The following is a 64,364-nucleotide window of genomic DNA, read 5'->3' as shown; positions in this document are numbered from 1 at the left end:
ACAGGGCAGGCAGCATCTGTGGAAGGAAGAGATGAGTTAATGTTTCGGGTATGGACATTTTATCAAAGTAGTTAGACAGTTAGATTTTAAGTTATGGAAGTGAGGTTGTAATTGGTTCATACACAAAGATTAGTCACTGGGGTAGGATAACAGCTGAAATTATGTCCTGTAAGAGCATGGGGGAGTAAATTTTGGGAATGATCATCCCCTCACAAGGAAACAATATGGTATAAAATTGAAATCATGCCTTAACGTGATTCAGTTTTAAGATTACAAAACAAAATAGTAGGTATGCACCAAATTACAAGTTTTGCAACAGCATCTGCAGCTCATGAAAATATAATGCCCAGGGTGCTTCATGAAATAAAACGATCACCAAAGGAAACATCTTAAAAATCCTAGTTTTGCAATGATTATAACTTATTATCTTGATTTCCACAGAAAGTAATAGTAAATGAATATGGGTGCTTTACTTTGCATTTGAATTTGAAAGCTTTTCTTGGATCATAGCATCATAAAAATTTTATGACACAGAAAGAAGCCACTTGGCCCATCATGTCTGTGCCGGCTGAAAAATGACCCACCCATTCTAATCCCACCTTCCAGCATTTGGTCCATAGCCCGGCAGATTATGGCACTTGAGGTGCATATGCAGACTCCTTTAGAATGAGTTGAGAGTTTCTGCCTCAACTACCCTTTTAGGCAGTGAATTCCAAAACCCCATCACCCTCTGGGTGAAAAAAAATTTCCGCATCTCCCCACTAATCTTTCTACCAATCACTTTAAATCTATGCCCCTCGTCACTGACCTCTCTGCTAACCTCCAACTCTATCCAGACCCCTCAAAATTTTGTACATTTCAATCAGATCTCCCCTCAGTCTTCTCTGTTCCAAGGAGAATAACCCCAGCCTATCCAATCTTTCCTCATAGCTGCATTTTTCCAGTCCTGGCAACATCCTCATAAATCTCCTCTGTACCCTCTCTGGTGCAATTACATCCTTTCTGTAATGAGGTGACCAGAACTGCACACAGTACTCAAGTTGTGGTCTAACCAATGATTTATACAGTTCCAGCATAACCCCTCTGCTCTTATATTCTATACCTCCACTAATAAAGGAAAGGATTCCATATGCCTTCTTAACCATCTTATTGACCTGTCCTGTTACCTTCAGGGATCTGTGGACATTCACTCCAAGGTCCCTCACTTCCTCTACATTTCTCAGTATTTTCCCATTTATCGTGTATTCCTTTGCCTTGTTTGACCTCCCCAAATGCATCACCTCACACTTCTCTGGGTTGAATTCCACTTGCCACTTTTCTGCTCATCTGACCAGACCATCAGTATCTTCCTACAACCTACTACAGCTATCCTCCTCGCTGTCTACCACATGGCCGATCTTTGTGCCATCTGCAAACGTCTTGATCATGCCCCCTACATTTACATCAAAATTGTTAATATATACCACAAAAAGCAGGGGACCCAGTACTGAGCCCTGTGGAATGCCACTGGAAACAGCCCTCCAGTCGCAAAAACACCCGGCAACAATTACCCTTTGTTTCCTGCCACTGAGCCAATTTTGTACCCACCTTGCTACATTTCCCTGGATCCCAAAGGAATTTTATTTTTTTAGCCAGTCTGCCATATGGGACCTTGTCAAAAGTCTTGCTAAAATCCATGTCGACCACATCAACTTCACTACGCTCATCTATCTTCCTTGTTACTTCTTCAAAAAATTCGATCAAGTTGGTCAGGCAAGATCTTTCCTTAACAAATCCGTGCTGACTATCTTTGATTAATCTGTGCCTTTCTAAGTGACAGTTTATCCTGTCTCTCAGAATTGATTCCAAAAATTTGCCCACGACTGAGGTTAGACTGACTGGCCTGTAATTATTCAGTCTATCCTTCGCTCCCTTTTTAAACAGATATACAATGTTAGCAGTCCTCCAAACCTCCAGCATCACACCCGTATCCAGTGAGGACTGGAAAATGATGGTCAGGCCTTCCGCTATTTCCTCTCTTGCTTCCTTTAACAGCCTGGGGTAGATTTCATCCGGCCCTGGTGATTTATCAACTTTCAAGGATGCTAATCCCAGTAATACTTCCTCTTTCCCTATGTTTATCATATCCAATACTTCACACCCCTCTTCCTCAACTACAATATCTGCATCATCCTGCTCATTTCTGAAGACAGACGCAAAGTATTCATTAAGAACAATACCAACATCTTCCGCCCCTACGCATAGGTTACCTTTTTGGTATTTTATGGGCCTTACTGTTTCCTTAGTTATCCTTTTACTCTTAATGTGTTGATAAAACATCTTTGGGTTCACCTTGATTTTGCTTGCCAATATTTCTTCATGCCCTCTCTTAGCTTTCCTAACTTCCTTTTTAATTTCATGCCTCCACTCTCTATACTCCTCTTGGCTTTCAGTAGTATTGAGTTCTCGGTGTCGGTCATAAGCTTTCCTTTTCTGCCTTATCTTACCCTGTAGGTTTCTTGACTTCATGGGGCTCTAGATTTGGCCGTCCCACCATTTTTCTTTGTGGGCACATGTTTACTCTGAACCCCTTGAATCTCCCCTTTGAATGCTTCCCACTGCTCTGACACTGATTTACCTTCAAGTAGCTGTTTCCAGTCCACTTTCGCTAAATCACTCCTCAGTTTAGTAAAATTGGCCTTGCCCCAGTTGAGAACTCTAACTCCTGTTCTATCCTTGTCCTTTTCCATAATTATATTAAAACTGACTGAATTATGATCACTACCACCAAATGCTCTCCCACTGCCATTCCTTCCACCTACCCATCTTCATTTCCTAAAAGTAAGTCTAAAACTGCGCCCTCTCTTGTTGGACTTGCTACACACTGGCCAAAGAAGTTCTCCTGAATGCACCTCAAGAATTCTGCTCCCTCAATTCCTTTCACACTAAAATTATCCCAGTTAATTTTGAATTTTAAAGTCAGGTACAAATTTAAGGAAACAGCTGTTTTAACATTCCCTGTTCTGTTTAGTTTAGTTTAGAGATACAGCACTTTAACAGGCCCTTCGGCCCACCGAGTCTGTGCCGACCATCAACCACCCATTTATACTAATCCTACACTAATCCCGTATTCCTATCACATCCCCACCTGTCCCTATATATTTTCCCTACCCACCTACCTATACTAGGGGCAATTTATGATGGCCAATTAACCTATCAACCTGCAAGTCTTTGGCGTGTGGGAGGAAACCGGAGCACCCGGAGAAAACCCACGCAGACACAGGGAGAACTTGCAAACTCCGCACAGGCAGTACCCAGAATCGAACCCGGGTCCCTGGAGCTGTGAGGCTGCAGTGCTAACCACTGCGCCACTGTGCCGCCCATCAATAATTCATATTGTTTTGAAGTGTATTCATCATAAAACAGGTCTCAAGCAGAGCCGTATCCGTGTGATTGTTACATGATGTGGAAGCTCAGTCATGCCCCCATGACACCATTTAAATGTGCGGAAAAGCTTGTGGTCAGACTCAATGGAAGTGGAGGCTTTTTGGAAGGAGAATGCAGGTCAATTCTTCGTGGTGTATTTGACGTGGTAGCCTTTAAGCTGTGTTTCCTCTGTTTACCACTGCAAAATGGGTGGTAATTCAGGGGAAAGTGCAAACCTCCATCTTTGGTGAAGTGATGATTAGCTATTTTTAAAATACTTTATATATATAAACATTCGGACAGAAGAAGGGATACGTGGCACATGGATCTTTTAAGACAGTGTTACTGCACAGGTTATGGTACAAACTGAAAGTATCAACCAAATATTCCATATGTCATGGATGATTTTAGTTTATGTTTTTAAATGTCCCAGGTAAGGTATCCTGTAAAAGCATCTTGGGAGTCAAATCTCCACAGGGCTGATTCAAGCATTTCTAATATAGATATATTTGTTCATAGGGTAGACTATAATGAGAATCTTTGTTGAGCTTTGAAATTATTGGGGAAAATTTTTTGCTGGATATGTGATAGGACACAGCAGCAAATAGTTATAATCATCTGCTCCTATTTTTCAAAGCTGGTGGTAACGGAAGTATTGAATTACTCAAATTTATTGAAAAGTCATATAACTAAATGTGGGCTGAATGCTTTTTTAACAAAAGTAGAGATCTCAGACTCTTTATAAGACATTGGTAAGTAGCATTCAAACAATTGATGTTCTTGGATTATTTATCTTTTTCTCATGTGTATCGATACATATATATATTGAAGTTAGGTCTTCTGGTGCAGTACTAATAGAATATATTGAAATATATGGATGTTGATAGAACGATGAGTTTAAAAAATCATTATAAATTACTATCTGTTGCTGTTTCTACAATGTTTTTCATTACTACTGCAATGTGCACCTTGATAGGAGATAGAATGACAAACAACTACATGCAATTAGCCCACATAATTACATTCAAATTAACTACATAGGAGTGCCTGTATGCTGAGATATTTTAGCCAGCTAATACCGTCCCTTTAATTTATGTATTATGCACATTTTGGCACTCATAAGCCGGAATTTTACGCCGCCCCAGCGGGTCGGATGGTGGCGTGGGGGCGGCATTAAATTGAGCAGCAGGCTCTGGGAGGCCTAACCGCCCCGATTCCGCCTCCGACCAAGTTTACAGAGGTCCGGCAGGGGGTGAGAAGCGGCCCGCCCGCCCGAGGCCAATCAAGACCCTTAAGTGACCACTTAACGGCCACTTAAGGGCCCTCGCCCGCCTCCACGGGTATTTTACCCGTGGCAAACGGGTGTGCTGGGGACACCTATAGCTGCCGGCCTTTCTGCACACTGGGCGGGGCGGGGCGGGGGGTGGGGTGGGGTGGGTGGGGGTGCCCGATTGAGGGCCGCCCCCGCCTCTCAACCCAACCCTGGGATCCAAGACGCACCCCCCCTCCCTCCAAACGACCAACCTAGCCTCACCAGGGCACGACTGATTCCCCTGGTGAGGCAACCCAAACTTACCTTCAGTACCGGCTCCTTGATATCCTCCTCGGTCGTCTGGGCTGCAGTCCCAGCAGTGACCACCGCTCCTGGTGGCGCTGCTGAGACTAAGAGCTGCCAGCCCGCTGATTGGTCGGTAGCTCACTGAGGCGGGACCTCGTCCCTCAAGTGGGTGGAAGTCCCACCTCGGGCCAAATAAAGCCTGGGGATCCGTAAAACATGGGACGGATCCCCAGGCTGGGAGGAAGCGGGTTCGGCACCGACATTTACGTCGGAGTCCGGCTCCCATCCGTCCAGTGTAAAATTCCGGCCATAGAGTCTACAGCCATTGAGCAAACAATAAAAATTGGAAAATATATCAGCTTTAGTATGATAAGAACAGTTTGGCATAAGACAAACCTCAATGCTAAATCCTGTTCTGGTGTGCTAGATAAACAAACCTTGTGGTTTCATTATTACTTTTGATAATGTCATTTCAGCTTGTTTTCTTTTTTATTTAGGCTTCCTTATTGTTCCTTTTCTTTCCATGCTTTCACTGTTATCTCTGAGGATGTGATTTGAATTGGGCATTTAATATTAATTTGAGCTTTGATCTCAGTCAGTCAGCATGCTAAATAATTTTACAGAAATGTTTTGACTTGCGCCTAATGCATCTACCAAGAACTGGCTTCTAAATCTAATATGGTTTTAGCTGCCAGAGAAGGAACAATGGCCTAAAAATTCAATTGCATCTGAAAAGGGGCATACAGGGCACTGTTCCAAAGAAGGGTCACTGACCCGAAACGTTAACTCTGCTTCTCTTTCCACAGATGCTGCCAGACCTGCTGAGTGAATCCGGCATTTCTTGTTTTTGTTTCTGCATGTCCTGTTCACTTGGGCACAGGGACCATATGAAGTTGGTGCTGGGAGGTCATTATCATAGGTCAAGCATGCAGCCATTGCTACTTGTACTGCTTATTCTCTATGTACCTGTTTGGGTGGGGCAGGAAATCTCAAAGGAGCAATCGGACCGGTAAATGAGCACAGAAGACATGCACTAATGGATTGCCTAAGGATGAATCTTAATTATTCCTGTTAAATATTGAACACAGACGGAACTGAATTGTTGAATATATCTTCTTCGCATTTGAAGTTGGTGCTCATATTTGTAGTGAATTGAATGCAAGACCCAGAAAGCTGGACTGAAGAAAGGCAATTGGATGTCGGTAGTAGGAATGTGAATAACAATTGCAGGACTATTGGAATACTAAGGATGAGAGGAATGGTTCAGGTGATTCTTGGATGAGTTGCTTTCTGAGAGCTCTGGAAGCTAAGGGCATTGGTAGATGATACTGCTGCTGCTCTTATTCTTTGTGCTGTTCTTCTTCCTCTTCCATTTCTTGCTGCTCAGATGGTGGTTGTTGTATGATTACCCTTAAGCGTGATGTCCCTTTAAGATCTTCGTACGCTAATGAGCCAAGTACCAGGATGCAGTCATGTGACTACCAGCAAGAGTCACTCTGCTACTGGAATATCCAGAGTAAGGTTCTTAAATAGTTAGTTCTGTACTCTATATAATAGTTCAGTTGTTTAATAAACCTGTTTGAGATCTTCAACGACCTGGACTCCACACATCTCATTTATGTTGCATCAGACAACATAATGAACTCATTACAGTGGTAAGGCTTGGTCCCTCAGTATCACAAATTTATGCAGCATGCAGTACACGACCACAAATCTGGAACTCTGTCAGGGGTGTGTTGCAGAGCTGATCCTGACTAGTTACGACAGTGGAAGCGTTCCCTGAGAGGACCAATGGTCTGCTTAATGGGATTTCTTGCGGTGGCATGGCTATCATTGTAGACATGGTGTGCATCTGTGCCTGGGTTCCTGACAGGATTCGTGTCCAGAAGGGATATTCCTTGTCAGCAAGTAGCCAGCCTGTGTCCTAATGGCCTGGTTACAATAAAGGCAGCAGAAAGGACTGGTACAGAATGAGTGAATCATGACTGTTGCCAGGAAACTGGGCACAGAGCTGCATGATGCACTGCCTGTGCTTTCAAATAAGTTGCACATTAAGGGAGTGGCAACCCTTTCTATTGAGAAAAATGACAGATTGGTGATGGAGTGCACGCAGGGTAATGTGGGTGCAGTCGATTAATTGTTGACCCTGGAGAAGCCTGCAATATGGGTGAAGCCTAATGCTCTCGTGCTGCTTTGCTCTGTCCATGAGGAAGGGCATGTAACTTTTCCTCCTTGCATAGGGAGCATCAGTCACCTCTCTTATGCAACAATGTGCAGCAAACTGCAAGAGGACTTTGATGTCATTTGCTGCAGCAGGAATGACTCCAGGGCATAAAAAGAAGTGGCCACGGTGACCTTGACAGCCCCAGGTAGTGCTGTCTATGCCCTGGTTTGGGGCACCAGTTGTGGCTGGATATGCTGCATGTACTGGCAACAGTACTTAAGTTAGCCTGAACTGGAAAAATTGCTGGGTTCAGTGGAGCCAAGCCTCACACTAGTTTCCTGCTGCTATTCCACCAAAGTGGAAAATATCACTTTGTGTAACTGTTTTAAATGGTTATTTTATTCTGTGGTGAATTTTTGACATTGAGATGCAATCACTGTTGTTATATAGGTGAACGTGGCCTCTTTTCACATTGTAATTTCTCACAAACAGTAATGAGATGAATTAATTAAAATAAATTTTAAAAAAAAATGTTTTGATAGTATTGGTTGACAGGACAGTATTGACAGGGACACCTGGAGAACTAACTATTCTTCTTCAAGTAGAGCACAGAATCTTTATGCTTCTTTTGTTTATTCAGAAAGACTACATCTCTGATGTAGCACTTCCTCATTACATAATCAAAATGTCAGTCTCGATTATGTGCTTAAGTCCTGAAGTGAAGTTTGTGATCACAACCTTCTAACTCAGAAGCAACAGTGTTAGCAACTGAGTCTAGCTAACTCATAAGCACCTAATCTGGGATGAGTTTGAGCAGTGTCATCACAATTCTTAATGTGTCTGCGTTGATAAAACAAAGTTACTTACAAGTTGTCATTCTTACTGAGAGATACTATAGGATGGCTGATGTAGCAGAGTAGACAGGAGCTTTCTTACATGGGGATTGAGTGCAATATTAGAAAATAACCTAATGAATTCCGATATAACCTTAAAATGCTGCTACAAATGTTACTACAGAACTCTTTAAATGAATAAATTTATGAAATAAATGTATTTTAATGAACATCTAATGATCCTAGATGCCCATTTTATAAAACTAAGCATTATACTGACATGAATGCCAGGAAGTTATGTGAACATCTAAGTGATGTCACTGGGAGATAATCTTCATGCAATTAACTGTAAACTGGCTAGGGCTTCTAACAACAACTTACATTTATACAGTGCCTTTAACATAGTAAAACGTCTCTTGGTACTTCACAGGAACATTATCAAATAATGTTTGACGCTGAGTAACATGAGATATTAGGACCAGTGACCAAAAGCTTGGTCAAAGAGGTAGGTTTTAAGAAGAGTCTTAAAAGAGGATTGAGAGGAGGGAAGGTTGAAGGAGGGAGCTACAGATCTTAGGGCCTAGGCAGCTGAAGGCTTAACTGCCAATGGAGCAATGAACATCGGGGATGCACAAGAGGCCAGATTGGATGAGCTCAGAGATCTTGGAACGTTGTAGGGCTGGAGGAGGTTACAGAGATAGGGAGGGGCAAGGCCATGGAAGGATTTGAAAATGAGATGAGAATTTTAGAATCAAAGTATTGCTGGACATGGAGCCAATAAGCACAGCGGTGATGATATAACACCAGTATAAAACTGGACAGTAAGATTGTTAAGTGGGCAGAAACCTGGCATAATGGATGTACACCAATTTTTCGAATCAGTTATTCCCACTTTACACCTATTGACTGAGCAATCATCAGAACATCTACTGTAGAAAGTTCAAATAGCATTAAAAGATAGCCTCATAAACCAACACGTTTCACAAATTCAGTTATTTAATTGTGTATGTTATTTCAGCTCCTTCACACTGTCAGCAAATGTAGCGCACCCAAGCCTGATAAACTATTAGCTATGTAATCAATAAAACTAGGCAGAACAAATGGAATTAAAGTTAATCATGGCTCTTTGTAACTGGTACTCTTTTTAAAATGTTCTGACTCTTTTAAGAGAGATTAAAATAATGTTCTATTTTTTCATTACTGCACAGCATTGCTTACAAAGTTGTTGAAAAATGTACTTAAACAACAGTTATAAGGTAATTTCACAGTAAATGGATTCCTGAATGCCCATATTGATACTCTACACCAAGACAACTGGGAATTGATTTTGTGCTGATACACTGGCTGGAATTTTTCATTGGGTGGGAGGTCCCACCCACTGGCCGAAAAGTCAAGTGTGAGCTCGCCTCTGCCGGACCTGGGGAGCCAGACTGGGATTTTTCGCTACCCAGGCCTTTTAATTGGTCTTGGGCGGGACTTCCACCTTCTTGAGGCACGAAGTCCCGCCCATTGGAGCTGTTGGCTAATCAGCGGGCTGGCAGCTCTTAGTCCCAGCAGTACCACTGGGAGCAGTGGCCACTGCTGAGACTATACCCAGCCACCACAGCAAAATGAAGGACGGCCCCAGAACTAAGTTAAGTTTTTAGGGCCTCGCCAGGGAGGTCGGTTAGGGGGGCAGGGAGGGTGTTGTACATTGGGGGAGGTTGGGGCTTTGGGTGTGGCCCTCCATGGGGCACAGGGTGCCCAATCAGGAGGGCCCCCCACCAGTCTGCAAAAAGGCCGCTTGGTTTCAGCAGACGGGGTTTTTGAGGCTTCTGCCATCTCTCCGCCAGGGGTAAAATACCCACGGCGGTGGGTGGGGACCCTTAAGTGTCAGTTAATTGGCCACTTAAGGGCCTTGATTGACCTGGGGTGGGCAGGCCATTTCTAGCAGTGGGGGCAGGAGGGGGTCAGGTACGGCTCCCCCGCCTCCCACTCAATTTTACGCCCCTCCACCCTCCACCACCAACCTGCTCGTTTGGGGAGGGGCATAAACTCCCTAACCTTGGCTATGCTATCAGAGTTCGTGCAGAGATTTGATATGATCTCCCATGCTCGCGGGTGAAAGCAGTAAATTTGCTGGATAAGTTTCCTAGATTGCTCATGTGAACCTCATTCCAGTCAATTCAAGAGTGTCATTAGCAATAGCATGCAAGGAAGTGATCTGCCCCTCCCACTTAGCCAGGGAATTCGGCATGACTTGGATCGGAGGAAGAAAATGAAAAATAACAAAAAGCAGGAGGATTACAACACTGATTTCTGTAAATTTGGCGTAATTTTAATTTGCGCTTTAACCTTGGCTATAATTTTTCATTATTTGGAGGATATTTGGCAACAAAATAATGGACAGAATTAGTGTACATCAGTCACATTTACAATTGCAATGTACAGAATTATGTTAATTCAGGGGATTGAAATTACTTGGAGGTTCCAACAGCCTTCTGCAGTAACTCCAGTGGAAAATGGCGGAGCCTTTGGAAAATAGCAGGTTGTGCAAACAGGTTGTGCTGGGCCTTCTGACTTACCTAGTAAAGGGCAGAACCATTAACTGCCCCTTACAAGCCAAACATTTTTAGATGTGTGAGGCCAGGGGTGAAGACACCCGATGCTGGGAGTTCCTGTTCCAATGGCACAGTCAGGACCCAAGATATCTGTGGAGTCTGATATGCCCAGTAATTGTTATTGAAATGTATAGAAGACCTAACTCAATTTACTTGAGCCACCAAGTTCATATCTTTCCCTATGAACATTGATCATCAGCATGAGAGGGCAGTCCACTTTTATAGTGTCTGGATTTTCCGAGGTACACGATGGAATAGATTGTACCCAAAATGACAAATGTGTGCCTTTCAAGAATGCCATCAACTTTCTTAACAGATTGCCACACAATAAGTATACAGTTGGTATGCAATAATTCATGGTAATGCTCGCTATTCATGGAACTAGAATCATAGAATGGTTACAGCACAAAAGGAGGCCATTCTGTGCTTGCTCTCTGCAAGAGCAACTCACCTAGAGCCATTCCCCCGCTTTTTCCCTGTAGTCCTGTAAAATTTTCTCTTCAGACAATTATCCAATTCCCTTTTGAAGGCCACGATTGGATCTGCTTCCATCACAGTCAGGCAGTGCATTCCAGATCCTAACCATTTGCTGCGTAAAAAAGTTTCTCCTCATGTCATCGTTGCTTCTTTGCCAATCACTTTGGCCGGAATTTCACGAGGTGGCCCCAATCATTCCACCAGCCTATGTCCTCTTGAGGTTTACCACTATCCTCCTAACATTCACGATACTTTTTAAGTTTTGTGTCATCCAAAAATTTTTTAAATTGTGCGATGTACACCCAAGTCTAGGGGCTGGATTTTAAGCAGCACTCTACGCGTGATCCGTGGCGGTCGGGGGCGGGCGCCTTGACTCTGGCAGGGCCGGGCCTGATCTCCCAGCAGCAGGGAGGCTCTGCAGTGGCTCACCTGCCGCTGGGAGGATCGGGACCACAATTTGAATATTTAAATAATTTTAATATTTATTGATCTTGAGGGCACACCGCCATCTACGGCACAGCGGCTGGCACTCCCACGCCTTCAGATCCCCGTCCGTCGTAAGTTTATCAGTGCAAGGGGGCGGGTGGGGGGAGGGGTGATGGTGGTGGAACAGGGTCAAATAAACATCATGGGTGTCGGGGATGGCGGGAAGGGTTGCACTTAACACTTTGTGCAGTTTGTGGGGGGGGAATCAGATGTTAAAGTTAAGTGTTTTTGGAGGGGGGAGAGGGCAAATAGTTGGCTGGCCACTCAGCTCCTTACCTCATTACAGCCTTGGTTCCAACATAGACAAAAGAGCTGAACTCAAGAGGTGAGGTGAGAGTGACAGCCTTTGACATCAAGACAGCATTAGACCAAGTATGGCATCAAGTAGCCCAAGCAAAACTGGAGTTAATGGGAATCAGGTGGAAAACACTCTGCTGGTTGGAGTCATACCTAGCGCAAAGGAAGATGGTCGTGGTTGCTGGAGGCGATCATCTCAGCTCCAGGACATCACTGCAGGAGTTCCTCAGGGTAGTGTTCAAGGCCCAACCATCTTCAGCTGCTTCATCAATGACATTTCTTCAACCATAAGGTCAGGAGTGGGGATGTTTGCTGATGATTGCACAATGTTCAGCACCATTCGCGATTCTTCAGATACTGAAGCAGTCCATGTAGAAATGCAGCAAGACCTGGACAATATCCAGGCTTGGGCTGATAAGTGGCAAGTAACATTCACACCACACAAGTGCCAGGCAATGACCATCTCCAACAAGAGAGAATCTAACCATCTCCCCTTGACATTCAATGGCATTATCATTGCTGAATCCCCCACTATCAACATCCTGCGGGTTACCAATGACCAGAAACTGAACTGGAGTAGCCATATAACTACCATGGCTACAAGAGCTAGGAATCCTGAGGTGAGTAACTTACCTCCTGACTCCTCAAAGCCTGTCCACCATCTACAAGGCACAAGTCAGGAGTGTGATGAAATACTGAAATACTCTCCACTTGCCTGGATGGGTGCAGCTCCAATAACACTCAAGAAACTTGACACCATCCAGGACAAAGCAGCCTGCTTGATTGGCACCCCATCCACAAACATTCACTCCCTCCACCACCAATGCACAGTGGCAGCAGTGTGTACCATCTACAAGATGCACTGCAGCAACGCACCAAAGCTCTTTAGACAGCATCTTCCAAACCCGTGACCACTACCACTCAGAAGGACAAGGGCAGCAAATGGTTGGGAACACCACCACCTGCAAGTTCCCTCCAAGCCACATGGAACTATATCGCCGTTTCTTCACTGTTGCTGGGTCAAAGCCCTGGAACTCCCTTCCTGACAGCACTTTGTGTGTCCCAACCCCACATGGACTGCAGCAGTTCAAGAAGGCAGCTCACCATCACTTCCTCAAGGGCAATTAGGGATGGGCAACAAATGCTTCCACCACATCAACTGCATTTACCTTCATCAACCCTCCCTGCTCCCTCATCAAAATCTCAAGCAAGTTATTTAAACCCGATTCGCCCTTAACAAATCTATGCTGGCTTTCCTTAATGAATCCACATTTGTCCAAGTGACTCTTAATTTTGTTCAGGGTTATTGTTTCTAAAAGCTTTTCCGTCATCAAGGTTAAACTGACTGGCCTGTAGTTACTGGGCTTGTGCTTACATCCCTTTTTGAACATGGGTGTAACATTTGCAATTCTCCAGTCCTCTGGCACCACCCTTGAATCTAAGGAGGATTGGAAGATTATGGCCAGTGCCTCTGCAATTTCCACCCTTACTTCCCTTAGTATCCTGGGATGCATCTTATTCGAACCTGGTGACTTATCAACTTTAAGTACAGCCAGCCTATCTAATACTTCCTCTTTATCAATTTTTAGCCCATCCAGTGCCTCAACTACCTCCTCTTTCACCATGACTGGGGCAGCATCTTCTTCCTTGGTAAAGACAGATGCAAACTACTCAATTTGTACCTCAGCCATACCCCTGCCTCCCTGTGTAAATCACTACTATGATTTATTTTTGGTCGTTTATCATTCCACCAGTGAGATGCTGTTCACTTTGGTAGTAAGAATAGTAAATCAGAATATTTTTAAAAAGGCAACAGGTGTACTTGACAAGGAACCCACAAAGTTACCATACAGGTAGAGCAAGCAATTAGGAAGGCAAATGGCATGTTGATCTTTATTGCAAGGGGATTGGATTACAAGAATAAGGAAGGCTTGCTATACAGGGTTTGATGAGACCGCACCATACAAAGGGAGTAGTTAAAGTGAGCGTGAGACTCTTGGAGGATGCGACTGGAGAACTGATAATGGGGAACAGGGAAATGGCAGATAATTTAAACAAATATTTTGCATCGGTCTTCACGGTGGAGGACACTATAAACATTCCACAGATATCAGATAAGCATGAGCTAATGGGAGGAAAGATCTTGTAACAGTCTCTATCACGAGGGACAAAGTACTTGACAAACTAATGGGAGTAAAGACAGACAAGTCGCCAGGACCTGATGGCCTGCATCCAAGGGTTTTAAAGGAAGTGGCTGCAGAGATAGTGGAGGCATTGGTCGAAATATTCCAGAACTCACTGGATTCCGGGAGGGTCCCAGCAGATTGGAAAACCGCTAATGTGATGCCCCTGTTCAAGAAGGGAGGGAGACAAATAGCAGGAAACTATAGGCCAGTCAGCCTAACATCGGTCGTTGGGAAAATGCTAGAGTCCATTATGAAGGAAGAAATAGCAGGATATTTGAAAAGCTTAATGCAATCAAACAGAGTCAACATGGTTTTGTGAAAGGGAAATCATGTTTGACAAATTTGCTAGAGTTCTTTGAGGATATAACAAGATATATAAAGGGGAACCAGAAGATGTAGTGTCTTTGGATTTCCAGAAGGCATTCGATAAGGTGCCACATAAAAGATTATTGCACAAGATAGGAGCTCACTGTGTTGGGGGTAATGTATTAGCATGGATTGAGGATTGGTTAACTCACAGAAGGCAGAGAATCGGGATTGATGGGTCTTTTTCAGGTTGGAAAGAAGTAACTCGTGGAGTGTCACAAGGATCAGTCCTAGGGCCTCAATTATTTACTATCTATATTAATGACTTGGAGGAGGGGGCAGAGTGTAATATAGCCAAATTTGCTGACAATACAAAAATAGGTGGGAGGGCATGTTGTGATGATATAAGGAATCTGCAAGGTGATATAGATAGGTTGAGTGAGTGGGCTAAAACTTGGCAGATGGAGTTTATTGTAGTAAAGTGTGAGGTCATGCACTTTGGTAGGAAGAATCAAAAGGCAGACAATTATTTAAATGGAGAGAGAGAGTCCAAAAAAGTGCAGCACAGAGAGATCTGGGTGTTCTTGTGCATGAAACACAAAAAGTTAGCATGCGGCAAGTAATTAAGAAGGCAAATGGAAATTTGGCCTTTATTGCTCGGGGATTGGAGTTTAAAAATAGGGAAGTCTTGTTGCAACTGTACAGGGTGTTGGTGAGGCTGCACTGGAGTACTGTGTACAGTTTTGGTCCCCGGACTTAAGAAAGGATATACTGGCATTGGAGGCAGTTCAAAAGAGAATCACTAGGCTGATTCCTGGGATGAAGAGGTTGACTTATCAGGAACGGCTAAACAGGTTAGGCCTTTATTCATTAGAGTTTAGAAGAATGAGGGGTGACATAATGTTACAGCACAGAAGGAGGCCAGTCGACCCATCATGCCGTTGCCAGCTCTTTGGTTGAACCATTCAACTAGTTTCACTCCCCCGCTCTTTCCCCAAAAGTCTGCAATCATTTTCCCTTCAGGTACCCATCCAATTCCCTCTTGAATGCCACCATTGAATCAGCCTCCACCACCATGTCAGGGAGTACACTCCAGAGCACAACAACTCGCTGTGTAAAAAAAAAAGTTTCCTCATGTCGCCTCTGGTTCTTTTGCCAGTCACCTTAAATCTGGCTACTGACCCTTCTGCCACTGGAAACAGTTTTCCCCCATCTACTCTATTAAAAACACCCATGACCTTGAACACCTCCACCAAACCCCACCCCCACAACCCTCCCGGCTCCAAGGAAACAATCGCAGCCCTTCCAGTCCCTCCACACAACTGAAGCCCCTCATCCCTGGCACCATTCCCATAATTTCTGATCCATTTCCTTTCAATTCTTCAAATGCCATCCTCCTACCAATATCTCACATGACATTAACAATAGTAAGGTATGCCTTTCTCCCTCCTTCCTAACTGGATAAGTGTTTGGTCTCTGGTTTGATCTTATTGAAATGTACAAGATTCTGAGGGGGCTTGATAGGGTGGATGTTGAGAAGATGTTTCCACTAGTGGGGGAATCTCAAACTAGGGGACATAGTTACAGAATAAGAGGACACACATTTAAAACTGAGATGCAACGGAATTTCTTCTCTCAGAGGGTAGTGAACATCTGGAATTCTCTACCCCAGAGAGTTGTGGAGCTAGATCACTGAAAGTATTTAAAGAGGAGGTAGATAGATAGGAGTTGAGGTCTGGGGCAGATCAGCCATGATATTGAATGGCGGGGCAGGCTTGAGGGGCTGAATGGCTTACTGCTGCTCCTATTTCTTATGTTGTTATGAACTTTAATGCCAGGGTTTTCTGTGTCTGCAAAGTCTGGAGCAGAACCATTGGAAAAAATGGGGTGGGAAGAGACAATAGAAATGGCATCCTCCTGCTGACAAAGTGTACTCATCATGGCCTCATTATAACAAACACCCTCTTCCACCAGAAGGACAAATATAAAACCACATGGAGACATCCTAGATCAAAGCATTGGCACCTCCTGGATTATGTCATTGTTCAGGTCAGTGATCTAAGTGATGTCTGTATCACTCGATCCATGTGGGCAACTGATGCCACTTGACAGATCACCCATTTGTTTATTCGATGATGAACATCCACGTAGCACCAAGACATTGCAAGGCCCAAAAGTCCAAGAGGAAGAAGATCAATGTTTCAGCCCGAAAAAAGCCTGACCAAAGAGAGGAATTCTAAGTGCAGCTCACGAACAATCTGGAAAATCTGCACACATCCAACTCAATTTCAGAACAGTGGGATAAAATAAAGTCAACTATACTAGAGTCTTGTGCTCAGACCACTGGGTTTGGGCATCGCTGTCACCAAGTCTGGTTTGACGAAAATGATGCTAAAATACTTCCTGGCACAAAATTGAGCAGCCTTCTTTTCCTGGCAGAACAACCCAAGGTCACAACTCAAGAAGGTAGCATACCAACAGTTCAAAGATGATGCCCAAAGACAAATCCAGAAGATAAAGGACGTGTGGTGGGAAGAGAAAATCAGAGCGATCCAACAGTGTGCTGATCGACATGACATGTGAAGCTTTTTTGAAGCCACCAGTGCCATCTATACTCCAAGGTCAAATGGACAAAATCCCCTTTGTTCACAGGATGGCGTTTCTCTTCTTAAAGTTGACAATGCTAGCTGTAAATGCTGAAAAGAACATTTTGGACAACTCCTCAACCAGGAAGCCACAGTGGCAGCTGATACCCTCCTTGCTATCCCCCAGGGCCCTGTGGTAGAATCCCACTTTCAATGGGAGAGCTGCAAAAAGCAAGCAAACAGATGAAAAACAACAAAGCATGCGGACCAGATGATATCCCAGCTGAGGTCTTCAAAACTGGTTGACTTTTGCCACGTCGAGACTCCAGACCCTCATCCTACGGATCTGGAAGGAAAAAGAACTCCCCCCACCCAGATATCCAGGAGCTACAGTTTGTGGATGACTACAGTTTTGTTGTCCACTCTGCCCCAGATTTGCAAGTCACTCTCAATTTTTTCAATTCTGCATACAAGAAACTCAACCTGTCCTTGAATGTTGCTAAAACAAAACTCATATGTCAACCTGGTCAGCCAAATATTCTACCTCGCATATATGTTGAAGGAGAGACTCTGGAATATATTGCATACTTCTCATACCTTGGTTGTTACCTCTCTCAAAATGCTACCATTGACGAAGAGATCCAACACTGGATCAGCTATGACAGTTCAGCCTTCCACAAATTATAGCAGCGAGTGTTTGACAACAAAGACCTCTGCAAATCAACAAAAGTCTTAGTATGCAGAACACTTGTTGTCACCACACTACTGTACTGCAGTGGGACCTGGACTATGTATCAGTGACACATAAGAAAGAGCACTAGAGAAATTCCATCAGCAATGCCTCTGCTGCATCCTCCGGATTGAATGGGAGAACCGTCGAACAAACACTCGTGTCCTTGAAGCCAGATCCACATGCAGTCTGGCAAAACTGCAAAACCAACTCTATTGGACTGGCCAATATGTCTGCACGGCTAAAAATTGTCTCCCCCACCAGGTCCTATTCTCTCAACTCTCAAATAGCCAATATTCCAGGGAAGGACAAAGAACGCACGAAAATGTTTCAAAGACACTCTGAAGTTCTCCCTGGACTGCAGATTCATTGACCTTAATGACTGGGAAGAGCTTGCTACCAACCACTCAGAATGGCGACAACTTGTCCACCAAGCTGCATCACGCTTGGTGGACAAGGTAGTGGGATCCGGAGTACAGGATTTGCTTCCTTTTCTTGCCTTCTCTGCCTTAATGATGAGGCAAAGTGATGGCAGAAAGGAAAGAAAAGGAAGCAAATCTTGTACTCTGGATCTCTCTACGTCGTGGGACATCCTGCCCATGTGCCCAAAGATCTGCGGGTTGAAAATCACCGTGCTCAATCACATGAAGACCCATGGCATAAACTCGCAACCCTGAGTAGATGTCATCCTTAAATCAAGGGACAGCGACGATCAACATTTGGTAGGGTTTAAGCAAGGTCAGGCAGTCAGCAGAAGTCCTGCCCTGATGCATTTCCAGTAAGAACCCTGCCAATTCAAGAAACACCAGATCTTTTCAGAAAGATGATTGTTTAGAAACCTGGTTACTATGGAGACAGCAAAACGTTTTAGTCTATTGTTGCAGGTATTTCAATCAATGTGTCTAATATGCTCAGGATTCACCTGACACAGAAATCAGCAGTTGTCCTTGCTGTACTGTTATACAGGTGGTTACAATAGGCTTGGCGTCAGTTTGATCTCATATAAAATGTCACATTATTTAAGTTAACCCAAAGTAAGAGTGTAACACTACTGAAAACAGCCAGAAATTTGGGATAGTTTATTATTTTGAAATAGGAACTATGATTTTTAAGTGAAGTTCTGTAATCTAGAGATCTATGCTGTGTTTCCATGTGCTTCTGTTTTAATTTTATTTCTTAAGAACCCTGATTCTTAGTTTGTCTCCTAAGATATACATAATGTTTTGTGTACCCATCAGTCGAAGAGATTATAAGTATATGGTGGTTATCCTCAATATTCACATTGTGAACCTCATTAGTAAAAGGGTTCATCATTCACACAGTGGTCTATTATCCCAGATTACTTCAGAGATAAAGTCACATTTCAGTTCATAAAAAAGGCTTGCCCATGAAAGTGGATATTTAAGTTGGGTACAAAAATAAAAATCTTAACTATTCCTAAATTAAATGATAAATTTAACACTGCTATATATTGAGCGCTGTGTGCTACAATGTAACAAATATAACATTTCTCAGTTGAATCGCACAGCAACAACCACATCGGAGGATGTCACATGGTTTCGGGTGGCGTGGGGAGTATACCTATTGTGGTACGCAAGTTATTGCAATCGTGTGGGACAGAATGTCTTTACCTGTCCGTCATTGTTCGGATGTTCATTCCTAAAGTTACGAAAATGTGAAATCAAAGGCAATAAAAATGTAAAAAGAAAGGAAAATAAAATTTAAAAGGTCAACATCAGACTGCACATAGCAGATAACAATAGTGCAACAATAACAAAGAAGTCCAAGTTGTTTAGGTCAAATATATGAGGAATATTAAGCTAATCATCAGTACCATCAAACAATCATATAAACTAAGACAAGAAGGTTCTGATTTTAGCTGGGAGACAATTTTCAGTGAGTGTGTTTTAATGTCAGTTCAAAACTTGCCCGCTTTGGCAAAAAATATATTTTAAATGGTGTTTTAACACCTAGACCTCATTTAAAAGCCATCAGCTGACTTCCCACCTGTTCCAGTTGCAAATTTGCTTGGAGGCCATTTGCCAAACAGGTCGGTCCACGGGATCGGCTTTGGGGCCATTCCGTGGGGTTCCCGCAAGTGAAAGGAAGGAGGTGAGTATGGCTGAGAGTAAGTTTGTTTTTATTCATTCATTGGATGTCAGCGTCTCTGGCCAGGCCAGCATTTATTGCCCATCCCTAATTACCCTTGAGAAGATGGTGGTGAGCTGCCTCTTGAACCGTTGCAGTCCATCTGGTGTAGGTACACCCACAGGGCTGTTAGGAAGGAGTTCCAGGATTTTGATCCAGCGACAGTGAAGGAACAGTGATATATTTCCAAGTCAGGATGGTTTGTGGCTTGTAGGGGAACTTGCAGGTGGTGGTGTTCCCACCCGTCTGCTGCCCTTGTCCTTCTAGGTGGAACAGGTCGCAGGTTTGGAAGGTGCTGTCAAAGGAAGGGTGGTGAGTTGCTGCGGTGCAATTTGTATATGGTACACACTGCTGCCACTGTGTGTCGGTGGTGGAGGGAGTGAATGTTTAAGGTGGTGGATGCAGTGCTGATTAAGTGGGCTGCTTTGTCCTGGATGGTGTTGAGCTTCCTGGGTGTTGTTGGAGCCGCACTCATCCAGGCAAGTGTAGAAAATTCCATCACACTCCTGACTTGTGCCTTGTAGATGGTGGACAGGTTTTGGGGAATCAGGAGATGAGCTACTCGCCACAGAGGTCCCAGCCTCTGACCTGCTCTTGTAGCCACAGTATTTATGTGGTTGCTCCAGTTCAATTTCTGGTCAATGGTAACCCTCAGGATGGTTGATGGTGAATTCAGCAATGGTAATGCCATTGAATGTCAAGGGTTGATGATCATTGCCTGTCACCTGTGTGGCACAAATGTCACTTGCCACTTATCAGCTCAAGCCTGAATGTTGTTCAGGTCTTGTTACATGTAGTCATGGACTGCTACAGTATCTGAGGTGTTGCAGTCAGGTATTAAAGCTGTTAAAGTATTGCAGTCAGGTTCCAATGACAGAAATTAATTTGTTTGGTGATTTATGATCCTGTGCAGTCACTTTTGTCCTTAATGGCACGTAAAATTAGATTAGCATTTGTTGATGTAAAAAATGGATGCACTGTAAATTGTCTAGATTAAAGGCAATATTTCATTCCCTACACTTATATTGATCGTTGATCAGCTTAGTCACTCCGCATTATCATCCATTCAGTGGAATTGTTTTCATGTTAAAGTTGTATAAGATTAAAATTGACTGCATGGAAATAATGTGATTTCTTACTCTTGCTAGTGAATTGTAACCTCACCTCTTCAGTGTCCATCACGTTGACACACTCCAGAACCAAAATGTGTTCCTTTGATTTCTTTCCTCTGACTTGTGTTGGCTTTAAAGGTGAGATTTCCATGCGTGTTCCCAAAAATTGTTTGTCTTGTTGCTGTTATAAAGAGTCATCAGGTAGATATTCAACAAGAAGCTAAAGTGGAACAGTCATTGACCAGCAAATATTATATCAGCGCCTGCCTTTTCTCAATGAGGTATTGGGCAGAATTTTCCCTCCAGGGTCAGGAAACTGACGTTGTGACTGTTTCTGGGTCCCATCTCCACCCCGCGGAGTGGGAAATAGTCCCAGCCCATAATTTTTGCAGAGGCAGGCTGCTAATTGTCTGGAGGGCAGGTTGGGTGGTGGGAATGGAGGTGGGACTCTGCAAGTGCAGGCCCCATTTAAAGGCATCACTGCAGCCATTTTTGTGGGGACTGTTTGAAAGAAAAAAATGCAAGCACCAGACAGTCAGGAGGAGAAGCAGAGACCTAGCACCCAGGTCAGGGCTGGCCCTTGCTTCTCTGATGCTGACCTCGAGGTCGTCCTGGAGGCTGTGAGGGAGAGAAGGAAGGTCCTCTTTTCGGAGGGTGGAAGGAGAAGGCCACCCAGCCAAACAAAGCTGGCGTGGCTGGAGGTGGCTGAAGCAGTCAGCAGCAGAAGTGTGGTCTTAAGGAACAAGGTCCAGTGCTGTGAAAGGTTTAATAAGCTTCTTGGCTCTGGCTAGATGAGTGCAATGCCAGACCCTGATAATGGATCTCTGGGTATTCAGTCTCCAGCAGACACTCTAACTGAGGAGCCTGAGGACGCATGCTGCTCCTAAACATGGGAATAATGTGTGCCCAGGGTACTTACTGACCCTCAGCAAGGCTTAGAGTCTGAGCACTGTTGAGGATTTGTCAGCACTGATATATGCAGATTCTTATGTATATCAGCTGCTGGCTTTTGTCAGAAAGGCCAGCAGTTCCTTCTCTCTCTCTCTTTGGTCCTTGCAGGAGAAAAGGGCATACAATACCAGGCAGAGGGGGCTGACTGGAGGAGAAGTGCCCCATTTGCACATCATCACTGCCATGGAGGACAGCGTCATGTAAATCTCAATGGTGGTATCTCAGGAGTGTTGGCCAGGGGCTGTAAGAAATACAGAATCAGTTACAAACTGCTGGGATTGTTTGACCTGTAGTAACCTGGAGCTCGGACACTGACCTGTGCTGGTAAAAACCAGTTTGAACTAATTACTTTATGATACAAGACAAAGGATCGATCACAGGAAAAGGGCTTTATTTGGACACGGTGTGATACCGGGGTCTTTGGGCCTGGGCCAATTAAGAGAAGATGTGAACGAGGTGAGCAAGCTTAAACCAACCGGAAAGACACAGCTCAGATTTGGAGAGATAAGAGGGAGGATAAGAAGAGAGCTTTTTGGGCATAGAGCCAGCGAAAACTCCGGAGATCAACCATCGTGGAAGCGGAAGACCCTGCGTGAGCGATGCGGCGACGACGTAGAAGAGAGAGAGAGAACGGAACGCCTGGCCAGCGTTAACTCTCCCTTTTTCGGGTATTATCCTTAAGTTTTCTGTGACTAGGTCAGGGAAAGGTCAGAGGAACCTAGTGGGTGTGCTTATGAATTCTAGCTAGTTTTGTTATTAACTTTATAACTCAGTTGGAGTTGCATGCTTTTGTCTAACTAAGTGTATAAGCCTTATTCTTACATTGTACAACAACGTGAATAAAGTAAATTGATAGTTAAAGAAAGGACTGAGTTCCTCCTCTTTGTACTAAGCCAGTAACTGTAGCTGTGGATTAAGCTGGAGGGTGGCTCTCTTGAAATCCGATATCCAAAACACCCAGCCTGAGCCTGAATTAAGAGGACTTCAGTCCCACGTGGTGGCCAGGATCAAGTGGGTGCAGGGAATAAAGGGGACAAGGGGGAGTTGACTCCGCGCCACGGTTTACAGGATCAAGTCAGCCAATGAGAGATGAACATACCTGGTGGAGAATGTGAAAAGATATTGCAATTTGTAAATGAAGTGGGTGGAGTGCACTCCTCCCCGTCTGACAGCATGCATTCAACTGCATTGGCAAGCCTCAGCACTGCAGAGTTTCCTGCTGTCAAAGTCTAATTCTCATGATCTCTTCTTGTCTCTCCCACAGGTTCTGACATGGAGGGGCAATGCCTGAGTCCTGTAATGACATTGAGGCCATTGCAAGAAACCAGCAGAGCCAGCATCATCACATCTTTCACAGTGGCATAGTAGCACAGTGGCTAGCACGGCAGCCTCACAGTTCCAGCGACCTGGGTTCAGTTCTGGGTACTGCCTGTGTGGAGTTTGCAAGTTCTCCCTGTGACTGCGTGGGTTTCCGCCGGGTGCTCCGGTTTCCTCCCACAGCCAAAGACTTGCAGGTTGATAGGTAAATTGGCCATTGTAAATTGCCCCTAGTGTAGTTAGGTGGTAGGAGAATGGTGGGGATGTGGTAGGCAATATGGGATTAATGTAGGATTAGTATAAATGGGTGGTTGTTGGTCGGCACAAACTCTGTGGGCCGAAGGGCCTGTTTCAGTGCTGTATCTCTAAATAAATAAATAAGCACACCCTCCACCAGCGCAGATACACTCACAGTGGTGGGTTCTTGCACGCACTTAGCTGGGTGGCACTGGTGAAGTGCACTGCAATAGTGAGCAGGAGGAGTGAAAGAAGCAGAGGCAACTTTGGGCAGCCCCCTTTAGAGGTTGGAGTACAGACACAGACATTTGCAGCTGGGGGCAGATGCAGGGCCTTGGAAGTCATAGGAAAGAAGGCTCTACTTAGATCAGCAGCAACAGATGTGTACCCACATGTCAGCGCTCCCTGAGGCAGTGTGGGGTCAGGGGCTGAGAATGGAGAAGTCCATTCAGCTTATGTGCACCACCATGGCTCAGGGTTTTGAACGCATGAGTTCCACAACTGAGAAAGTGACTAACCTCATAGAGAGCCATATGCGGCAGTGCTCAGAGTGGATGCAGGAAAACATACTGAAATGCACAGATTGCATGCATTACTCTGTATCACTGACAGGTCAATGGCACTGATGGTGCAAAGGTGTTGGAGTGGATGCCAGTTGTGCCCCAGCTGTGCTCCCCTCCAGCCATCTGGAGCGCCATCTATGAGCTGAGGCAGTCACTGAAGAGAATGAGGGTGCTACCCCTCACGGGGCACCACCATCATCATTGATGTGTGAGCTTCCATTCTTTAATGGTGGGACTGGAAAAGAGGGAAGAAATGTGAAGGGAAGACCTCCAGACAGACCTGCATCATTCATTGGCGGTAGGAATGGATTGTTATGACCAGGTGAGAAAAGGGTCAAGGAGTTCCCTCTCAGCCTTTGCCTGGTTTCACTATTAGATGGTTTAATTTTTAGAAACACTGTTTTTAGCTCCCTCTCAGTGAATCCTAGCTCACTGCTATCCAATTGTAATGGCAAAGAAATCAACCAGACAGGTTTTCTCAGATTTAAACAAGAAAGCTGTAAGTTTATTTACCTTAAAACTCTAATTTGGTTAAAACTACTACGAATACACGACGCGACCACGCTAGCATGCATACGTGATAAACACACACGCAGATAGAGACAGGAAAGGAGCAAGAATAAAGGGGAGACGTTGAAGCAATAGCTGGAGGTCATTTACTGTCCTTTCAGTTCAATATAGAGTCTTTGATTGCAGTTAAATCTTGCCATTTTGTTGGGGCCAAGTATTTGCTTTCAAACTTGTTTCGATGTAGGAGTCTTCTCTCTTGAGGTTTAAATGACTTAAGTGGATATGGAAATTCATGAGAGAGTGCAAGCCAAGGAGAGAAACCTTCCTTCTCTTTTGTCTTCAAAGCAGTCTTTGTCTTCAAACTGTCCTGTGAGCACAATTCAAAAACCCTGAGCCAGCAAGTTAGTCATGTGACTAGTTGTTTTTTTAACAAACTCTCCTGTGTTTTTGTGGGTTCCTTTCATCTTAGCAGACACCTGGAGTTGGGGAGGGGGGAACGGGTTGGTGGTGGTGGAATGGAATGCTGGCTTGTTTCTCGTTCACTGTCTGGTGATCAAAATCCATTTGGGTTAATTGGATCAGGCAGCAGTTCCATTGTCTTTTCTGTCTCTTAGAATGCAATTTTTTCCAGCCACTGCTGATCTCTTTAAACAGGTCATCTCTTCAGTCTAGCAATAGTTTAAAATTAATGTTTACATGATTAAATTAATATGCCTTGTTCTTGTCAGGACTTCATGACAGGATTGCAGTTAGTGGAACTGTTCTCACAGGCAGCTCAAAGTGAGTTTGACACCATGCCATCCTCCTGTGTTAGAAGGGCTCAGCTGAAATGTGCCTGGATTAGATGATGCCTGTCATTGACGACATCCTGATGAGACCCTCGAGTCCTTTGCTGGGCGCAGCCACCTCCCTCTGTTCTGCATTTTACCATTCCTCCTCCTCCACTTCCTCCTCATCTTCAACCTCCTGCTCCTACGATGAACTGTGTCTGAGGGCCTCACTCTCCAAAGTTCAGACTTCTGTGCAGGGCCATGTTATGGAGAGCATAGCAGACCACCACAATGCATGTAACCCTTGCAGGAGTGTACTGCAGGGCACCACCCGCCTGGTTGAAACACTGGAACCGCATCTTCAGAAGCCCAATGGCCTGCTCAATTGTGGTCCTTGTGTGCAGATGGATTCAGTTGCCTCTGTTTCAGGGCCACATAACAGGGTGAGTAGCCATCTCTTCAAGGAATAACTCATCTACCTGGATTGGCGCACTCTCCTGCGCACTTGTTCTCCAACATGTCCATGTAGTTCCATTTTTGGCGGTACACCCTATGTTGAGGGTATGGCCTTCGTTGTGCCCTTGTTCCTCTCCTTTGCTCCGTTCAAGCCTGGGGCTTGGCCTCTGCTGCTGAGGATGTTGATTCTCACCGCCACTGGGCCCAATATCTGGAAACCATAATCCCATCCCCAGCTGTAGTCTTACCTGCATTCAGCCGCCCTCACAATAATGTTTGGAACCCTAATCCCCTTCTCTTATGCCCCCATGAAGCCAGGAGGGTGATGACCTCCTGCACTGCCTGAGCGCATATAGACCACTCTCCCCACAACCTCTACACACCTGATGGCACCTGTGTGCCAATAGCTGAGTGCCCCTCTCAGTTATGCTCCCTTTTATGGGCCCACTTAATTTCATGGTGCAGCCATGACAAGCTTTCCGTTGTGTTGCTGTGTCTGTGTGCCTGGTTTGTCCTTGATCCAGCGTGCAACTTGTGCACCCCCACCAAAATTCCAAACTGGCCCTTAACGAGCTGACAATGAGCTCGTTAACAGGATTAATTGGCCTCATTCCCAAATCGGCAGGTTTCCAGGGCCCGATTTCCCCTGTCCTGAGGAAAATCGCCGGCAGCAGAAACAGCAACGTAAAACTAGCACGTCGGCTGGTGGCGCTATTTTTAGCACCTACCCATCTCCATTCGCACCACCATTGGGGTCTACAAATCCTGCTACAGTGTATGTGATTCTATGCCGAGTAGAATATTGTTTTACTGATGTTTGTGCTAAACAACTTAGGATGATTTACCTTTCACTAGTGGCTTTTCTTGCTTTTAGATGTAGCAGTCCAAGCACAGAAAACAGATGTTGAGGCATCCAATCGAAGAAGCTCCTCAGTGGTTAGGGATCCTTCATTGAGGTCTGAAAGGAAAAATTTGCAGGGCTATGGGGAAACAGCAGGGATGTGGGACTAATTTGATAGCTACTGTAAATAAGAAGGTTGTCGGGATACTGGATGAGATAAAAATAGATAAAGAGGAACTGCGAGAAAAATTAGCAGTGCTTACAGCGAATAAGTCACCTGGTGCAGAATGCATCATAGGATGCTGAGGGAAGTAAGGGTAGAAATTGCAGAGGTGCAGGCCACCATATTCTAGTCCTTCTTAGGTGCAGGGACGGTACCCAGGGATTGGCACCGATATGTTGCACCACGGACATTAGACACAACTATTTACTCAGCCATGGACTGGGGCAATTAATCTGTATATAAAGTGTACAGCCAATCTAATGCCATCCAAACACAGTCTCCCCCGCTCTCTCTCTCTCCTCCACTCTCTCTCTCTCCTCCACTCTCTCTCTCCCCCACGTTCTCTCTCTCTCTCTCTATCCCCCACATCTCTCTCCTTCTCCCACTCTCTCTCTATCTCTGTATCCCCACCCCCACCCCACACTCTTGGGCCAGAGTTTTACGTTGGGCAGGAGGCCCGGCCCACCGGCTGAAAGGTTGGGGGCAAGCCCGCCAACACTGGGCCTGGGGAGCCACATCGGGATTTTTGTCTCCTCAGGCCCTTATTTGGCCTTGCGCAGAACTTCCACCTCCGTGGAGGCTGGCGGGGGCCCTCATGGAGCTGCTGGCCAATCAGCGGGTTGGCAGCTCAGTCCCAACAGCGCCACCTCAAGTGGTGGTCACTGCTGGGACTGCAACCCAGCCAACAGAAGCTCGAGGGACACTGGCCCTGGAACCAAGGTAAATTTTTGAGGCCTCACCGGGGACAATCGGCCGGGCTCTGGCGAGGCAAGGGGTGGTGGTTGTGGGGGGGGGGTAGTGTTGTGTAGTGGGTGCAGCTCGGCCATGGAGGGCCCTTCATGGGTTGCAGGGTGCCCGATCATGAGGGCCCCCCCAGCCTGCAAGAAGGCCACAAGGTTTTACCTGGTAAAATACCAGCGGCGGTGGGAGGAGGCCCGTAAGTGACAGTTAATTGGCCACTTAAGGGCCTTGATTGGCCTGTGGCAGGCGGACTGTTTCTTGCCGCTGCTGCCCTTCGTAAAATTGCAGCAGGGGCGGGAAGGCGCCGTGAACGGCACCCCCTGCCTCCCACTCAAGCTTATGCCCCTCCCCCACCCACCACCAGCCTGCTGATGTGGGAGGGCAGTAAAATTCCGGTCTTTCTCTCCCCTTCTCGCTTTCTCTCTGACCATTGCTGAGAGCGGGAACAGCGGTTTTGAACTTTGGACAGCTTTGTGGTTTTCTGCTGGACTTTTTTGTTAAAAGTCGGAACCCGCCAGTAAATCATGAATCTGTCCAAAGTTCAAAAGCTGGTGTCCATGTATGGACATGTTGTCGACCCCTTGTGGTGCCAAAGGATGGGAGGACTGCAAATGTTACATCCTTGTTCAATAAAGGGGAGAAGGATAAACCTGGAAATTACAGGAGAGTCAGTTTAACATTGGTGGTGAGGAAGCTTTTAAAGACAATAATGTGGGGAAAAATTAAAAGCTACGTGGACAAGCATGGACTAATAAAGAAGAGTCAGCACAGATTTGTTAAGGGCAACAAAAACAAGAAATGCTGGATTCACTCAGCAGGTCTGGCAGCATCTGTGGAAAGAGAAGCAGAATTAACGTTTCGGGTCAGTGACCCTTCTTGTTAAGGGCAAATTGTGCATGACTAACTTGATCAAGTTTTTTGATGATGTAACAGAGAGGGTTGATGAGGACATTGCAGTAAATGTATACATGGACTATCAAAAGGCATTTGATAAGGTACCACATAATGGACTCATTAGCAAAACTGAAGCCTATGGGATAAAAGGGGCAGTGGCAGCATGGATACAAAATTGACCCAGGGATAGAAAACACAGAGTTGTGGTGAATGGCTGTTTTTTCGGACTGGAAAATTCCCCAAGGTTTGGTATTAGGTTTACTGCTGTTTTTGATCTACATTATGACTTGGACATGTGGGTGCAGGGTGCAATTTTGAAATTTGCAGATGACATGAAACTTGGTAGTGTAGTGAACAGTGAGTAAGATAGTTTTAGACTTCAAGAAGATATAGACATTCTAATGGGCAGACACATGGCAGATGAAATTCAATGAAGAAAGGTATGAGGTGATACTTTTTGGTAGAAAGAGTGAAGAGGTACAATGTAAATGGAACAATTTTAAAGGTGGTGCAAGAACAAAGACCTGAGGGTATTTGTGTACAGGTGAACAAAGCAGTTAATAAAGCATATAGGATCCTGGGCTTTTGGTGGGTGGGTTGGGTTCCTGTCAGAGGTAAAAATGCAAAATAATCTGAAACAGGAACCCAATGTGACTCAAACATGTCCATTTCCAGTTTTAAGTGAGGCAGGATGAGAGGCAGGTGATCAATCCATTTGTAGGAAGCGGGTTGATCATTTAAATATTGCAATGAGGTTTCCTGCCTTTTATTTTAACAGTCATTCTATTTTTAACTCATTTTGACTTTGTTTCCCAGAATTGGGAAACCCAGCAGGTGCAAAGAGGTAAGAAGGACTGAATCCATAATGTGAGCATGTATACAATACTGCTTGTGGTCCAGAAGGAGCAGAAATGCTTCTTCCAGGCCCGACAAGCTACCCAGTAAATATCCCCCTACCCCCAATGGAGTCCCACCACACTTCCCGCCTCACCACCCATTATATCTGTCCCCGACCAACATCTACTCCCCTTCCAATCACCATCGAGATCCCACCTCACCACCACAAACCCCCCCACCCCCACTGCAGTCGGGACACCCCCATCCATTATCTCCCTCACTCCCCCAATGCACCAACCTGCTTTTGTTGGCTGCAGCCTTGCAAAGGAAACAACCAGCTCGAGAGGCCTCTAGCCTGTCAATCAGTCTGTCTGTGGGCAGGAACCAGACAGAAAAATATTTAAGGAGAACTGGATGTTCTTCCAGGTTTATTGACTTCACAACTGTCTCCCTGCATGGAACTCACATTCAGGCTACAATCCAGCCATAAAGTATAAAAGCCAGGAAGGTAAACCCGTATAAAACACTATTTCGGCCCAAGCTAGAATATTGTGTCCCATTCTGGCCACCACACTGCAGGAAAGATGTGAAGGCTTTGGAAAGGGTACAGCAGAGATTTACTAGAATGGATCCAGGGATGAGGGATTACAGTTACCTGGGTGGATTCGGGAAGCAAAGATTGCTTTCCTATAAGCAGAGAAAGCTACAAAGCGATTTGACAAAGGTGTTTAAAATCATGAAGGGTTTAAATACAGTAAATAAAAGGAAATTGTTTCCAAAGGCTGAATGGTCTGTAACCAGAGGGCCTCCTTCTGTGCTGTATGATTCTGTGATTCTATATGGATGGATTGGAAAGATGCAATAGCATGAAAGTTTCATGCTGTGCCCTATCTTCTTTTCTATGGGAAGAAGAAAATCTTGTTTGAGATCCCCGTTTCAGATGTTGTCTGCTGATTATCGTGGTACAATTTTGTGGCAGCTACTCTTGTGATGTGGAGGCATGTTCATTAAATGTGTCCCCTGGGTAGTGATAGACATGGATCAAATATTTGCATCTGTTGAATTCCTCTTCATCAATTATAGTGTATTCAGAACCTCCAAGGAATTTTTATTGTCACTATTTTGTACAATTTAATTTTTTTTCATTCTCAGGATGTGGCCATTGCTGCTATTTATTCCCACCTCCAATTGCCCTGACTAGCACTTTAATACAACTGAGTGGCTTCTCACCACCACTTCAGAGAGCAATTAAAAGTCAACTATGCTGATGTGAGACTGAAATCACATACAGGCCAGACCAGGAAGGATGGCAGGTTTCCTTCCTTAAAGCAGGAGTTCTCAACCTTTTTGCTTCTGAGGCTCCCCTCAAGTGTTATAAAAATTCCATGACCACCTGTAACACAAGTATTTTTCTGTATAAAATTAGTTATGCAATTAAACATTTTTTTGTTTACTTATTTAACGTGAAATTTGTTGCTGGTGATGAACAACAATTCTGACAAGCTGTCTTTGACAAGAATGAGTAAAAAGTGGGAAATGATTAACAAAAAGTCAAAAGTTGAAAATAATGTTGCGAGACTAAGTCTGAGAGGGGAAATGGGTAACCATAAAACAGGAAAATGGTAAACTAAAGGTGAAAAAATTAGTAAGTGGTGGGAAATCATTAATTGAAAGTCAAAAAATACCTACGGAAACCAAGTCCAAAAAGGGAAATGATAAATCAAAACATGCAGATATTAAAAAAGGGGGGAACATGGTTAACCAAAAGCCAAAACTAATTTTCTGAGACCAAGTTCCAAGCAGGAAATGGTTAACCAAGTGCCTTCCTGAAAAAGAGTTCTCCCATCTGTGGGTTGGGGCCTGGAATTATCGTGGCTAATCATTTTCCATTGTGCATTTTCCCATATTTATATGGTTGTGGCTGACTGCATTTTGCTCCAGAGTTCTGAGTCCAATTTCCTTCGGGAGTGGCTCATTGGAAAGCACCACCACTACTGTGTGTTATTTGACTGCACTAACCTTGATCGATCAAAGAAAGATCGTGAAATAGCAACACTGCTGCTGGGCCAGGTGTGCCGGGGCCAGTGTTCCAGTAATAACTTGGGTCCAAAAATCAGATCTCCTCTGGGTCAACGGCTGGTGAAAGGGCTTGCTGAGCTGGGGAGAGCAATTCCTAGTCTGTATGGCTGCGCCTTTGCTGGAGTGACAGTGGTAAAGTGGAAAACCGCTTTCCAACTACTAAATCCGCAGATCCACAACTGACCATCTTTGGGTGTGCCATTTGGGCTAGCCAGGGCAGTAATACTGGAACTAACTAGTCAGCTACCAAGAAGCTGGGTGGAGATCCCTGAAACCTGTGTATGTTTGGTTTGTACACTGCCACCTTAATATACTTAGTTAGTCTGACTTAGAGAGATTACTGCATCTTCTGTACTTTAAACATGAACTCTTTATTCCATTCTCACTATGTACAGTTTTACACCAGTCTGTGTGACTCCTCTGAAGCTATGCTGCCTCTCCCTCCAGTCTCTTTCACATGTTACCTCTTACAGCATCATGGTGGGAGGTATTCTTTACACTGTCTCAATCATTAACCATTTCAGTCCCTTATACTACATCCACCACCCCCCCCCACAAATCTTTATCCATATATGTATTTATACATTCACTTTTTTATTTTTACATATTACCCCATCTCCACCCAAGTCTCTGACATCACAATTCAATCTGTCAGGAGGCTTCACAACTCTCCCTGATCGTGTTGTTGTTAGACTCAGAAGACCAGTAGTCTTTCTCTGAACTCTTGTTTCTTGACTTGGACGGCCTTCATTGAGGTTTGTAGTGTCTGGTACTTTCTGAATTTCAGGTTCAACATCATGTTTGTCCAAATGCATGCCCGATTGACGTCTTTGATGAATATGAATAAGATTCCTCCTGTTTCTTCTTATAGTACCTTCTGAAGTATGTACTAAATAAGATTGCTGTTGATTCTCATCTCTCTGTATGATTACTTCTTCTCTGCTTTCATCTCATAACCATACATTTTGTCCTTCAGTCAACTTTTTTTTATTCTTCCATGGGATGCGGGCGTCACTGGCAGGCAGGCAGTTGTTGCCCATCCCTATAACAAAAGCAAAATACTGCAGATGCTGGAAATCTGAAATAAAAACAAGAAATGCTGGAGATACTCAGCAGGTCTGGCAGCATCTGTGGAAAGAGAAGCAGAGTTGCCCATCCCTAATTGCCCTTGTACGGAGTGGCTTGCTAGGACATTTCAGAGGGCATTTTAAGACTCAACCACATTGCTGCGGGTCTGCAATCATATGTAGGCCAGACCAGATAAGGACAGCAGATTTTCTTCCCAAAAGGGCATTAGAGAACCAGATGGGGTTTTACAACAATTGATAATGGTTTCATGGTTACCATTAAACTAGCTTTTAATTCCAGAGTTATTAATTTAATTCATATTTCACCATCTGCCATCGTGGGATTTAAACCCATATCCCCAGTGCTTTAGGCTAGGCCTCTGGATTACTAGTCCAGTTACATTACCGCTACGCCACCACCTTCCACTGGGTAGGTTCCTGGTACGGTACTTCTTATTATAATGATAGGCTTGTTGCTTTTGGTAAGACTTTTCTCTGTCTTGAACTCTGTGATAATCCTGGACCTTTAGCCCTGGAAGTAACGTTTTGGGTAGGATTGGAAGTTGTGTTCTAAGCTTCCTTCCCATCAACAGTTCTGTTGGTGCTAATCCACAAAGCAATGGAGTAGTTCTGTAGTTTAGCAGTGCCGTTTGAAAATCGTGATTCTTCTTTAATGCAGGTAATGCATTGATAACCATGGCTCTTTGTCTGATAAGATCGTTACACTTGCTCTAGAGTCTAGTGTTACGTGGGTTTCCATTTTTTTTTAAACTTGAGAATCTATATTTTAAAAACTGAAAAGGATTTCATGGACATTGAATCATCTGGAGATTGCTGAACTTTGTGGTTGTTTTTTTTAAAGGAAGGTCAACAAAAGGTTGAACCGTAAACAAGTTTTTACTGGAAGGCACATGATTTCGAGTAAATATAGCAGGAGGTTGTATTTTGACAAGACAGGATTTATGATTATCATAGGACTTGCCTGGAAAAAAGTTGGTTTCATTTTGAACTGATAAAAGCCAGCTGAGTTTTGGACTAAAAGAGGCAATTGGAAGTTGTGTATTGACCTGCCAGGAGATCAGAAAAAAATCCAGACAACTGTTACCTCTCTCTGAAGAATCCCTGCTCTTGAAAAGCAAAAGCCTGCATGAAGTTGTACTGTTGCTTCCTGTATTTTGAAGAAATCCTGAAAGCTTGCAGAAACTTTGCATCTTTAAAAGAACTTTGCATTGTATGTGTGAGAATTGAAGCCTTTGTTGCTGCACACCTGATGTAAGACCTATGTAAAGCCTTCTGCAGTTGAATTTCTTTGAACGTCTCCCCAGATGGTTCATCAACCTTGCCTGGAAAGATTCCTAGTGACAGCTACCTATTTGACTTTGGGATACCTCGCCAAAACAAAGGACTTCCACCTCCTCTCTTCAGTATAAGTTTTTTTTATTCCTTCTATTTCTTTGTAATGGCTGTAAACAAAAATCTCTTTTATTTCCCAGTTAAGTGGTTGTGTATGTGAGTGTGTGTGTGGGGGCAAGAATAAAAATAAGGGGCTTTAATATTTCAATTCGCGTACGTTTACTTCATTATTGGTTAAGACTTGCTTTATTGTAAACAGATAATTTTGTTGTTTATTAAAGAAACCTGGTCAATGTGCTTTATTCTGGGGACAAATAGAGTATCTAATTGACTGTTTCAGTAAGTGGGAAAATTTATTGATATGTTGTGACCTGTGGAGGAGTGGGATTAAATTAACAGTGCACTCCTCCCTCCTCGGTCGTAACACTAGTTTAAAATTAATGATATGTCTGTTGACATGTATATCTTTAGACCAAAATGCCTGATTAGAATCATTGATCTCACCAAGGAAGTTTTTTTGATTTCTCTCCTGATGGAGATTGTTCAACTTTGTTAACAACTCCATGCTTGAAGACTTTTTCTTTCGAACTTGTGGAAATAGAGATTTTACTTTGGCACATTTTCCCAAAATGACTTATTTTCTTACAATGGAAGCATTCTGCTTTGTTTGCAGGCCACTTGTTCATGCTTGTGGGCCTTTTTGGTGCCACCGCATAAGCAGGGTTTCATGGCATCTTACACTTCCCCTCCAGTGTACCTTCTTTTCTGGTGGTTCTTTTACAGCCCTCTGTTTAAGGAACTGTACAGTGGCTGGAGGTTTCCTGAATGAAGGTCTTTCTTCACCTCTCAGGATTGCTCTGTTTTTCTTCCAGACCTCTGCTTGTCTCACCAGTTGAATTGCTCTGTTCAGGGTAACGTCTTCTTTATACTGCAATAAATCTGATAGGGATTCGTCAGTAATAGCTACTATAATGTGGTCTCTTATTAATTTTGCTTTTAGGTCTCCATATTCACATCCCTCTGCTAGTCTGTAAAGGCCATTAATAAAAGCATCAACTGTTTTATCTGGTTTCTGGACCTTTCTGGAATCTTATTGCTCCTCAGGTTGAAATAGCTATCAAAGGCTTTCAAAACTTCATCAAATTGATCTGATGTCTCATTAATGCCTTGTCTTGCAATAACGTCATCTGCTATTGCTCCAATGGAATACAGCAATGTGTTAATTTGCCCTGCCTCAGACTGGTTATCTAATTTGGAAGCAATTCTATATCTCAAAAATCTTTTTTGCCAGAGTGACCAATTTTGAGTTTGATTTGATCCTTCTACATGTCCAAACCTCTCTGGTATTATGAATTTAAGATCCATGGCTGTCTATGTAGTTTACTTTCTCTTTTAAATTTTTTCCTTCAGTATCGGAAGTTTCCTGTGTTTTTCAGCCTCACGCTGGTTCCTGTTATGGCCAGTGTTTCTTCCTGTGAAATCTTGCCACCAGACATTGGATTTATGCCTTCTTTGTTTTACACAAGTTTTATAGTGTATCTGCTATACTCTGTTTACTCCCCTCTCTTGGGATATTGAGTATTTGTGGCCTCTTTGTTTTTTTCATTCACTCCGGTCACTTTGTGTAATGGCGCGACCTGCGGATCTGCCCTTGCTAAGGACTTTTGATTTTCCCAGTGCTTTCTGCCTAGTGTCATTAGGAACAAAATTTTACCCTCTTCATAAGTTGCTCACCAGATCCCCATCTCGAAGTCTGCAATTGCTGGACTGGACTTTTTTTTTCACAGACTACCGCCTCTGTGGTGCAACCTGAATGCCTCTACAAGCCAATTCCCTGACACTCTGTGCCTCCTTCATCCACGGAGCAGCTCTGGAGTTTTTTCACAGCGTTTTCTCGAGCTCTGCGGTTTTGCTGCTTTTTTCAGGTCAGCCTTCTTCAAAGTATTCCTTCAAATTCTTCTTCTGGGTGTTGCATGGTAATAATTACCATTGTTCATAATCCCGCCGCTGATCACCATATTGTATGTTTGGTTTGTACGCTGCCACCCTAATATATTTCGTTAATCTAGCTTAGAGAGATTACTGAGTCTTCTGTATTTTGAACAGTAACTTTTTATTACATTCTATGTACAGCTTCACACCAGTCAGTGTGACTCCTCTGATGCCATGCTTCATCTCCCTCCAGTTTCTCTCACATGTGATCGCTTATATCATCGTGGTGGGAGGTATTCTTTACACTGTCTCAATCATTTACCTTTTCAGACCCTTATACTACAAAACTTATCAAGGCTGACCTGTTTAAACCATGGGGATCGAGGATGCACCTTACCTCAATGAATGATTTTCAGTTCACCAGTGTTTTGCTCCAGAGTTCTGAGTCCGATTTTGTGGATTCCTTGAAACCTTTTCATGAACCCCTATGGGGCCACGGGCCCCCGGATGAGCATCCCTGTCCTAAAGGGCATTAGTGAACCAGTTAGGTTTATAAACACAATCCAATTGCGTCACCCTCATGCATGGAGAAATTATGAACTATATAATGAACTTATAAAACAAATCCAAAATGACACTTTTCCTGAAAAACAAGATGGAATGGAGAGGTCAGATGACCTTATTCTGTACTGCCAATACACATGGAAATGAAAAGAAACCTGCGCCAATCTTCATGTCTGGACCAGCCTTGCAGAAGGCATTAAAATGTAAATGGACAATCCTGTGTTAATAACTACCTCTTGAAACCATTTTGTGAACCCCTATGGGGTTGATAAAAAAGGGAAAAATAGGATATGAGGGTAAACTAGTCAGTAATATAAAAACATTGTAAGAGCTTTTATAGGTATAGAAAAAGGAAGAGAGTAGCTGAAGTAAACATTGGTCCCTTAGAAGCAGAGACAGGAGAAATTATCATGGGGAAGGAGGAAATGGCAGAGGCATTGAACAAATATTTTATGTCTTTCTTCACAATAGAAGACACAATTTTCTAAATAGACGGTAACCTAGGGATAAAAAGAGAGAAGAAATTTAGGAAATTAATATCAGCAGAGAAAAAGTATTGGAGAAACTTAAGGGACTAAAATCTTTGGGACCTGATGGCCTACACCCTATGGTTCTAAAAGAGATAGCTACAGAGATAATGGATGTACTAGCAATGATTTTCCAAAATTCCTTAGATTCAGGAATGGTCCCATCAGATTGGAAGTTGGCAACTGTTACACTGCTTTTCAAGAAAGGAGGGAGAGAGAAAACAGGGAACTACAGGCCAGTTAGCCTAATGTCAGTCATTGAGAAAATGCTGGACTCTATTATTAAAGAAGTCTTAACAATGAACTTAGAAAAGCATTGTCTGATTAGAATAAGTCAACATGGTTTTACTAACAGGAAATCCTGTTTGACAAATTTATTAGAGTTTTTTGAGGATGTAACTAGTAAGGTAGATAAAAGGGGAACCAGGAGATGCAGTATACCTGGACTTCCAAAAGGTTAATAGGCGAGATAATGGCTCATAGAGACGGGGTAATATAATAGCAGGGATAAAGGAGAGGTTAATGAACAGGAAGTAATGCATGGTGTTATGACCAGGTGAGAAAGAGGTCTCGGGTTCCCTTTCAGCCTTCACCTGGTCTTACTGTAACAGGGTTTTACTTTTAAACACACTGTGTTTTTAGCTCCCCCTTTGGTGAATCCTTGTTCACCGCTTTCCAATTATAAGGCAAAGAAAAGAGCACAAACAGGCTTTCTTAGGTTTAAAGAAGAAAGGTGAAATTTTATTAAACTTACTTAAACTCTAATTCGGTTGACGCCTACAGATGTACGAGGCGCCCAAGCTAGCATGCAGACGCGATACACACACGCAGATAGGGACAGAAAAGAGAAGAAAAATTAAAGTGGAAAGGTTTGAGCAATATCTGAAGAGTTGTTGTTATGGTTCTTCGAGCTCACTGTAGTCCTTGATTGTAGGTAGGTCTTGCTTTTCATTGGGGCCCAGTATTCTTAAACCTTGTTCATGGTAGGAGACTTTTCTCTCTTGGGGTTGATGTGTCTTCAGTCAGTTTTTGGAGTTCCGTGAGAAAGAAATGGGAGCAGACAGGATGGGAGAGAAGGTCTGCTTCAGCCCAGGAGCATTCAGCTTTCTGCCAGTTCAAACACACTGTCTCTACAATTTAAAACTCCCCACGTTGGCCAACGGGGTGGGCAGGGGTTGGGGGGGTTACATGACCGACTGGTATAACCACTTCTGGCTTTGTGGATTGAATTGGAGCAGGGAATAGTTCATTTGTCTACAAGCACTGTCTGTTAATATGCACAAATGTATTTCCAGCCAGAGGCCTAGCAACACCTTGTAACAGGCCTTCTCTTCTTCCCAGCAACAATTTGAAATTTATGTGCCTCATTCTTGGCAGGTGGGGGCCTGCATGACACCTCCACACCGAGGGGAATGAAATGTGATTTGAGAAAAGGCACATTTCATTAGAAGGGTTGAGAGAAAATATATGATATAGGAAAAAACCACACATTTCTCTCATTCATTTCCATTCAATCATAAATCCTAAAGCTTATTAAAATTGCCTGTTTTGTCTTGGTGCAGATGCTGCTTGAATTTCCCCTTTTTGGCATCCCAGTAACCATGTGGTTCTTCGGGGAAGTTTTTCTTCAGTTTGCCCATTTCCATGGCTGCCTAGGGTCTTTGTTCCTACTGAGGTCTGCCAAGGGGCGGGGGTTGGTGGGGTAGAATTAATTAGCCCTAAGTTGGAATATTTTCCAAGAGTCAGCAATGGGCGGGTCTATCCTGAACTCTCTTTCAGTGCTTTGCTGAGTCATGCAAAGGTTTTTGACTTCAGGGGATGGACGCTTCCCTTTTTCTCTGACTGTAGGGGAGGACTCTTTGTTAATCTCCCCTTTATTCTCTGGGACACTCCTGCCTGCCGGTATTTGTGCAGACTCTGCTGCACTCCCCTATGGCACTTCGACTAAGTGAGGCATCACCCTCATGGTTTCTCTGCCCCTTGAGGTCTTTCTTTGTCTCTGTAAATGCTGTTAGCAACTCTGATGGGGTGCTTCTAGAGTCTGCATTTCCAAAGGAGAATGTGGAGTCTAACTTTTCAAATTCCTCGGGGTTGGCTAACTGGACAGGAGGGGTTTTCATCCGGGATTCCTCCCAGACTTCCTTTAACCTGCCCTCTTGGTCACTTTTTCCCCTTCCTTGTCGAAACTTTTGCCAGCCTTGTGCCTGCCTGTCCCTTACTGTTCACCAGCCCTCTGCTGGGAGTTCTCCTAACACCGGTACAGGTCTTAGGGGTGCAGGTTTCGCTGTAGTTTGGGGTTTCCCCTCAACCTGGCACATGTGGCAACTCCTGGAGTACTCCAGCACATCTTTGTGGAGTTTTGGCCAGTCAAACTGCTGGCTTATGCAGGATTTTGTCTTTCGTATATTGGCATGTACAGCCACTGCAGCCTCGTGGGCCCTGGTGTTCACTGCACCATCTAGTGGCCCCTGTGTCCCTGAGAATCACTATGGGCTTGCTTGCCCCACTCGAGGGGTATGGGGTTGCTATCTCTTCAAACACAAAACCCTGATAACCTTCAGGAATCCTTTTAAATTTTCCTGCACTTGTAGTAAGCTTCCTGGGTCTCACTCTTATTGCAGATAAAGCCACAGCTTGTTCTGCTGTGCTTTCCATCAGGGTCACTTCTTCACTGAGCGGGTGTGTCCTGATTAACCCTACCGGTTTTCCCTTTAGTTTCCAGCAGTCAGATTTTAAATGGCCTGCTTTCTTACAATGGAAGCACACAAGTCTCCGGGTCTCACTCTTGCTCACAGCACCTTCCTTTTTGGCTGGAGGAGGGCCCCCCGTGTCTCCTGCTTTCCTTTCTCTCCCAGGACCTCCTGGGCTTCTATCACCTTCCCACCCTTTGTGCTTTTCGGATTTGTGGCGGTGATTAGGAAAGGTTCTGCCCTGGAAAACCGACTTATAAATTAAAGCAAACTCATCAGCCAGAACGGCCGCTTGCCGGCTCTTTGGACCTACTGCTCCTCTACATGGGTCTTTATGGAGAGTGGGAGAGACTGTTTAAATTCCTCTAACAGAATTACTTCTCTGAGATTGTCGTAGCTGAGCTGTACTTTAAGAGCCCTCAGCCACTGGTCAAAAGCCAGCCGCTTCTTTCAAACTCCAGATAAGTTTGATTAGCTTGCTTTTTGAGCGTTCTAAACTTTTGGTGATAGGCTTCGGGTACTAATTCATATGTCCCGAGGATAGCATTTTTAGTCAGTTCATAATGTTATGAACTCTCATTTGGCAACAGGGAATAAACCTTATGGGCTTTTCCAGTTAGCTTGCTTTGGAGTAAAAGAGACCAGGTTTCAGCTGGTCATTTTTAGCTGCCTTGCCAGTTTCTCAAAAGACACAAAAAATACCTCCACATCTTCTTCATTGAATTTTGGGATTAGATGAGTGGGTTTTAGCAATTTTGTACCCAGCCCTGAATTATGCTCCTCCATATTGGCCATGCTTTCACTGGGGTTACTCTGTCGCCCCCTTGTTCACTCAAGCCACTTCAACTCTCATTGCATTCTTTCTGGAATATTCTTTCTTTCTCTCTCTCGCTCTCCTCTCTCGTTCCTTTTCCTGTCTTTCTTTCTCTCTCTGCTCTCTCTCTTTTTCTTCACTTTCCTTCTGGAAGGCTCTCTCTTTCTCCCACTCTCTTTCCTCAAATTTAAGTTTCCTCTGTTCCGATTGTATTTTGCCTAACAATACCCTGTCCGAGTCTGCTTCTAACTCTGTTTCTGCTTCTTCAGATTCAAGGGAAAAATGGTTGGCCACTACCCTTAGGAGTTCAGACTTCCTAGCCTTGCCACATACAGTGATCCCACACTGCTCAGCCATTTTTCTCAACTCCTCCATAGACAGTGCTTTTAACTTATCCCAAGTTACTTCACCCTGGCTTGGGGAGCTACTAGCTTCAGTTGCAGACATGTTAGTATTCAATCACACACAACCACAAGAAAACCTGTATTTAAAACTTGCTCTTTTCTTTGCTTGGAAAAAATTTGGCTTCCCACTTCCAATTTCTCTCATTTGTCTGTGGGTCAATTCCAGACGCTAGTGCCCAAATCTCTGTTAATTAAATTAATCTACCTCATTCTTGGCAGGTGGGGACCTGCATGACCGTGGGCATAAATGGGACATTTTCAAGTTGGCAGGCAGTGAATAGCGGAGTGCCACAAGGACCAGCGCTGGGGCCTCAACTATTTACTGTCTATATTAATGACTCAAATGAAGAGACAGACAGTAGTATATCTAAGTTTGCTGATGATACAAAAGTAGGTGGAAAGGTAAGCTGTAGGGAAGACACAGAGAGGTTGCAAAGAGATATAGACAGGTTAAGTGAGTGGGCAGCAAGATGGCAGATGGAATATAATGTAGAAAGTGTGAAGTTATTCACTTTGGTCCTCAGAATATAAAAGCAGAATATTTTTTAAAAGATGTGAAACTTGTAAGTGTTGATATTTAAAGAGACTTGGCTGTGTTTGTACAAGGAACGCAGGAAGTTAGCATGCAGGTAGCACAAGCAATTAGGAAGGCAAATGGCATGTTGGCTTTAATTGCAAGGGGATTGGAGTGCAGGAATAAAGAAGTTTTACTACAATTATACAGGGTTTTGGCGAGACTACATCTGGAGTACTATCTGCAGTTTCTGTCACCACAGTTAAGAAAGGATATACTTGCATTGGAGGCAGTACAGCGAAGGTTCACAAAATTGGTCCCCTAGGATGAGGGGTTTGTCCTACGATGACAGGCTGATTAAAGTGGGCCTATATTCTCTGGAGTTTAGAATAAATCTCATTGAAACATATAAGATTCTGAAGGGGCTGAATAGGGTAGATACTGAGAGATTGTTTCTGCTGGTCGGGGAATCTAAAACACTTGGTCACAGTCTCAGGTTAAGGGCCAATCATTTAGGACTGAGAACAGGAGAAATTATTTCACTCAAACAGTTGTAAATCTTTGGAATTCTCTACCCCATCATTGAATACATTTATTTATTTTATTTAGAGATACAGCACTGAAACAGGCCCTTCGGGCCACCGAGTCTGTGACGACCATCAACCACCCATTTATACTAACCCTACACTAATCCCATATTCCTACCACATCCCCACCTTCCCTATATCCCCCTACCACCTACCTATACTAGGGCAATTTATAATGGCCAATTTACCTATCAACATGCAAGTCTTTGGCTGTGGGAGGAAACCGGAGCACCCGGCAAAAACCCATGGTCACAGGGAGAACTTGCAAACTCCGCACAGGCAGTACCCAGAATTGAACCCGGGTCGCTGGAGCTGTGAGGCTGCAGTGCTAACCATGCGACACTGTGCCACCCTGGCTGGGATAGACAGATTTTTGGTCTCTCAGGGAATCAAGGGATATAGCGAGTGGACAGGAAAGTGGAGTTGAAGCCATATTGAATGGTGGAGGAGGCTCGATGGGCCACATGGTCCACTCCTGCTCCTATTTCTTGTGTTCGAGTGTTCTCTCTTCAACAAATTTGTTTAACAATGGCATGGCAGACATGGTGTCTCCAAATTCAAACTCAAATGAATGGGTGTGAAAAATGCCACTTTATCAAAATGAAATGAAGATGGGTGACACCCAGATTCCATTGTTTAACAATGGCTCCACCATCATGGAGGTGACGCAGTGGCTCGCACTGCAGCCTCACAGCTCCAGCGACCTGGGTTCGGTTCAGGGTACTGCCTGTGCGGAGTTTGCACGTTCTCCCTGTGACCGCGTGGGTTTCCTCCAGGTGCTCCAGTTTCCTCCCACATGCCAAAGACTTGCGGGTTGATAGATAAATTGGCCATTATAAAAAAAATTGTCCCTAGTGTAGGTAAGTGGTAGGTGAATTGAAGGAAGGTGAGGATGTGAGAGGGGAAAATGGGATTAATGTAGGATTAGTATAAATGGGTGGTTGATGGTCGGCGCGGACTCATTGGGCCGAAGGGCCTGTTTCGGTGCTGTATCACTCTATGACTCTATGAACATTTATGAGGACAATGATAAAGAGAAATCATGGTCACAGGGGTCTGATAAGGAACTTAATAAAAGTATATGCTGGGCAAACAAAGGCAGAGCCAGAGAGAGAGATTCAATCTGTTCCAGTGGAAGAATGAAGACCCTGCCTAGAAAACCATCTTTAAACTGTTTGTAGGCAGAGACTGAAAGTGGTTTTGAGACTCCCTACTTGAGAACTTGTACCAGGGTTTTTGACATTGAACTGTAACTGAAGATACAACAAAACAAAGTCTGCAACAACGCATTTGCCCTCATGAAACATTCCAAGTTTTGTCTTCAGTGAACCAGGAAAAAAGAAAAACAGGCCTGCACCATTTTAAAAAAATCTTCACCCTGGGGAATAATGGTTTCAAATTGAGTTTACAGTGTATTCTTTTAAAAATCATCAGACCTAAATGCATGTTATCTTCTAATCTCTATTTTTCTTGTGTTTGTGTGTGTCTCTGTATGCATAAGAGAGTAGGTGAAGTTGCGAATATTAACATTTATCTTTATTTAAACCTATGAGAAAACTTGTCATTTGTCTGTTTGTTGACCATTAAAACACTCAGGAGTTAAAATACATTTATAATAAAAATGCTGTCTTCCATCAGTTGAATGGTGAAAAAGGGAAACCATCCCTATCATTTCCCAGCTGTCCATAACAATAGCTTCTTGATCACACAGTACCAGCTTTTCATTTCCAGACATGTTTAAAACTGAATTCAAATTCTGAAAATGACATGGTGCAATTTGAACTCATGAGCTGGAAGTTTACACCCGCCTCCCCCCCACCGCCCTGCAGAAGGGGGCTGGAGGCGGGGGGAGGGGGGATCTTAAAATTGAGTGGGAGGCGGGAATACTGTTCATGTTGTCTTCCTGCCCCGCTGCAATTTTATGAGTGGCGGCAGTGGCAAGAAGCAACCTGCCTGCCCCATGCCAATTAAGCCCCTTAAGTGCCCATTAACTAACTCCCACTGGTATATTACCTTAGGAGGCTGCTCAGTAAAACTAGTGGCCTCCTTGCAGGCTGGGGGGGAGGGGGTGGGTCCCCTCCTGATCAGGCACCGTGTGCCCCATGGAGGGCACAAGCCACCCCACTGCACTACATTTCCCCCACCCCCGCAACCAAACCCCTTGCCTCACCGGGGCCCAGCCATTTGTCCCTGGCGAGGCCCAACACATTTACCTTCATTCATAGAAACAAAGAGAATAGTAGCAGGAGTAGGCCATTCGGCCTTTCGAGCCTGTTCTGCCATTCATTATGATCACGGCTGATCATCCAACTAAGTAACCATTTCCTGCTTTCGCCCCATACCCTTTGATCCCTTTAGACCCAAGAGCTATATCTAACTCCTTCTTGAAAACATACAATGTTTTGGTCTCGACTGCTTTCTGTGATAGCAAATTCCACAGGCTCACCACTCTCTGGGTGAAGAAATTTCTCCTCATCTCAGTCCTGAAAGGTTTACCCCATATCCTTAGACTATGACCCCTGGTTCTGGACTCCCCCACCATTGGGAACATCCTTCCTGCATCTACCCTGTCAAGTCCTGTTAGAATTTTATAGGTTTCTATGAGATTCCCCCGTCACTCTTCTGAACTCCAGCGAATATAATCCTAACCCACTCAATTTCTCCTCATACGTCAGTCCTGCCATCCCAGGAATCAGTCTGCTAAACCTTTGTTGCACTCCCGCTATAGCAAGAACATCCTTCCTCAGATAAGGAGACCAAAACTGCACACAATATTCCAAGTGTGGCCTCACCAAGGCCCTCTATAATTGCAGCAAGACATCCCTGCTCCAGTACTTGAATCCTCTTGCTATGAAGGCCAACTTACCATTTACCTTTTTTACTGCCCGTTGCACCTGCATGCTTACCTTCAGCAACTGGTGTACGAGAACACCCAGGTCTCGCTGCATATTCCCCTCTCTCAGTTTATAGCCGTTCAGATATAATCTGCCTTCCTGTTTTTGCTACCAAAGTGGATAACCTCACATTTATCCACATTATACTGCATCTGCCATGCATTAGCCCACTCACTCAATTGTCCATATCACCCTGAAGCCTCTTTGCATCCTCCCCACAACTCACCCTCCCACCCAGTTTTGTGTCATCTGCAAATTTGGAGATATTACATTTAGTTCCCTCATCTAAATCATTAATGTATATTGTGAATAGCTGGGGTCCTAGCACCGATCCCTGCGGTACCCCACTAGTCACTGCCTGCCATTCGGAAAAAGACCCATTTATTCCTACTCTTTGTTTCCTGTCTGCCAACCAATTTTCTATCCATCGCAATACACTACCCCCAATCCCATGCGCTTTAATTTTACATGCTAATCTCTTATGTGGGACTTTGTCGAAAGCCTTCTGAAAGTCCAAATAAACCACATCCACTGACTCCCCCTCATCAACTCTACTAGTTAAATCCTCGAAGAATTCTAGTAGATTTGTCAAGCATGATTTCCCTTTCATAAATCCATGCTGACTCTGCCCGATTCTACCACTGTTCTCCAAGTGCTCTGCTATAAAATCTTTGATAATGGACTCTAGAATTTTCCCCACTACTGATGTCAGGCTGACTGTTCTATAATTCCCTGCTTTCTCTCTACCTCCCTTTTTAAGTAGTGGGGTTACATTAGCTACCCTCCAATCTGTAGGAACTGTTCCAGAGTCTATAGAATCTTGGAAGATGACCACCAATGCATCCACTATTTCTAGAGCCACTTCCTTAAGTACTCAGGAATGCATACCATCAGGCCCTGGCGATTTAACGGCCTTCAATCCCATCAATTTCCCCAACACCATTTCTCTCCTAATACTGATTTCCTTCAGTTCCTCTCTCTCACTAAGCCCTGTGTTCCCCAACATTTCTGGTATGATATTTGTGTCTCCTTTGTGAAGACAGAACCAAAGTATGCATTTAGTTGGTCAGCCATTTCTTTGTTCCCCATATTAAATTCCCCTGTTTCTGACTGTAAGGGACCTACATTTGTCTTCACCAATCTTTTTCTCTTCACATACCTATAGAAACTTTTACAGTCAGTTTTTATGTTCCCTGCAAGTTCGTACTCTATTTTCTCCTTCTTAATCAATCCCTTGGTCCTCCTTTGCTGAATTCTAAACTGCTCCCAATCCTCAGGTCTGTTGTTTTTCCTGGCAAATTTATATGCCTCTTCCTTGGATCTAATACTATCTCTAATTTCCCTTGTATGCCATGGTTTGGCTACCTTTCCCGTTTTACTTTTGCACCAGACAGGGATAAACAATTGTTGCAGTTCATCCATGTGCTCTTTAAATGTTTGCCATTGCCTATCCACCGTCATCCCTTTAAGTAACGTTTCCCAATCCATCATGGCCAAGTCGCGCCTCATACCTTCGTAGTTTCCTTTACTATGATTCAGGACCCTAGTCTCAGAATCAATTACGTCACTCTCCATCTTGATGAAGAATTCTATCATATTATGGTCACTTGTCCCCAAGGGGTCTCGCACCACTACATTGTCAATTATTCCTCTCTCATTACACAATACCCAGTCTAGGATGGCCTGTTCTCTAGTTGGTTCCTCAACGTATTGGTCCAGAAAACCATCCCGTATATATTGCAAGAATTCCTCCTCTACGGTATTGTGACTAATTTGATTTGCCCAATCTATATGCAGATTAAAGTAACCCATAATTACAGATGTTCCTTTATCGCATGCATCTCTAATTTCTTGCTTAATGCCATTCCCAGCATCACCATTACAGTTTGGGAGTCCATATACAACCCCCACTCATGTTTTTTGCCCTTTAGTGTTTCTCAGCTCTATCCATACAGATTCCATATCGTCAGAGCTAATATCCTTCCACATTATTGCGTTAATTTCCTCTTTAACCAGCAATGCAACTCCACTGCCTTTTGCTTTTTGTCTGTCCTTCCTAAATACTGAATATCCCTGGATGTTCATTTCCCATCCCTGCTCACCTTGCAGCCATATCTCCATAATCCCGACTATATCATACCCATTTACATCTATTTGCACGATTAATTCATCCACTTTATTGCGAATGCTCCACACGTTAAGGCACAAAGCCTTAAGGCTTGTCTTTTTAACATTACTTGTCCCCTTCCTACTATTTTTCACTGTGGCTCTGTTCAATTCTGGCCCTTGATTTCTCTGCCTATCACTTTTCTTATTCCCCTTACTGCCTTTTGTTCTTGTCTTTGATCTCCCCTCCTCTGACTCCTTGCAAAGGTTCCCATCTCCCTGCCATTTTAGTTTAAACCCTCCCCAACCACTCTAGCAAATACTCCCCCCGGTCCTGCCCAGGTGTAACCCGTCCAGTTTGTACTGGTCCTACCTCCCCCAGAACTGTTCCCAATGTCCCAGGAATCTAAAACCCTCCCCCTCACACCATCTCTTCAGCCATGTATTCATCCGCTATATCCTGCTATTTCTACTCCGATTAGCACGTGGCACTGGTAGTAATCCTGAGATCACTACCTTTGAGGTTCTACTTTAGCTCCCGAGATTCTGCTTTTAGGACCTCATTTTTTTTTTACCTATGCCGTTTGTACCTATGTGTACCATGACCACTGGCTGTTCACCCTCCCCTTCAGAATGTCCTGTAACCATTCTGAGACATCCTTGACCCTAGCACCAGGGAGGCAACATACCATCCTGGAGTCTCTTTTGCGGCCACAGAAACGCCTATCTATTCCCCTTACAATTGAATCCCCTATAACTATTGCATTCCCACACTTTTTACTCCTCCCCTGTGCAGCAGAGCCAACCGTGGTGCAACGAATTGGGCTGTTGCTGCTTTCCCCTGAGAGGCCATTCCCCCCAACAGTATCCAAAGCAGTATACCTGTTTTGCAGGAGAATAGCCAAGAAAAAAAGATTCCTGAACTGCCTGCCTAGTCCTCTTGCTCTGCCTGGTGGTCACCCATTCCCCTCCTGCCTGTGGGGTCTGAGCCTGCGGTGTGACCACCTCTCTATACCTGCTATGCACGATACTCTCAGCTTTGTGGGTGCTCCACAGTGTCCCCAGCTGCTGCTCTAGCTCCGAAACCCGGGCTTCCAGGAGCTGCAGCTGGAGACACTTCCTGCACACATGCTGGTCCTGGGCACTGGAAATGTTCCCAGCTTCCGACATGGAGCACACCACGGCTTTGAGCTCTCCTGCCAGGACTTAACCCTTTAAATTAAACTAAATTAAACCTTCTGGAAGACCTTAATGTCCAATAATATCAGTTACTCTAGGGCCCTTCTTCCCTGGTCCTCACTACTACAGAACTCCTTAAAAGAAAAACTACTTACTATATTTGAAATAAACTTTAAACTTTTCTTACCTTACTTACCCAGCTATTTAGAGCTATTCCCTAACAGCAGTGACTCACCAACCTCACCTTGCAGCTCTCCTGTGATGTCACTGTTGGCTTTTTTTTTCAAAACTCCGGCGCGCTGTAAGAGGTCCGACTGCTCTCCGCTCCTGAAGGTAAGTGAAGGCCCCGAGCCTCGCACTGGATTTATCCGCTCCCGGGTCTGGTTGTTTTCACACAGGTCCGACTGCTCTCCGCTCCTGAAGGTAAGTCCGGGGCTGGCATCCCAGTTGCTCTTCTGGTGGGTGCAGTCCCAGCAGTGGTCACTGCTCTCAGTGGCACTGCTTGGGCTGAGAGCTGCTAGCCTGTTGATTGGCTGGCAGTTCTTGGAGGCGTGACTTTCTGCCTCAGAGAGATAGAAGTTCTGGCAGAGGCCAATTAAGGGCCTGGGCCCTGTAAAATCATAGCATGGCTCCCAGGCCTGGTGGAGGCGGGCTCGTCCCTGAATTTTTAGCCGGTGTGCGGGGCCTCCAGCCCAACAGACAATTCCAGCCTTGTTCTTTAGATTTGAGCCTCAGGATTACTAGTCCAGTAACATAGCTACAAGACTACTGTATCCATGACATGAATGCACCAGCACCAATAATAATGCCACCTATGATGATAGGGACCTCAGAAGAGGCTCAGTGGGATTGTCCACTCAGCATTTTGATGGCTGATACTTGGAAATAATACAGCCTTTTCTTGTCCTTGCATATTGGGCTGCACCACAGCTGAGAATAGTGATGTTATGAAGTTACTTCCTCCTGTTATTTCTCCGATTGTCTATTCCCACTCTTGATTGAATATGCTAGGAATCCTAAATTTTTCTTAAAATTAACGAGTATTTTTTATTCATTGTCAAGATGTGGGTGTTGCTGCTAAGGCTGGCATTTATTTCTCATCCTTTGCTGCCTTGAAAAGCCTGTGCAGTTCGTATGGTGGAGATGCTCCCACAATTCTGTTAGGTCGGGAGTTCCAGGATTTTGATCTAGCAATGATGAAGGAGCAGCAACATATGTCCAAGTCAATTTATGGTGTGAGACCTGGAGGAGAACATGAAGTGATGGTTTTTCCACGCTCCTGCTAGATGGTGGAAGTTGTAGGTTTGTGAGATTCTGCGGAAGAAACCTTGGCAAGTTGCTGCAGTGCAGCCATGGTAAAGCACTGGAGGCTATTCGGCTCATGATGTTGGTGCTAGCTGTTTGGTACAGTTCTCCATCTAGTCCCATTACTCTGCTGTTTTCCCATAACCATATAAATATTTTCCCTTCAAGTATTTATCCAATTCCCTTTTGAAAGTTACTCTTGAATCTACTTCCACTACCCCTTCAGACAGTGCATTCCAGATGTGTGAGGTGTCAATCAAGAGGTCTGCTTTGTCCTGGATTTGTTGAGCTTCTTGACTGTTCCACCTATGCAGGCAAGTGGACAACATTCCAAACATTCCTAATATGTGCCTTATAGGTGGTGCAGAGGCTTTTTGGGAGTTAGGAAATAAGCCACTCACCACAGAACACCTAGCCTCTGATCTGTTCTAGTAGCCAAGACATTCATGTGGCTGATACAGTTAAGTTTCAGGTCAGTGATTCCCCAGGTGAGAGACTCAGCAATGGACCTTTCTTCTTTCAAGTTTATTTTTAATTCTTTGCATGGCAAGTTGCTGCAAGTGTCAGCTGATAATGTCACAGCAGGGGAAACAGGACATCTGGGTTCTGAATGAACAGGGTGAGAAACTTATCTCTTTAACTAACCAGATTGAAGGATTGTGAGATTAACAGTGCAAGGACTAATAAGGAAGTGTAAATTAAGAGTGGGTGAATTCAACGTCAAATCAAATACAGAGTGAAATAAAGGGAAATAAATATTGGATTAAGAGAGAAACGCAAGACAGAATGGAAAAGTAATTTTTTAATTTTGACATTTTAAAAATCTCCAACAACATCCTGAGGAATGAGAAGTCCTACTTGTAATAATTAATTTTCAGTGCCAGAGAGGTTGATCAACAGTCATGACATTGTTCAAAGGGTACTTTGATGGGAATGTGCAAGATTTAACTTTCTGTGGTGAGTTTAGTTCATATCTAAAGCACAAGTACAGCAGCTTCATATTTAATGTATTGGTGAAGCAGACAGTGAGAAGCCATTTTCATTAAGCTAACAGCAGAGCAGCGCAACTCGGACAGCAACTTCTGTATCTTCACACTTAATCTCACTGCTGACACTCACTTAAAGCTGCTTTAGCATTTGTACATGAATAAAGACGAGCGTCATTAGCCTCGCCGAGATTTTTTGACAGGAAAATCTGAGCTATTTACTTTGAGGGGGGAGTTTCCACTCACAATGAAGGCAGAGTTTCCAGCTGGACTCGGGTAAAATGGCGGCTCCAGCGGTTTCCATGGTTCCCGCTCGGAAACTGTTAGTGATCGGTCCTCATTCACTGTGGCACCTTCTGGGTGCAATCGGTCCGTTCCGGCTGCTTACCGGTCCATTTGTTGAATGTCCGATCCGACCCCGGTTTCGGTGTCCGGTACAGGGCCGAACCCCAGGCGCCGCTGGGGGCTGCTTCTCCTGGGCGCTGCCGGCGGAGCAGTGTTCGCTCTGTATGCGGCGACCGCACCGTTTGTGGCCCCGGCTCTGAGGCGGGTTTGCCTCCCCTTCGTCCCGGCAAGCACGGAACAGGTGGAGACGGTGCTGCAGCTTCTGAGAGGCCGCCGGGGTGCGCTGGTGGATATTGGCAGCGGGGACGGCAGAATAGTGAGTGACTGAGAGAAGGAGAACGATGGCGAAGAATGGCTCAGGGAATGGGGAGAGGAAGAATGCGAAGGCGACAGAGAAAGTGGGCAAGGGAGGGCGAGAGTTGACAAGGGCGGGTGAAGGAGAGAAAGGGAGGCGACCACGCCCAAGGGAGAGAGAAGTGGGGGCGAGCGAGGGTGTTGAGCGTGGGCGAGAGCAAGGGGGCGACGGCGGGAGAGAGTGAGTGCGGGAGGGGGCGAGGGAGAGAGAGGGGGCGAAAGGGCGGGTGAGAGGTGGCGAGGGAGAGGGACGACAGAGATGGGGGAGAGTGAGTTGGGGAGAGAGAGTGTGGGTGAGGGAGAGGCGAACGAGAGGGGTGGGAGAGGGGAAAAGAGAGAGGGAGGGGAGCATGAGGTGGCGGGTGGGGGAGTGAGAGTGGGAGGGAGAAAGAGCGGGGAACCTAGAGAAGGTTGACGATAGTAAGAGAGAGCGAAGCGAGAGAGGGTGGGAGAGCCAGTGAGCGAGAGAGGGCAGGCGATGGATAGGGGGAGCAGGAGAGGATGGGCGAGGAGCAGGAGAGGGTAGATGAGAGAGAGAGGGGGGGAATGGGAGAGGGCGGGTGAGGTGGGGAGAAGGAGAGGGCGGGCGGGCGAGAGAGCGGGAGTAGGAGAGGGCAGGCAAGAGAGAAAGAGGGGGAGCGACGGGGGTTAGGAGAAAGTTTGAGTGGGAGAGGGCGGGCGAGAGAGAAAGTGAGGAGGAGCGGGGGATGGAGAGAGAGAGAGTGATGGAGGGTGGACGAGAGAGAGGAAGCAGGAGAGGGTGGGTGGGAGAGAGGGAGTGGGTGGGGGAGAGAGAGTGGGAGCAGGAGTGGGTGGGGGAGAGAGAGTGGGAGCAGGAGTGGGTGGGGGAGAGAGAGTGGGAGCAGGAGTGGGTGGGGGAGAGAGAGTGGGAGCAGGAGCGGGTGGGGGAGAGAGAGAGAGTGGGAGCAGGAGAGGGCAAGCGAGGGAGAGGGTGCCAGAGAGCACGAGAGGCGGAAAGGGCAGGTGAGAGAGAGAGCGCGAGTTGGAAAGTGTGGATGAGAGAACGGGTAAGGAGGGTGAGGCCAGAGTGGGAAGGTGGGGCCTGGAAGGGAGGGCGTGGGCGAGAGTGGGAATGGGAGGATGTGGGCGAGAGCAGGAAGGCGAGTGGGAATGTGAAAGGGAGGATGAAAGCGTGTGGGAAAGGGGGAGAATGTGGTTAAAGGATGGAGAGAGAAGGGAATGGGAAAGGGTGAGTGTGAGAGAGGGGGTAGGACTGGGAAAGGGTGGGCATGAGTGGAAAAAAGGATGGAGTGGGAGAGGCTGGGAAATGGAGGGCAGGGGAGGGATAGAGTAAGTGGGAGAATGGGAAAGGGGAGTGTGGGAAAGGAAGGGAGTTAGAAGAAAGGAAGGGCAAAAGAGAGAATGGGAGTGGGAAAGCGAGGGTGAGCGAGTGGGAAAGGGAGGCTGAGAGGGTGGAGAGTAAGGGGTGCAAGAGCAGGAAAGGGTGGGTGAGAGAAAAATAGAGGTTGAAAGGTTTGGAGACTGAGAGAGAGAGGGAAAGGGAGGGTGAGATAGAGAGCTGGTGATGAGGGAAAGTGAGGGGACAGGATGAATTGAGCTTTGAGTCCCTGAGTAGTTTGCAGTCAACCCCAGGAAAGGTGGAGGTGTTTGGGATTGATATTTACACATTGGAGAAGGTGGGATGTAAATCACTCACAAAGAGATGGAGGAACCAGAATAGAAAATGTTGGAAATAAACCTGGGTCATCAGCAGATTCGAGTTCTTGTTGTAACCCATAGTCAGAGCTGGATTAAAGAAAGATGAAGGGAAATTATGGATATTTCAATCAGAGAAGGTATTAATGAATTGCAAAGGATCCAGAGTGATACTTAGGGTGCCACGGTCTTATTTCTATGATGGGTGGGCTCAAAATTCAGCCCATTTTGTGTTCATCTTTTTTTGTTATCCTTTTTTATAATAAATTAATAGGAAGCAAAATGAATTCAAGCCTCCACCGGCTTACTGTACATAATGTGATTTACAACCCCATTTATATGATTTTTGTAATCTGATGCAGCTGCCTTGCTTTGAATTCACCTTGTTTGCATTGTGAAGTGAATTTGGAGACTGGGAGTCGTGGTGAACAACTGCACACATATGCACTTAACTGGCGGCAGGCCAGGGAGCTCTCCTGATGTTGCATTACTACCCTGAATAGGTGAATTAAAAGTGAAATTGTGGAGTGGTCCCTGTTCTGCAGGCATGTACATTGCCACATGCATATTACAGCATTGTTTTTAGAGGTGTAATATAAATGGGAGATCAGGGGGTCTTTGTAAGCAGTTGCAAAGTGACTGTTAATGAATCAATAGGAGGACCCCTGCATACAAGTGATTAACCACACCTCTCAATAATGTGTCTGTCAGATTTTGGAATTAACATAAGCATGCGACAGCTGCCTGAGATAGACCAAAAAGAAATTCAATTGATTGGGAAGTCCTGAGGGAGGAAATGAAATGCCCATGTCCTATATATTAAAATTAACATTGTGATTCTCCCAAGGGCAGTGAACTTTAACACTTCCTGACGTTCCTTCTTGGATATAGCATTAGCAAGATAAGAAGTGAAGACTAGAAGACATAATGGAAGGAGAAGAGTGTGAAATTCCTCTTGGCTAATTTTAGCAAAGAACTGATGTAATGTCCGAGCATGGAAATAAGAGATCATTTTAATGTAATACTAGGCCACAAAGGGAATTTTAAACAGTTTACTGTTCAAAAGCATAGCCGAGAAAACTTATGCAAATGACAGGTACATTTCATAACAAACTGTATTCCATTCTAAGTAATCACCATAAGTATATTTGTGGGCCAGGTTTCTCTGAGAAAGGCACACATTTTATTTGATTGCAATTATAATCCACACCAGAGATTTCAAAACTCATTCTGTTTTTTAAAATCCATAGTGACTAATTAACATTAGTCTAGTAATCTGATTTGTAATTTTATAGAGATGTTAGTCCTGCCAATGGAGTGTATAAGTTAGTTTTTCCTGTGTGTTCTATGAGCATGGAATTTGTTCGACCCAGTTTTCACTGATATTTTGCTGAAGTCTGCGCTGATCTAGCCAATGGCAATTTACGCCAACTTTTCCTGCAGTTCTTATTTGCATATGTCAGAATGTAAAAATCGGCATAAAACCAGCACAAATTCAGTGTTCCCATTCAGGGCCCAAAGAACCATACAGAGCATATGCTATCTTCCTTGTTAAGCCTCTCTTTATCTTAGTGATGTTATGAAAATTAGTTTGAATCAGTCGTACACATTAAGCACAGCTGCCTGTTTTAGAAAAAATGCCACTGTGGAAGCTTTTCTGTTTTTAATGTTACTAATTCTGATGCTTAAAAAGCAGTCAAAGATATACAAAATACAATACAAATCAATGAAATTTATTTTTAGAAAATTCACTAAGAAAATCCCTATTCAATGGCAGAAATAAAGTTTGGGGCCTATTTCAATATTGCAACTCCTCCGTTAAGCTGATTTTGGACTATGTGGGAAGATGTTGTGCATAAATTTTGAGCCCTTCAGAACTGGCATAAATGCAGGAAATATGTATTCTCTGGTTTTCTGCGTGGGGGCAGCGCTATGTTAAAAACTTCAGTAGTGTGATGGTGGATGTAACTTAGGAGCGGCACAAATGATTGTGGAAATTTCTGTGTAATGAGGTTCTTTCTAGTGTAAGTCACTTGCATGTAAATTTGCTTGTTTAAAAAACAACTAATGTACTTACACTGTTGTGCCGTAAACTATTAGGAAATTCTGTGCTATGAAATATGCCTGAGAGTGATTACACAGCAAGGAATTAAGAAGAAAATATTGAGTGAGTTCAATAACTCATGTTGACAAACAATAGTCATGTTGTGCACAGGAAGATCTAATAAGATGGAAAGAAGGAAGAACTTGTGTTTATATAGTGCCTTTCACATTCTCAGGATGTCCCAAAGTGCCAACACTAGTAGGAAGCTGTAGTTACAGCATGAGGAGATTACATATTTTTATTATAACTGTGGCCAAAGGAATTCATAAGATAAATATAAAAATGAGAGAATATATGACTTTAAGTGGTGCTGAATTAATTGATTCTGTGCCCTATCCCTGCTTCATATAAAAACACAACTTGGTCTTGATTCCTTGTGTGCATTCCATGAGAGGTCAACTAATATTACAGCTATATATTTGATCAGTTTGTGCAACCCTGCCTGAAACATTTTCTAACCAAATGTGGTTTATTGCTGCAATGTCCTAGATATTGTTTAAGAGGTAATGGGTTTTCACCAGATTTTGGGGACAGACCTGATGAAAGTTGACATCTATTTCTCTATTATGAATATTACTGTTCTAAAAATAGAACATTTTAACACTAAATGCATTAAATGTTTTGTTTGGAAGAACTTGAAATTTTGGATTATTTTTGATATGAAATCTGCTATATTGGTCACAGCAATGTGGAAATTGTGGGCACAACTTTTATAGTGACATAGTAGGTGTCCAATGTTTATTGTATTTGCATATATATGTTAGTGGATCATTAAAAACCAGCAACCTGTTTGCCTTTTTTGACTTTATAGGTAATTGCAGCAGCAAAGCAGGGGTTTCGAGCTGTGGGTTATGAGCTGAACCCCTGGTTGGTTTGGTATTCTAGGTACAAGGCATGGCGGGAAGGAGTGCACCACAATACTAGATTTTACATCTCTGACTTATGGAAGGTACAGAAAGTCTTGCATAATTCATGCAGAGCTATTCCTTTATATTTTTCAAATTCTGTTATTTTCAATGTAGGTAATTATTTTTGTCCTATACTTTTAGGTCAACTTCTCAGAATATAGTAATGTTGTCATATTTGGAGTTCCTCAGATGGTGAGTCTGTTGTTAATTAATTCTAAAAGGTTTACCTGCAATGGGTGGTTGTTGGTCGGCACAGACTCTGTGGGCCGAAGGGCCTGTTTCAGTGCTGTATCTCTAAATAAAATAAAAATAATACATAAGAGTGAATTTTGCAATAATGTACCTGGTGTGGCGCCTCACTTGATGGGGTCATGCATTGGCGAACTGGGCAGAGAGCCATTTTTATACAAATTTTCAATTATTTCTTCTAAAGTCTCAATTATATTCATAACAGATGGAACTGGAGAGTTTTATGTTTGGAGGTTGACTTCATTAGTGTCTTACAAGTAAATATATTAAATGAGTTTGTTTATAGGAACTGGTTGTAAATTGACTTACACACCTTTTCAAGCCTTAGACCTTGGGTTGGAATCTAGCACAGAATGATTGGATTATGGTTGCCTCCCTCTGGTAGTCAGTGTCTTAAGTGAAATAGTTTGTTCCCTTCAATTCAGTTCCTAGTGGCTGTAAGTTTGTAACACAAGGGCTATGGGACTGACTGAGGTGGGTGAAAAAAAATCATGCAATAGCAGTAGGCAGGTCTGTTTCTGAAGCTTGGGATACAGACAGAATTGTACAGTGCCTTTCATGTCCCCAGGATGCCCTATAGTTATTCACAGTCAATGAATTATCTTTGTTGTGTGGTCACAGTTATATAGGTTGCAGAAGAAGCTGTTTGTCTTGTAACAGACCTTGGAGTGCTTATTGCTATTCACTCTGCCACTTGGATTGTGTAAGGACATGAAGAAGTGGTAGGATTAAAAATGCAGCAAGAGTTGGTATGTTACCTTTTAAAAATGTGTTTTTTCTTTGAGGATTACTTCACCTCCTGTCCAATCTGCAACTGAGGGACGGGGTGCACACAATCTATGTTCAGGGTGCTTGTCTTGAAAACAGCAGCTTGCAGTTCAGGATGGCTCACTTGCTGCTATTCTTATAGATTAATTTATTTTCTTTCTTCCTATCAGAGATAGCCTAGCCTGCACTTGACATCTCTTGATGGTGTGGCTGAAAGCAGGAGTTCACAATGTTGCAGCATAGTCATGAACTCTACTACTCCATACCGCACACATTTATAATGTATGTGAAAGATTTTTAAATCTATGAATAGAATTTTTTTCATGTTCATTTAATGGTGTATTTGAAGTTTAGGCCTCATCTAATTGCAGTAAATTTCTATTATTTCTTGTGTCACAAAAACATGCTAGGTTGAATGATTTTTTAAAATCCACAGGCTGGAAACCTGAATATTAAACTGGTGGAGACGAACCACTCAAACCTTGCAAGCTTTGACCTCTGTTTGCTGACCGTGAGCACTGAGGCATATTCCTTGCTGCAGTCTGTAGTGTTCAGTGGTTTGATTGATCAGTGTTTGATTGTGTTGGTCTTTTCACCAATCAATGCTGACTGTGCTTGGTGACTTAAGCTTGCCAGGGGAGCTATTGAGACAGTTGTTTAGAGAATTGTCCGGAAAGGACAGACAGAAAACCTCCTTCAGTTACACAGTTGAGAGAACTTCTTGGAAAAGAATAGACAGAGATCTCTCTCGCAGGAATTCAGCTGCTTTGCTGTCTCCCAGAGAACCACTAATCAGCGTCCATGCCATCAAACTGGAAGCCTCAGGATCACCAAATTCGGCCTGAAGCCAGCCAAGTCACCAACCTCCACAGACTGTATACTCCTTTTATTTCTCTGGACTCTAACTCAACAAAACTACTTTTCCTCACTGTAACCTATGTGTGTGAAAGTAGGAGTGTATTTTATTATTTTTACTTAGATCGGTTTAAGTACAATAAAGATAACCTCTTTCTTTGTTAAACTTGAGAAAACCTGTACAATTGGCTCTTTTTATGATCATAGCGTGTAAACAAGTAAACAGCCACTGAATTGGTAAAGCATAACCACTTTAAAAAAGAAATAAATCTGTTGTCAAACAAGGAGAGGGAAAAGAGGGGGAGCCCTTTGACCCCCTCCTCACCTGATCGTAACACTTATTTTCAAGGTTGGTTGAAGATCTATTTTTATTTCATTTGGCTTTTAAGCCCACAACTCCACCACTCATCCCCTGGTCTGTGTTTTAATGGAGTAACAAGACTGGGGATGCGTGAGTAGGTGAAGAGAAGGAATCTCATGTTTTCAGTCAGCCTTAAGATGTAGAAAACATTGAAATCTTGATCTTGGACCAATCATCATTGGGTGATTTTCATTTTAAAGGTACATGGGTTAATGGAGGCAGGACCCCCAAGAACTTGGTTTTGTCATGAATCAAGAAATTGGTATTGAAACCATACCTGCCTATTAGAAAGCATGTTTTAATAAAGACTGTTGTCAGTGTTAAATGTGAATTGTGAGACCATGTCATTTTTTTCTGAAATACAACTTTTGGATTAGGAGAATTTTTCTTTAATTAGTAGCAACATCTGCTTTATATGGGGGATGTTTCTAACTGTGGTTTCTGCTGTTCCAGATGCCGTCCTTGGAGGATAAACTTCAGAACGAGCTGAAGGGCAGTGCCAGAGTCGTAGCCTGTCGTTTTCCATTTCCCAGTTGGATTGCTGTTCATGAATCTGGAAAGGGAATCAATACTGCCTGGTTGTATGATGCAAAGTCATTTAAAGCCACAGCAAAAGAAGTCGTCGATTAAAACAATGGAAAGGACAAGGCATGCGTAATTTTCATATTGCTGCAGAGTGGCTACAAGATTGTCTGAGAATTAAATGTGGAAAAACTTTGTTAGGAAGTGACCTAATTTGTCAACTAGTCAGTTTGGAGCTGCAACATTTCTTTTAAGCCTATCTGTTTTTCACAGGACAAGTAATGGGAATACTGAACTCCTGTATAACTGTGAACAAATGTTTCTACTCTATCAGATTCAGTTAACAGAAGTGACATTTTAAATTAACTCCGTCCAGATGGGTTGTTTATTAAAATATAAGAAATGTTGCTAACTTATGTCTGGTTTATTGCAACAGACTCTCAGAACTACCAGCTGCCTCCTTTCCCTGGGATGGTACTGTTAGTGTAATGTGGGTGGGGCACTTATACAGATGAGAAAAATTTAATCTTTGATTTTCGATGAGTTATCCAATCTTAGTTGTGTGACAGTGAAGGTGCACAATTTCCAGATTTTGATCATTATCCAGTGACCCTTGAGTACATGGTGAGGACAGGATTGTGTTTGGTATTGGTGTTTAGTCCCCCAAGTGCCATCAAGCGGCACTTGCTTAGCAATAACCTGCTCAGTGAAGCTCAGTTTGGGTTCCGCCAAGGCCACTCAGCTCCTGACCTCATTACTGCCTTGGTTCAAACATGAACAAAAGAGCCTAGACATCAAGGCAGCATTTGACCGAGTATGGTATCATGGAGCCCTAGCAAAACTGAGGTCAATGGGAATCAGGGGGAAAACCCTCCGCTGGTTGGAGTCATACCTAGCACAAAGGAAGATGGTTGTGGTTGTTGGAGGTCAATCATCTGAGCTCCAGGCCATCACTGCAGGAGTTCCTCAGGGTAGTGTCCTAGGCCCAAACATCTTCAGCTGCTTCATCAATGACCTTCCTTCAATCATAAGGTCAGAAGTGGGGATGTTCGCTGATGATTGCACAATGTTCAGCATCATTTGTGACTCCTCAGATACTGAAGCAGTCTGTGGAGAAATGCAGCAAGACCTGGACAATATCCAGGCTTGGGCTGATAAGTGGCAAGTAACATTCGCGCCACACAAGTGCCAGGTAATGACCATCTCCAACAAGAGAGAATCTAACCATCTCCCCTTGACATTCAGTGGCATTGCCATCGCTGAATCCCCCACTATCAACATCCTAGGGGCTACCATTGACCAGAAACTGAACTGGAGTAGCCATATAAATACCGTGGCTACAAGAGCAGGTCAGAGGCTAGGAATCCTGAGGCTAGTAACTCACCTCCTGACTCCCCAAAGCCTGTCCACCATCCACAAGGCACAAGTCAGGAGTGTGATGGAATACTCTCCACTTGCCTGAATGGGTGCAGCTCCAACAACACTGAAGAAGCTCGACACCATCCAGGACAAAGCAGCCCGCTTGATTGGCACCCCATCTACAAACATTCACTCCCTCCACCACCGACGCACAGTGGCAGCAGTGTGTACCATCTACAAGATGCACTGCAGCAATGCACCAAGGCTCCTTAGACAGCACCTTCTAAACCCGTGACCTCTACCAACTAGAAGGACAAGGGCAGCAAATACATGGGAACACCACCACCTGCAAGTTCCCCTCCAAGTCACACACCATCCTGACTTGGAACTATATCGCTGTTCCTTCACTGTTGCTGGGTCAAAATCCTGGAAGTCCCTTCCTAACAGCACTGTGGGTGTACCTACCCCACATGGACTGCAGTGGTTCAAGAAGGCAGCTCACCACCACCTTCTCAAGGGCAATTAGGGATGGGCAATAAATGCTGGCCTGGCCAGCGACGCCCACATCCCATGGATGAATAAAAAAACAACGACCATCCCTTAATCAGTCTGCCAGTCGGAACATCGGCACAGGAGTAGGCTGCTTAGCACCTCGAGCCTGTTCTGCCAGTTAATGATCTGATCTGTGACCAAACTTCACATAGCAGCATTTGCTTTATCCTTTCTTTGGTTAACAAAAATCCATCAATCTCAGATTTAAAACCAAAAATTGCCATCGCAGAAGAGAGTTCCAAAGTTCTACCACCCTTTGCATGTAGAAATGTTTCCTAACTTCACTCCTGGCTCTAATTTTTAAGCTATAATCCTCTAGTCCGAGACTCCCCAATTAACAGGTTAGATTGAGAGAAACTATTTCGATCAGTTTCTCTTGATATCTTGAAAACTTCGATCACATCACCCTTAATCTTCTAATTGCGGGAAATCCAGCCCTAGTTTGTGTAATTTAACCCTTGAAGTCCAGGTATCATTCTAGTAAATTAGATTGCACTCCCTTCAATAGCAATATTATCCTTTCAAAGGTGTGGTGTCCAGAATGCTCACAGTACTCCAGGTGTGGTCAAACCCAAGGCTTTGTATTGCTGAAACATGATTTCTAACCCCTTGTGTTCTAGTCTTCCAGATATAGAGATTAGCACTCCATTAGCATTTTTGATTATTTTTGTACCTGTCGATGACATTTTATGTACATGGATCTTTAAATGTCAAAGTCATAACAGCTCAGAAGGAGGCCATTCAGCCCACCAAATGTCTAGCATTTCACTGTTTAGAAAATATGCTATTCTACCCCTTTAGATCCAAAGTGGGTGAGCTGACATTTGCTTATATTGAAATCCATTTGCCACAGTTTGGCCCATTAGTTTTATGCTTCCATCTGCACTGCTTACAATGCCACCTATCCTTGTGTCATTGGCAAACTTTGATATGTGGTTCTCTATCCATTATCTGAATTGTTAATAAATGCAGTGAATAGTTGAGGCCCCAACTCAGATCCCCATGGGATGACACTTAGTCTGCCAATTAGAGTATTTGCCCATTCTCCCTTCTCACTGTCTCCTGATGCTTAGGCAATCTTCTAACCAGGTCACTAATTTACCCTCGATTCCATGTGCTTCAACTTTAGCTAACAGCCTCTCATGATGGACTTGACCAAATGCCTTCTGGAAGTTAACATCCATAGACATTCTGACCGCTACTTTAGTCACCTCTTGTTACGACCAGGTGAGAAAGGTGTCTAGGGGTCTTTTACTGTCTTCATCTGGTCTTATTGTAACAGGGTTCAATTTTAAATGTGCTGTGTTTTGAGCTCCCCCTTGGTGCATCCTTGTTCACCAATTTCCGACTATAAGGCAAAGAAATGAGCATAAACAGGCTTTCTTAGGTTTAACGAAGAAAAGTGAAATTTATTAAAAACTTAAATTCTAATTTGGATAATGCCTACGGATACACGGCGCACACCACGCTAGCATGCATACATGATACGCACATGCAAATAGAGACAGAAAAGAGCAGAGGAAAAATAAAATGGAGAGGTTTGAGGCAATATCAGAAGAGTTTCTTGTTACTGTGCTTGGAGCTCACTGTAGTATTTTTGTAGGTAGTCTTGCTTTTCGTTGGGGCCCAGTATTATTCTTAAACCTCGTTGACTGTAGGAGGTTTTTCTCTCTTGGGGTTCCTGTGTCTTCAATGGGTCTTCAGTTCCATGAGAAAGAGATGAGCAGACGGGAGAGAGTTGTTCTCAGTTCAGGAGCAAACAGCTTTCTGAGTTTTAAAACTCTGGCAAGTTCAAATTCAAAAAACTCCAACCACCAGTTAGTCATGTGACTAAATTGGTCTGACCAGGTCTTCTGTATATTGGAGAAGCAGGGACTGGGTCATTTGTTCCAACACTGTCTGCTGCTATGCAAAAAATGTCATTCCGGTGAGGGGCCTGGCAATTACTTATGATAGGCCCTCTTCCCAGCATGTGGTGAAATGAGGTGTGCCTCATTCTTGGCAGGTGGGGGCCTGCATGACATCTGTTCAAAAAGTTTGTTCAGTTTCATCAGGCATGACCTACCCTTTAAAAATCCATGCTGACTCTCTGATCAACTGAAGATTTTCAAGGTCTTCCTTCACTACATCTTTAATCATAGATTCCAGTAATTTACTGACAACTGCCACATATTCACCTCCCAAATCTGCTTATCCTATCTATGACAATTTGCATATGCCTCGGGTTATAATCCAGAGATTATAATCCTGGAGGTCCTTTTATTAAAATTTAGCTCCTATCTCCTGGTACTCTCTGCCTTGTCTGATGCTCTGCCTGTCCTGATAGGCCACGCTGCTAACAACTCTTTCCACTCCAGTGTGATGCCACCACACAACACATCTTCCGTTTCCCACCCATGTCAGTATTCCGAAGGGATCGTTCCCTCCGCGACACTCTGGTTCACTCCTCCATCGCCCCCGAAACCTCGTCCCCTTCCCACGGCACCTTTTTTAAAATTAATTCGTGGGATGTGGACATTGCTGGCTATGCCAGCATTTATTGCCCATCCCTAATTGCCCTTGAGAAGGTGGTGAGCCGCCTTCTGGAACCTCTGCAGTCCATGTGGGGTAGGTACACCCACAGTGCTGTTAGGAAGGGAGTTCCAGGATTTTGATCCAGTGACAGTGAAGGAACGGTGATATAGTTCCAAGTCGGGATGGTGTATTTTTCAGTCTTCCTTGGACTCTGGGGTGGTGCCAGAGGACTGGAGAATTGCAAATGTTACACCCCCATGTTCAAAAAAGGGTGTAAAGATAAGCCAGTCAGTTTAACTTTGGTGGTTGGGAAACTTCTAGAAAAAATAATTCAGGACAAAATCAATAGTCACATGGACAAATGCGGGTCAATTAAGGAAAGCCAGCATGGATTTCTCATGGGATAATCAAGTTTAACTAACATGCTGGAGTTTTTTGAGGAGGTAACAGAAAGTTGATGAGGGCAATGCTGTTAATGTGGTGTACATGGACTTTCAAAAGGCGTTTGATACAGTGACACACACAGACTTGTGAGCAAACTTGTAGCTCATGGAATAAAAGGAACGGTAGCAACATGGATACGAAATTGGCTGAGTGACAGGAAACAAAGAGTAGTGGTTAATGGATGTTTTTTGGGCTGGAGGAAGGTTTGTAATGGAATTCCCCAGGGATGAGTGTTGGGACCCTTGCTTTTCCTGATATATATTAACGACCTAGACCTTGGTGTACAGGGCACAATTTCAAAGTTTGCAGATTATACAAAACTTGGAAGCGTTGTGAACTGTGAGGAGGATAGTGTAGAACTTCAAAAGGACATAGACAGGTTGGGGAATGCACGGCCAGGTGGGAGATGAAATTCAATGCAGAGAACTGTGAAGTGATTCATTTTGGTAGGAAGAACATGGGGAGATAATATAGAATAAAGGGTACAATTCTAAAGGGGGTGAGGAACAGAGGGACCTGGGTGTATATGTGTATAGATCATTGAAGGTGGCAGGGCAGGTTGAGAGTGGTTAATAAAGCATACAGTATCCTGGGCTTTATTAACGGGGGTATAGAGTACAAGAGCAAGGAAATTGTATAACACACTAGCTCAGCCTCAGCTGGAGTATGCGTCCAGTTTCAGGCGCGCACTTGAGGAAAGACGTGAGGGCATTGGAGAGAGTACAGAAAAGATTCATGAGAATGGTTCCAAGGATGAGGAATTTCAGTTATGAAGATAGATTGGAGAAGTTAGAACTGTTTTCCTTGGAGAGGAGAAGGCTGAGAGGTGATTTGATAGAGGTATTCAAAATCATGAGGGGTCTGGGCAGAGTAGATAGAGAGAAACATTTGTGAAAGGATCGAAAACGAGAGGGCACAGATTTAAAGTATTTGGTAAGAGAAGCAAAAGTGACATGAGGAAAATCTTTTTCACGCAGCAAGTGGTTAAGTTCTGGAATGCGCTCCTGAGAACGAGGTGCAGGTGGGTTCAATTGAAGCATTCAAAAGGGAATTATATTGTTATTTGAAAAGGAAGAATGTGCAGGGTTATGGGGAGACGGCAGGGGAATGGAACTGAGGGAGTT

At 44.1% G+C, this 64,364-nt stretch overlaps 1 protein-coding gene and 1 long non-coding RNA gene across 3 annotated transcripts; one reads left to right on the top strand and one right to left on the bottom strand.

Moving 5' to 3' along the window:
- Positions 1–31,701: 31,701 nt before the first annotated feature.
- On the bottom strand, positions 31,702–51,112 carry LOC137346636 (uncharacterized). The gene is made up of 3 exons (XR_010968739.1): positions 50,475–51,112; positions 36,056–36,180; positions 31,702–32,348 (listed from the first exon to the last, which is right to left on the bottom strand). It is a non-coding gene; the product is annotated as an uncharacterized lncRNA (long non-coding RNA).
- Positions 50,519–58,783, top strand: LOC137346627 (ATP synthase subunit C lysine N-methyltransferase-like). Of its 2 annotated transcripts, none has more exons than XM_068010243.1 (4): positions 50,519–50,814; positions 55,520–55,657; positions 55,758–55,808; positions 58,303–58,783. In XM_068010243.1, exons 1-4 carry the CDS (start codon positions 50,632–50,634, stop codon positions 58,477–58,479), a joined length of 549 nt encoding a protein of 182 aa, XP_067866344.1. In that variant the 5' UTR covers positions 50,519–50,631; the 3' UTR covers positions 58,480–58,783. The 2 variants fall into 2 exon arrangements, with proteins under 2 accessions (XP_067866344.1, XP_067866334.1); XM_068010233.1 differs by having other exon boundaries at positions 50,523–50,889.
- Positions 58,784–64,364: the final 5,581 nt, after the last annotated feature.

The sequence above is a fragment of the Heterodontus francisci genome, chromosome 2, assembly GCF_036365525.1.
Source record: "Heterodontus francisci isolate sHetFra1 chromosome 2, sHetFra1.hap1, whole genome shotgun sequence".
Lineage (NCBI taxonomy): Eukaryota > Metazoa > Chordata > Chondrichthyes > Heterodontiformes > Heterodontidae > Heterodontus > Heterodontus francisci.
This window is presented reverse-complemented; position numbering and strand designations above follow the sequence as displayed.

What these genes read in the sequence shown, in the direction of transcription:
- LOC137346627 (XM_068010233.1), top strand. Translation starts at nt 50,632, where the DNA reads ATGTCCGATCCGACCCCGGTTTCGGTGTCCGGTACAGGGCCGAACCCC. An exon ending in ACATCTCTGACTTATGGAAG is followed by an intron (nt 55,658 to 55,757) that starts GTACAGAAAGTC and finishes CTATACTTTTAG; the next exon opens with GTCAACTTCTCAGAATATAG. An exon ending in TATTTGGAGTTCCTCAGATG is followed by an intron (nt 55,809 to 58,302) that starts GTGAGTCTGTTG and finishes CTGCTGTTCCAG; the next exon opens with ATGCCGTCCTTGGAGGATAA.